This window comes from Streptopelia decaocto (genome assembly GCF_964273445.1).
Source record: "Streptopelia decaocto genome assembly, chromosome: 1".
NCBI classification, from domain to species: Eukaryota; Metazoa; Chordata; class Aves; order Columbiformes; family Columbidae; genus Streptopelia; species Streptopelia decaocto.
In genome coordinates this window covers 37,746,121-37,818,209 of record NC_138663.1, presented here as the reverse complement: position 1 = coordinate 37,818,209, position 72,089 = coordinate 37,746,121, and the positions used below count along the sequence as shown (strand labels likewise).

At 42.3% G+C, this 72,089-nt stretch overlaps 1 protein-coding gene across 5 annotated transcripts; it reads right to left on the bottom strand.

Annotated features, from left to right (window-relative positions):
• Positions 1-41,994: 41,994 nt before the first annotated feature.
• Positions 41,995-57,675, bottom strand: DYRK2 (dual specificity tyrosine phosphorylation regulated kinase 2). 5 transcript variants are annotated; one of them, XM_082052850.1, is made up of 4 exons: positions 57,577-57,675; positions 57,076-57,135; positions 56,159-56,295; positions 41,995-47,766 (listed from the first exon to the last, which is right to left on the bottom strand). In XM_082052850.1, exons 2-4 carry the CDS (start codon positions 57,128-57,130, stop codon positions 46,165-46,167), a joined length of 1,794 nt encoding a protein of 597 aa, XP_081908976.1. In that variant the 5' UTR covers positions 57,131-57,135; positions 57,577-57,675; the 3' UTR covers positions 41,995-46,164. The 5 variants fall into 5 exon arrangements, with proteins under 5 accessions (XP_081908976.1, XP_081908975.1, XP_081908974.1 ...); XM_082052849.1 differs by lacking the exon at positions 57,577-57,675 and adding an exon at positions 57,377-57,567; XM_082052848.1 differs by lacking the exon at positions 57,577-57,675 and having other exon boundaries at positions 57,076-57,370.
• Positions 57,676-72,089: the final 14,414 nt, after the last annotated feature.

Genomic DNA, 72,089 nt, shown 5'->3' with positions numbered 1-72,089 from the left:
TGTGGACAGGCAGCCAGACACCTCCTCATCTGTTGCTAAGGGAACACGGGGAGACGAGCTATAATTATACCAATAAAGTGTGAGAGACAGCCAGAGAGAGAAAGATGTGGAATGGGCATTCGTGATGGTTCCTTCTTTATTTTTACTTTGTTTATTGTTTTGTAAATCACTGACAGAAGGCATCCAAAACATTTCACATGTTGGCTGGTGACTGAAGTGTAAGTAGGGCATTTTGTGCAGAACAATCAGCGTTGTCCTAAACACGATGGGGTCAGAAAAATTGATCCCAGACACCAGCACTTCCCCAGATGAAATGCACAGAACTGGAGGATTTAAGAAAAAAGGAGGGCGGGGTGGGAATGTTCATGGAATATTACATTATTTAGGGCCAGGTTGCACCCTGAGCTGTACAACAGTTTGTGTAGCTTTGCAGAGGGAATCACAGTGTTTCAGCCAGCGATTTCCTAGGGACCAAACCTGTCTGGATGGCAAAATAGCCTGTAAATGGTGTTGCACTTCTCACCCAACTGCGAGAGCCCATCATTTGGTGCAGGCAAGCCATCCTGCCCTGGCTATGGGAGCCTGGGACAGCCTCATACCTTGGCCCCTGTTGGCACTTAGGCTTTAGTGGATGGAGAGAGATCGGATCATGCCATGGTGCCTTGACCTGTTGCTGCCTCACCAGAGAATCCAGCGCAGCCTTCCACTTCATTGAATAAACAATTTCCCAATGTTTTTAATCACTGTTCAACAGTCTTAACAATAACGTGTTTATCATTTGAGCTAAACCACACCCTTTCTGGAAGAATAGTCTGTTACTGTAAGCCTTACACTTCTGGACCACTTAATGCAAGTTACCGGGAGATGCTCAATCCGGGAACAAACTGAGTCACTCCCATGTGGGTAGGTGTCCGGATTAGTAGGACAGTAGCAAAGAATGTGCTAAAGGGAAGGGAAAAAAAAAACAGGGAGAGAGAGGTTAGAAGGTAATTACAGATATTTGACAATTGTCAGGTTCAGTATGAGCTGCTGACTCAGAAGACACTGCACCTCACAAAAGTGGTGATGTGATCTGCACCTCACTAGGGACAAAGAAGCACTTCCATCATGTGAAAGCCAGGCACAATCCCCAGCTCTATTTGTAACTGAGATGGAACAACCCACCACAGCAATTATTCCTCGTGCCCAGAAGTGGTGTAAGAGCCAGTCAATGCCATTCGCATGGCCTGAGCTCCACTCCAGCCCTGACTGAGTTTAGAGTCAGCCTGAAACAGCCAGTCTTCTGTGCACAGCAAAGGGCAACATCCACAGGGACCACCAAACCCATAGGCCAGCATACACATTATTTTTCATAAATTCTTTGTTTCCTCTACTTTGGTAAAATGGATATACTTTATTGCGAGGGCGAAATCTCATGGACTCCACACAATCCAATATGAATTCAAGTGAAGCCATTTATTACAGAAACAAGCCTCCTTATATATACACCTTGTTGAGGCCCTGAGGCCCCACTCCCACAGCGGGTGTTGTTTTTCAGCCTTCAAGCTGGCCTTGAGATTCCTTTGGCTGGTTCAGAAATAAATCTCCATCTAATAGAAACCCATCCACACAACAACCTCAAGAAAACCCCTCAAATCTCCCACACTTTATCAGAACCGTTCTGATACTGTTACAGAGAAAGTAATGTCAGGGTAGTCTGGAAAAACAAAAAATAAGTCCTCTCCCCCAAATGATAATATGCAACATCTATAAAGTATTTGGCCAGATCAAATCACGGATTAACAGACACAGCTCTGCTCATTTGGTTGAAATTGTAGATGTCTCTCCGGTGTCGCAGTGTGGCTATATGCTCAGTACATGCATATCGTTCTGCCATCATTACAGGAAACAAAAAAGGGCAAATTCAGTTTTGCTCTAATGCTGCCAAACCAAGCAACACTGCAGCAAAGAATCTGGCCCTACATGGCTACACTCCACTGGGAGCCAGGGTGCTTGCTACTGTCTCTTTCTCTTACTGTCAAACACATGTATTTGGGCACACACTTACTTACTGACCTCAGTGAAACATGTCAGTACAATGCAGTTCTCTCAAATTTGTTTTAACTTACCCATGCTGAATGCTTGGGGTGAAGCTATTCTAAACAGTTTGCATTATTTCATATGTGCCATTCCCAAGAAACACTATGAATTTTAAACAAAATGAACTGGGCCAGAGAGCTAATGAAGTTAAATGAGGCTGGCAAATGATAGTGAACTGGACAAGATTTAGCAAATACATCCTGAAAGGACAATATTTATGAAGGCAGAAATTTAGGTGCATGTACTATGGGGAAGATTTCTGCAAACAGGTGACTGCAGTTCCCAGAATTTCAGCTATCAATCATGCCTCTTGAAAAAAAGACCTTTCCCCCTAAATGATCCCTCTACACTTCCAACCCTGAACTTTTCCCTTCTCAACCTACAGGGAATTAAAGACTCCCGGTGAAAACTAATGCAGCCTTTACAGAAAACAACACATTTCCTTAGGTTCATTTGTCATCTCTGAGACTGAGCAGTTCGCATTCCCTCAAGCACACATGAAATCACCTCTTTTCTCTCACAAATCCTGCTTCTCCCTCCCTTGTCCCCAGCCTCCACGTCTTTTACAGATTGCTAGTTTCTCAAAGCCCTTAGTGCTGGTAGCAAATTAAATTTCAGCCTGGAGCCAGACCAGGTCCTGGGTGAGGAAGTTTTTTCTGGTAGTTGGAGAAAACCTTCACCTTGGTGGTTCTGTGATCTCGTGCCTGTGTCATTCTGCAGACCTGGTGGTCAGCAAGGAGGGCAGTGGGCATCATTGGTCTTTATCACTTGTTTCGAGGAAAGCCCACAAGGATGCTGCCGAGAAGATTATTTCACTTGACAGGAGACAGATACAGAAGAGCTATTGAATGTTTATTATCTTTTTACATGCAAGACCTGTGAAAAGGCTTAGTTTAAACAACTGAGGCACAGGCTGCTGATGACAGCTGCAGATTCCAGGCTTCAGGAGTGTCCTAGTCCCCCTGGAACATCTGGAAGGGGACCGTAATCAAAGAACTCTCTGTCAGGGCACCAAGGCATGGGTCAATGCCTGGAGCAATGTGTACGTAAGTGCAACGCTGATCCAGGTGTGAGGAAGAGTGATGTAGAGGGGGACAACAGTGAGGACATCCTTCCCTGCCAGCCTAGAGAAGAGCAATTGTTCAGGAATGGAGAACCCTACATAGGAAAACACATATAGATGGTTTTAGTGTTTTATCTAGGCCAGCTGGATTCATTGCCTTTACTCTTCACACTCTTTGGGACTGATTGTCTGAAGCATCATTCATCACTGAAACCGGGTTAATAAACCTATATTGCCATCTTAGCTATCAATGGGAAGTGTGTTTCAGGGGATTATTGTATCTTCCTTCTCAGATCAGTTCTGGATATAGAGGGAAAAAACCCACACATTTTCCAGTGGGAAAATCTGAAGGCCACTAGAAATAATTAAAGTCTTTCCCTTGATATCATAGATTTGCTAAAATAAAAGGCCAACAGCTATATCTCATAAGCTCACATTTTCTCAACAAGTGTTTCTGTTATCTGTTTTCCCAGTTACAAATACAATTCAATGTGCTAAACAGAGACTGTTTTTAGGCATATTGAGTCATTTTGAGAAAAACAAGGCTAGCACTGATTGAGAAGAGTCACAGAGGACAAGACATTGGTGATGCACTATTGTCTCAGAGCTAAGAAGCATCCCTGTCTGAGCTGGAAACAAGTGTTGTCCAGGATGGCCCTTTCCAACAGTTCTTCCAGTTGCAGTTATCAGACAAAGGGAGAAATTTTAGGTTTTATTTTCTTGGGAGAGAAATGGGAGTTGCAACTGCATTTGTTCATTTATCTGCAGGGATAATAGCAGTGAAAGTGATACAGGAACCTAGACAGATACAGACAGAGATCAAACAGAGGTGCAGCTGGATACCTGACACAAGGAAACACTTCTGAGAAGGGCAATTTCTGATCTTGTGAGTCAATACTCCAAGGAAAAGGACAGCTGAACAGTGACAAAGGAAGAAAATATTTCTAACCTCTCTGAAACATCCCTCCCTAACCTCTTGTTCATATCCCAGTGATCAAGGTCTCTGAACCAGTAAATCACTGTGTGCCAGATTATGGGGTTTCCTGCTCAGGAAATATTTGTGCCTCTGATCAGCCTAGTAGAGCAAACCAGTTTTTTTGAAATTCAGCTTAACACGATGGTCAGACTTTCTAGACTGCTGGAAAATGTTCATAATTCAATCAATTTGTGTTTCCAGGTACAGGCAGATGTAAGGCAGCACTTGGCTGTGAGATAAGCAGAGTGACTGTGTCACAAGAAAACAGAATGATGCTTCTCATTAGTGTTCCCCTATGCAAAGTGATTTGCTCCTTGCTTACATGTAATTTTAAGCATTTGTTCTTATACAGAATAACTGCTGCATTGAGATATTGTTTTCAAAATCCCCTGCACTGCAGCAGAGGTGAAGAGGCTCCACCTGTAAATCTGCACTTCACTGCTCTGAATACAGCTGCACTAATCCTTTGTGTGGCACTGTGTTCTGGCAGAGACGTCTTACTCAGGATCCATCTATCTCCCCAGATCCCATGACATCTAAGGGTGAGCCCCTGCTGGGGTGAGGTGGCTTTCGAGCAGCAGTGACCCTGTCACACAGTGTGCAAGCACATCTCTGTGATAAACACCCATGGGCATGAGCTACTAATTATTTCTAGACCTCAAAGACTCAGCCTGTAAGCTTTCGGCATGACTAACCACCCCTGTCCACCCACTTCCTACCCCTGCAGTACATTAGTTCTAGAAGTCCGGCTGTTAACAACTGTGTTTGATACTTGGTAATTTACCACAAGCCAAAGCTTAAACACCTACTGACCCACCAGGATGCACGTGTTGGAGGCCCACAGATGGAGAAGGTAGTGTTTGCTGCGTGCTTGAGTGCCTCACAGCTTCCATTTTGAGGCAGGGCATTCCAGCCCCCACGGCTTTCCCATGTCAGACAACGCTGCTCTTGTTCCAGACACAAGCATGCTCGGTTGGCAGCCGTAAGAAAAATTTCAGGACAAACACTGGGTATATATTGCATATTTACAGACTGTACTGATGATTGTTTATCTGCACACACAATACGCATCCCATTATTCGTAGTGCACTGTGTCCGTCTGGCAAAAAAGCCCTAATTTTTGGAACAAAGCACAATTTTCTTTGCTTTTTACCTCAGCAGCAGCTCAGACAGAAAGAAAGCAGATGAATTCTTGTAAGGAAAATGAAAGAACCCTTCTTTCATCTTTCTTTCTAAAACTGCTTAGATGCTGATTTAAGCGAATTGGCAATTGAGATCACTTATTTTGAAGCTGTGGTGTCTCATTGTTTTGCTGCATTTACCTCTAGAAATTTTAGAAAAAGTCCATGTTGATACAGCAGTATGTGTATGAAATACCAGGTAAACAGTGGAAGAAGCCAGAGAAAGGAATTTACACTAGAGAAACAGCTTTCCTTCATAATACTGGAGCATCTGTCATAACTAGAGAGAGAATCCAACAAAAGAAGCAGGAACTTCTCCTAATGGTAGTTCTGGACCTGGGAGTTAATTATTGCACTTCCAAGTGTGGATGGGAATTACCATCATTTCCAGTCACTTCCAAATGACTGTAACTGCATGCCTCAGGAGGAGGCAGGTTTTCATGTGTTACCTAACCTGAGCTGTATGTTTCTGTCCACAGCAGGCTGAGCAGGATTGCTTCTTGGCATCCCAGGCTTGGGTCACAACATCATCATAGAAATACTGCTCAAACGATATTTTTATCAAATTTTATTATCATTAAGAGGTATTTTTTGAAGAATGAACAAAAACCAAATATAGACAAATCTTGCCAAAGGGGTCTAGTGGCTCTAAAGCAACTACATATATAGACGTGTGCGTGTACCTTCAAGAGATACCTACATAGATATAATTGTGTTTGCGCTAGGTATATCTTGTATACCTGGAGGTCTTAGATAGGAATGTCACTAAACAAATTCTAAATGAAGGCAGGCAGTCTTTCCAGGAGAAAAAAAATATCCAGTCATATTCACACATAGAGGGAAGTTGACCAGCCCCAAAAGAAAAACAAGGAATAATATTTGCCTTGAGCTGTCTCAAGTTTTCCAGCCTCTGCCATGTTGCCTACAGGGCTGGAATGCAAAGCTATGGCAGAATGAGTATAACACTGCAGTGCTGCCAAGAGGCACAGCAGTGCATTCGGGCATTCAAGTCCCAGAATAGGACGATGGGGCTCTCTAGATTCTCCTTTTTCCCTAGTTCAAGAAAAAAAAAACAATCAACCCCTCCACTGATCAAGAGTCCCAGATTTCTGCCTCTCCCTGGATGCGTGAGGAAATCCATCTCCACAAGGGGATTTTGCCTGAATTTCCGCCCTCAGCCCTCCTCATGGTCATTCGGCCCCACGTGCTTTTCCTAGAGATTATGTAGTTGAGTGACTCGCAGATGAGCGGGAACTGGGGGAATCCTGGTTCCATATTTAGCTCTTGACTCAGTACCAGACCCTGGAGGAGTCACTTGACCTTCACAGAGAGCATTCAGTCAAGGTGGAAAACAGGGAGAGAAAAACACAGAAGACCGCTTGTTCTGAAAACCAGAAAACTTGCTTTTCTGGATGGAGGACATCTGTATATTTCTGTTAAAACGAAGTGCGGTTTATCAGATGCATCTGATTCCTACCACACTAAATCCTTTATTAATTTAACCATTTAGGTGTCTCTCTCTTGGTTTTTGATCATTAGATTCAGAGGGACTTGTTTGTTTATAGAGAAGAATATCAGCGTGCTAATTGCAAATGAAAGTCCTCCTTCTCCTAGCAGTACTTTTTCAACTTTCCTATTGAGGCATTTAAAACACAAGGTGTCTTTCTCTCATCTTCAAGTAACACTCCATGAAAATAAGAAAAAAAGAAAAAAAAACCCAACACACAACTAAGTTGTTGTTCACATTATAATGGCTGCCATAATTGTATTTAAATGCAATACACTTTTGCTGATTACTTTACATGCGACTGAAACAAGGGGGTAAATGAACACTAAACAAGGGCTTTATTTTGCCATGCAGTAATTGCTCTTCATCAGAACTATTGTGGTGGAGGTATACATCAGCTGAATTGCTTTTCTTTTTGTTGCGAAAAAAGGAAAATGCAATTTATTTCTGTACAAGACCCTCTAAAGATAGCACAATCTGAGAGTTTCCATCAAGACTCAAGTAGATTCAAGCATATTTCGGTATTCCAGCAGCCCCCTCCCACATTTAAGCTGCTATTCCCATGTGCCTGTTGCTAAATATAGCAGCAGCTCTTCAGATTGACAGGAGAGTTCCTGATCCTGGCTCCTGGGCTTTGCTCCATACGCTCCTAATATGGTAGAGCGCAGCAGCCAGGCGAGCGCTCAGGGAGGACTCGAGGGGGTAAAACCGCGTTCGTAGGATCATCCCTCCCCACGCCATGGGAAACTGAGCAGCAGCAGCCACAGGGAAGCTGCGCCTTAACCTTTTGGTGTCTTGGCTCCAGATCAGCTGTCAGCGAAGCCGACTGGCTTCTCACGAAAGTGTACGACTGTGCGATACCAAATGACGCCAACCTCCATTTGACACGAGCGCTGAGTATTTCCACTCGTCCCCCCATCTCTCACAGCAGCAAGCCAGGATACAGAAACATCTGGTTAGAGCAAGAAGGGACAAAATGCTGACAATGTTTGTTGTGAATATGTTTTTGGCTTATAAATGGACATATAAAGCAACATGGGTGTCATTTTAGTCACCCTCCCCATCTCAGTTTTATGAGCAAGACAAAGCTTGTATGCAGTGCTTGCTTGCACCTCTCTGCAGGGCATTGAGCTGTGGAGGCGATGGAGATAGTGCCTGAGAGATTATTTCAGCAATCGTTGATTTCATCTACAATTATTTGCCAATGTTTTTATTACTAATTTTAAAGTCCTTCCTGTATGACTGTATGAGTTTAGCAGGAGTCCCCGAAGCCACAGATTCTGGAAGTCAACCAACACAGCTACAAGGAGGAAATTTGCCTCTTTGCAGAGGATCAGCATGTTTGCTTGAAAAAAGCTACAAATGTGGCACAGGCCTTTTGCTGCCCCTCATCCTCACAATGTGTATTTTTGCTCCAAAGCCAAGCTTGCCTAGCTCATTAAACATCTCTGCTCCCTTTGCCATCAGTCTGCAGGCAGCAGGGAACTCTGAGAATACACTGCTTGGGACTTTCAGCCCCAGGCAGTGGTTTCCCAAACCATAAAAGCACTCTCTGGGCATGCATCAGAGGCACTCATTACACACTCCCAGCTCTTTGGAGGTTCATAGGGAAATATACTTTGTAAGACTGTACTGCACAAAGGCCAGCTGAAACAGAATTCATGAGGGAAAAGACACAGAGAAGGAAACTTTAAAGCAGCAGCAAAGCATAACCAGTTTCCAGTACAAAAGCGTGGAGGAGAAGAAGGAAGAATTTATTTGGCATAAAATTTACTGTTTAGAATTGTATCATTTACAGCACATTGCATCCATTCTTAAACGGTCATGAATACCACTCATTCCTTTTTATTGATGAGAGGAAGAGGAAACAACGCACAGAAAATGGAAACTGTTTACTGGAATTGTAAGGTAGGAGACCAAACATCGCAAATTCTAAAATCTCTGAATAAAGGACATCTCTATCAGGGTCTAACGCTCAGGGAAACATTTACATCTTGAAAATATTTCTATCTTTGTGGCTGCTGTGGGTGGATAAGCTCCTGTAACTCTGGTAGGTAAAGACAGATGGGAAATCCCTGCAGAAACATCTTGCAGTACTTTAAAGCTCCACTGAAGCTTATGGCAGAGTTTTAATCTTTTTTTTTTTTTCCTGTGTTTTATTTCCACTATCAGTGATGCATGAAGGAAGCAAAAACTGCAGATAAATAGAGCTTCCTGTTGCTCAGGTTCCCTCAATAGTGAAAGTGACATAAACACATCATTTATGGTCAGAAAAAGCCAGTAGCTACAGCATGTGTTTCTACCATTATAAATTTAATAAACAGATTTCCCTACACCACCCTGTTAAGCCCCACTGCAGCAAACTCCTCTTTATACATCAATCCAACCTACCAGGTAGTGTTCATCAAAAGTAAATCAACAGTGTGATCTAGAATACCCATTTTTCTAAGGTAAACTGAAGTGGGACATCATGAAAAAGGTACTGATTGGAGGTTTTTCTCTGAAACAAAATGTTCTACCAGTGGCTCTTAGAAATGCTCACTGAGGGATGATAATCACCTAATCTGCCTGAGGGTATTATAGTTCAGGTATGCATTGAGGCAATTCAGAGCATCTAAGCTAGGCAGTATGAACATCCCTCACATGGGAAGTTTTTGTTGATCATCATCTCAGCAGACTTCATTCATTTGTGCTGTCCATCATTCATCTCGTTTTCATTCAAATGCTTGTCTGGTCAAGATTGCTAGCAGGTCAGAAAGGCCTGAGGGTAAGACCACAAAAAATCAGGGTACATCATGCTGTGTGAGGTGTTGTGTTGGAAGACACTGTCTGGAAAGACTGAGAGACAGTGCATTCTGGAAATACTCAAAAATAGCCAAGCTCTTTGGGAAAGGTGGGCACAGTCAGGCTGTAACAGTGCAGTCACGAGTTGCAACTGCATCTTGCGTTGCTCCTCTTGGCCATCTCCTCGCACCTTGCACTTCGCACCCCCTCTTGCCAGGTTGTCTGCCAGCTGATTCTCATCCATCCCTCTGTATTGGCCAGGTTCAGGGTAAAAAGGGAAATCACACCATCTGGATCTGCCGAAAAAAAGTCACAGAGCAGAATGTCACCAGCATACTGATGGCACAGCAGCCAAACCACAGCTGCCACGTGAATCCTCAGCAGAAGCTGCGACAAGAGTGAGTCTGGTGGGACACACCTCTGAGTTTACTGACAAGGGAAAAACTGAGCTAATGATCAAATCTTGCCAGATCCTGTCAATAGAGGCACTGAGAATCTCTGATCAGCTTCACTCAAAGTTGTTGGCAGAGGAAGCAAAGTTAGCAATGCCGTTTTGACTTAATCCATCATTTGTAACAAGAAGTCCTGCTCAGAGAGCAGAAAAGCTTTAAAGTCCTAAGCGTGATCGTAGGAGGACAGAAGCAGCAGATGAGCCTTGAGCAGTGTTGCTGTGGCTCCACAGCCTCTCTTGAGCGGGAAACCTTGCACTGAAGCAGCAATTAGAGGCTGATCAAGGCATATTAAGAAGAGGCCAAGAGGGTGATTGCTTAACCGTGCTTCTGTAAACACCTACAGTTCTCACCCACAGCAAACCAAGGTGTTTGCAGTTCTCTCTTTCCTCTTAGTGCACTCACCTTGCAGCCTCCAGTTCTCCCCACGTCTCAATATCCAACATAAAGCAGATCCAGGTACCAGAGTGGCCAGGGAAACACATGACTTGGCAAGGCTAAATACGTGATGCTTAACCCAACTTTCAAGTACTTGAGCCTACTAGATGAAGGCTGGTTTGGGCAGCTCTCCATGGAGTGGCTACAAGAGAGATGAGCACTGCGCCATTTTTTATGAAACTGGTGAATACTTTGACCTTTTAATTCCATTTCATCTCTACAGCTGAGGCGTAAAAGGCATCCTGTGCAGAGCCGTCCCTGGTGGAGTGAAGACTTGAATACACAAACTCCCACATTCATGCACTGGATGTACTGGCTGGCTTTTTCTATGCCAGAGACAGGCTGTCCTTGAAAATTAAGGTGATTCATCTCAATTCAATCTATAGTAAGACATTCTAAAGCCTCTCATCTACCCTGCATCATACAGACACTTAACACAGGCACATTATTATTATTCTTCATAATGTACAGTGTTCCTTGGTTCTTACTGGCCTTCTGGCTTAACTCCTAGAAGTTTTATGTTCTCTAATATTAGATGAATAATGTATTTGGCCCATTTTTCTTTTTAAATACTGAACCTTCAATTACAGCAATATAATCTAAATCAGGAAAAGGGTTTTGTATGGGCTTTCTTACATTGACACAGAAAGTACTTCTTGGCCAGCCTTGGATGTAAGAAATGGTCCTGCCAGACCAATGTGGAGCCTGGAAGATAACTTGTACACATTAGAGACTTCCAGAGGGCGTTAGGGCAAACAAGACACATCAGATATAATACCATCTATTTGGTCCCAGAGAGGAAGGATTTAACCATTATCAGACTGTATAATCTCCCAGGGATATGTGTTTAGGATGTCTTAGTCCCTCAGTTGTTCTGAGTCTGGAAGACTTCCATTCATCAAATGTTCCTTATGCCCCTTCATATGAGCTGACACTTCTTACAACTAGGGAAGGGGTATAAATACTGGGATAAAAATCCTTAGCCCATCTACGAGGCTGGATAAGGTGATCCCCATCAGCTTAGGTCTGTCCTGCATGGAGGAATTTGCCCATGGTAGTGGCCAAGCTCTCTCTGCAGCAGCCCTTGCAGGACACTATCTCTCTCAAGCTATGAGGCACACCTGGCCTGGCATGACAAGACCCCACACCAGTGCTGGCAGTGCTGTGGAGAAGGGTGGATGCATGGAGAACTGCAGGGATGCCAGCACTAGGGACCTCCAGTAAGAGCCAAGCTTTGCTGTTCTCACAAGGAAAATGGCACTTTGATTCAGCAGAGATGACATCCCATTCTCTCTATAGCTGCCTCCCAAGATCTGCCTTCCTGAAATATCAAGGTTGAGCGTATTTTTCAACAAACTGGACAATTACACCAACTACAGAAATAGAGATGCTGCCAGGCAGCTCAAACATTTTGTAAAGAGTGAAGCTTCTCAGTGCATCATTTATAACCAGCAGGCTGTAATGAGAGGCTAGTCCATCTGGGGAGTGAAATACATGGAGAAAACCAGTAAGAGACCTGGACAGATGACTTCAGGTGGAGGTTCATGAGGCAGCAAGGAAGTGGAAAAGAGAAGGAATGGTGGTTAAGGAAGCTTTAGTGCTGCAGGTTTAGTTGTATGATGGCCGAGAGGGGAAAGCAAGTGCTTTAGCAAGTTCTCAGTACTATCCCAACGAAGGTTTTACTTCTTCCCCTCAAATTATTTGTATTGAAATCAACTTTCTATTAGCTACAGCATGCCTTGCTCCTTCCACTTTCATATCCCTGACAGTCATTAACAGCCACTACTTCTACCTTTACACCTCCCCTCCGGAGCAATGCCTGGCCTTGAGTATGTGTATTCTAGTGACTTTAGCTGCTCCACCACATCTCTGCCCTCCCTGTAGTAGCTGGTTTCACATCCTGCACAAGCAGGTCAGGTTCCTCTATTTTGTTGCCTAGGTGCCTGGTGTTTATGTGTGCAAACATTTCCATTGTTTCTTTGCCATCACAGCTAAGCTTGGGCAACAAAAACTCAGTTGACATGTAAAACTGTTAATTTAGTTTGCAAGTATGAGATGTGATTCATGAGGGTAGATAATCCTGCTAGGAAAAAAAAAAAAAAAAGGTGCCAGTTTGCTTTGTTACCATCTTAGGGATAAGTACTTTCCTACACTTACAGCCAACGGCAGGCAATCGTGTTTCTGGAATTCACAAATGTAGAGAAATCCAATGTATTTACTGACAAGGCTCAGCTGGGGGAGGCTGGGCTGACAAGCACATAACCTTATATCCCCTCACTTCAATTTCAGGCTTCAGGGCCATGAATGGAGTAGCTCAGGGAGTTATATTTAAAGTACACAATATGGGGAACGGATCTGCAAGTGTGTGTGTGTTTAGTGCTGTATCACCGCTCCATTACAACCACTTAAAAATGCTGCACAGGTTGAAGTCTGCCGATTTACAGTCAGCTCGACAGAAACTGAAGCCTCAGCAGGTCCACCCTGGTCTGATGAAGCTGTTCTCTCTTTCGTATCCTATCACTAGTAAAAATCTACTGTAATCAGGCTATTTTTTCTGTTTGTGCTAATTTTACAGCTGCATGATGTTTGTGAGAGAAGCCTTGGGGACACCTTGGGAACACCCAGACCTTGATACAGGGCTGGGAAATCATGGCATCAAGCAGTGCACATTTTCCTTCCTATGCATGCTAACAGGCTTCATTTCATCATGGAAAAACCAGCTGTGGAGACCAGGAAGCAACAACCCAACTTGCTCAGACTTTCACCTTTGGGCTGCAGCCCTTACTGTAAGATATGAATTACTGAGCTGTGGCAGGTCCCCTTTCACCACACCCATAGCTCTATCAGTTCAGAGCCTGCCCAGGGATTAAGCCAATCACAGCAGCTGGCTGGACAAGACAGCTTTCCCACTAGAGTGATTCTGTAATGCTATTTTGGGGCAAAAAGCAGCAAATCAGATCTTGCCTCTCCCACAGACTTTGAAGTAGAGTGTCTACAAATGGACCCTGCTTTTTATATGCTATATGTGTTTTGCTATGAGATCTCATTTTGTGTTCTTGTATTCACAGGGAATACAAGTAGGAGCTGTATGTATGGTTGATATGATGCACTGTTATTTGTATAAGGAGCTGGAGCTCAGGTAACTATACTTACTGCTCGTTTTCAGATAGGAAAGATTATTTAAAATTGCTCCCCTATTGGAATCAGGTCAATCACCTTTAACATCAAAAATGACAACAGGAACTTGCTGCAAAGGTTTGGATTTGCATACAGACGTGACTTACATCTAATCGCAGTGAAAAGCTATCGTCTTGCTGCCTTACACGTGAACTTAAAGCCATAACAAGCTTGCCCCAGCCCCATAAGCAAACAATGCCTCCCTCTCCGCAGGCTTAATGTGCTCTTTATAACCAAGACATCAAAGGACAATCCTCCAGCAGAACTCAAGGCTGTCTGGTGAGCCTACCCAGGATGGCCTTGACATGGGAGCAGGGATGCTGTTGCCGGCTGAGACGCTGGGCAGAGCCTGAGCCTTTGGCAGTCTGGCATTGGGAGCTGCTCAAATGTCTCTCCACTTTAATCTGCGAAACAAAGTGCTGCTCCTTAAAGCCAATATCCAACACATGCAAAGCCTCACGCAAACAGCACTTGAAGGGAGTTACACACATGACTAAGGACTCTGAGAGAGGTGAGGACAAGCTGGCCAGGCCTCAGCAGACACCTGGGGCTGTAAACCAAGGTGGCTCTGCTCCTTCTTGGTCACAGGCAAACGCCTTGGGAAGCCAGCACACTTCTCCAGTTGGGGCTGCTGGAAAAGCAAGGAAAACACCATCCTTGGGAGAGCTGGGAAAACCTAAAAATGTGCACACCAGGGTGCACCCCTGCCAGACATCAACCATGCTTTTAAAAAGAGAACTTCTTATCATCCATAGAATATTGCTGCATTGCATCAGCAATAGTGCAACAGAGAAAAAAAGAGCTTGAACTATCAGGAAGTACCTTCCCAACAAAGAAATTCACAAGGGCAAATGTTTGTTTCTTACTTGTGGCAAACTTTTTGGTGTTAAATCTAATTTTGACCTTTTTTTTTTTTTTTAAACCTCATTCAAAAATAGACCTTTCCATGGCTGTTGACAAAAGAAGACAAAACAGAACAAAACAAAAAAACACCACCCACCCACCTTTTGCTTATGCTTACAGACTTATGTGACTTTCATGCCCATCACAACTAGCTTTTGCTTCAGAAGAAGAGTAAACAAAACAAGTGATATTTGTTAGGGTGATCTCCAAAGTGACTTCAATAAAAGTGACGCTGAGATAAGCTTAAGGCATTGGTATAAGTACCAATGATGCAATCAAATGGAAAGTAAAGCATTATGGGATTTTTGCTTATTTTATTATTCTCCCTGAAGAGAAGTGGTATGAATATAGAGCTCTTCTATGCCAAGTACAGATATGACATTTATCAGATGTAATAATCGTTTCCTCTTACCAGGTGCAAAAATCTCAACACAACTGAGGCTCTAAGGACCAGAACACTATTTTTAATCTGTGTTCCAATATATGAATCAGTGTAACTGCATAGCAGCAAAGGTAGATTATTACTTTAACCAGAAGTTTCAGCTTTATTTGGTTCAGTTTTAAAAATACATTCTCATGTGTTTTTCACAGTGTGGCAAAAAACTATTAAAAATGTTTTCCACAGAGTATGCAAGCTGTCCATTTCACACAAAGAATGGGCAAAATCAACTTAAATTGGCACTATATCTACTAGCTACAAGAACAAAAAAAATTGAGTAAATGGTTGAAGACTGGCTCAGGAAGTGACAGGTGGATTAGAAAAACCGTATTGCAGACAAGGAGGAATTTTCCAGATTGCAGCAGGATAAAACTTAAGTTAAAAACTAGCTAAGCATAAGCCTGAGTTAAGGATCATATGGGAGCAGGAAAAGGAGAGTTTTGGTCTAGTAGGTTCATTATATATTTCAGTCAGGCCAAGATGCTCCGAAGATGAAAATGCAATGATTGGTTGAGGAGATGGATAACTGTGAATATGAGATCAGTACAGAACAGATACAGACAATTTCCCAAGTAGCATTTCAGGTGCTGGTAGATGTTGCTGAGGCTCTGGTAAAGTAAGCACATAAACACTATGCTTTGAAATCACTGCTTCTTTGTTTGCATTATCTATGTAATTGAGTGCTGTTTTGGACCAGTCCTTAAGTTCTTGGAATCCTGGTTTCCCTGAAATAATGCAACTTCCTTTCCTCTCCCCTTTTACAGGGTTGTCGTTGCAATGAAGAGTATTGAGGGCGCAAGATTTCAGGTACAGCAGCATGTAGTGAAGACACACACACACACAAGCCTACACACCCCCTTCAGCACTTAAATCACATTTGGATTTCGTTCTGATAGTAACAGCCCAGAAGAAAATAACCCTTTGTTTGGTAAAGTAGCAAAAAGTCGCACAAAGGTAGAAAGCTCTAGGGAAAAAAAAAATACTGTTTTTAATATTGCGATAGGACAATGTGAACTCCCAGCAATTTTCAAGTGGGATTTTTCTCTTTGTGTGAATGAACTCTAACATGTAGAGTCTTGTGCAGAGAGTCCTTGAAATTTTTTGGCTCTCTGGATACTTTTGCATTAAAGGGAAAACCTTGAGAAAAAGCTTCTAAACACCTGCAGAAAGCTTAAGGACACTCGGAGAGAGGTTCCTCCTACCTGACTGTCTCTGTGCACCACGCACTGTCAGCAAAGCTAGCCTATTTTACCTGTATGTAAAATACCTGGTGGTATATGGCAATTAAAATGAGCTTTTCCTTTGCATGGGCTGGAAACCTGGTTGCTTTGCAGCGTGGTCATGCCCATGGCAATCGCTTCCCAGTGCCTCCCCACAACCCCCTGCCACACAGGGGCAGGAAAATTGGGTGCAGAGAGGGAGGCCCACAAACCCAGGAGGCCGCAGGGAGCCTGTGCCACAAATCCTGGGGCACTCACATCGCCCAGGGCTTTCTTTCTCCTCCCATTACTTTTCCTTTTTTTAATCTCAAGGGAAAACTAGCGACTCCTGTCCCTGACTAATAGATACATTGTACTGCAATACAGGATTTTGTTTTCTTGTTTCTTCACATGGTGCTGCCGCTCCCTGGGTGGGAACACAAGAAGTGGTCCTCTTTGCCACGAACAAAGCAGCTTTGAAAACGATTTAAAAAGAGGTCACAATTAAAAAATAATTAAGAAAGAACTCATCTGTTTTTCTTTAAAGCCTGGGCTTATGCCACCGAAATGCGATCTGGACACAGCTCTGGGAATCTTTTTAGTGGAAATACTTTCTAGGATGTAAAAAAAATCAAGTGTTTATTGGGTTTTGTTTTCTTTTTAAAGGACTCCACTTATGATGAAAATGCTTTGAAAGAAAATCTGCAATTTCCCCACTCAGCTTTTCAATTCTAGTCAGCTTTGTCCCATACATCACAATTACTTCTTGCTGTTCATATCACAGTAATTTTGGCTAACAGATGTAGGCTCTAAAGTGAAGCCAGCTCAGACAAAGCTACCTGCAGACAGTACAATCACATCTTCAGTAATCTCAAACCTGACACGGATTTGCAGGCTTAAATAGTCACTTTAGAATCAATTCACCTCAGCCTTTAGGCAGGTGCAGTTTTTAGCTGGATGTGGTACTTATATTCCAAACCATGCAGTTGTAAATGCCTAAACACAGTTGAGCTGGTAATTTGTGCTCCCTAGAAACTGAACATCTCCCCTTGCGGCAGCACGCATGATGCTTCAGTAGTATTTAAATCATAAAAACAAACAAACAAACAGAACAGAACAGTAGGAAATTCAAGCTTGTACTTCTCTCATCACCAGCCCTCAGCATCCAAACCTGTCCCTGCCCATTTTTGTGCCACTATTTCTATTCTGTTGTGGGCTAGTGCATTCAAGGTCCACTCATCACACCCCACATCCATCCTTGTTGAGCTGCTGCACATCCCTCTCACAGCTGCTGTCAGAGGTTTCCCAGGCCTGCTGGGACAGCCGGTGCTGCCCAAGGCTGCCTCTCATAGCAGTGCATGGTGTCCCCAGGGATGGCATTGCCACCGATGGCATCCCTGCTGACGGCATTCCTGCCAATGGCATCCCTGCGGCACTCAGCCAGGGCCAGGCCATGAGGGAGAGGGCGGGATCCTGCATGCTCGGATCAATGAGCAGTTCAAATGCAGCAGTAACAGATGCCCTGCCAAAGTGCTGTAAACACATGGAAAGTACCTCTCCCAGCCAGCAAATTACATTACCTACACATAGCCCTGGCTCCCAGCAGGGCAGAGGCTGGTGCTCGGTGCTCCCACAAGGGATGCCCAAAATATTGAGGCCCAGGTCTCCCCAGATGGGTGCAGGGTGGGTGCTGGCACTGCTCCCTGAGCTGCATTGCTGTGGAAATAATCACCTAGCCCTGTAGCCACACATCGAACAAACGTGATAGATTGACATTTAAACCCCTTTTCTCTGAAGAGGCTGTTGTAAATATGTAATACATGACAGAGTGACAGAAAACAGGGCAGATATATATGGATTGCAGACCAGCTATGTGATCATACCAAAGCATGTCACCTTCTCCCTTATTCACTCCTTCCCCTGTCTCTGCCATGCACTGAGTACCCCAGTGCTCCACACCAGCAATAGCGATGCCCCTTTCAGGGACCAGTTTTCTCCCTCCACTTCACACCCACTGGTGCCCCTCTGAAGAGCGTTGTACTCCTGACAGGAGGGGGAGACAGCTGGACACAGGATTTTACTGCCCCCACACCCACATACGTGGGTACCACATGCACTTTCTGCCTTTTGCCTTAGGAGAGCTTGATCAAACCAGCAGCACAGGGAAGGAACAGAGACTTCCCTTCTGCAGAGTCTTTCCTCCTGCAACATCACCAAATAGAATGGCAGCAGAAATAGGAATCATGCTCATTTCCTCCTCTCACAGTTTCCTGAGTAGAAAAAACACAAAAGAGCAGAAGAAGAAGCCACCAGCACTTCTGTGCATGCACTGGCATAGGCTGGCAGCTGGCTTACAGGCTAGTACCTGCGCTTCTCTGAATTCATGTGGATTTGCTGATTTATGTTGAAACAAGATGAGCCACCAGTCACCCTTTTAACTACTGACAAATCACACGGTTCCTTTTTTATTCGCTTGCCCCTTAACCCAAGATTAGTAGTAAAATGACATTCAGAAAGGCACTTAATTGGGTGGTTTTATTGTAAAGATCACAGGAGATAGACAACCACTAAATAAAAAGTTTGTGTAACTGTTCAGTCATGGCTTTCAGAAAGCAGGGGAAACCCTCTTGAGGATGACTCTTCCCCACACGGTCTTGCAAGCCTGCGATTAAATGTTGTGAAAGACAGGCAGTGCTAAGCAACAGAGAAGACAACACACAGGGAGCCAGCCCCCAGGTTGGAACAGACTTCGGGCTGTGAACTCAACCTTTCCAGCTTTCGAGGAGTTCTGAATTGCCTCACACAAAGATTAGTAACCAAGCATTCTTCTTAAAATGGCTTAAAGCTAGCAAAGCTCAATCTTGAAGGTCTCTGATGCCAAAACAGGGCTTTCCTTACCATCCACAGCTGTGCATGCAAAACATGATAAATTAAATTAGCTATTGTTTCTTCAACTGTTTGTTGCTACTAAGAGCATGTTTTTGAAAAAAGAAAAAAAAAAAGTGGAATTTAACAATGAAACAAAACCAGCCCCATTTTAGTATTTGTGTACATAAACTGAATGCAAGAATTCACATCCATTCGTGCATTGTTCCCTCCCTACTCTCATACCAATTAATGAATATACATCAACTAGCTGAATGATCTGTTGTCCAAGGCTCTGGATTGTTGGCTTAGTGCTGCTATGCTTGGCACTGATCACACTAATTTAGAAGTTATTTGGATGTTCTAGCTTGCCATTATTTCATTATTTTTTTTTAAAGTGAAATCCAAAAGAATTATTAATGCTCCAAGGAGAGGCTCAATTGCTTTAAAAATCTGACTGAATAATGCAAAAACAGTGAGACTGTTTCACTCCAAAGAGAAGACCTCGCGATGCCCTTGGTTGGGCTTGTTTTCCCAGAAAGAGCGAACAGATTGAAGCTGTTGAAGTGGACAGTTCATTCCTCATTGTCAGGTTCCTGGGCTTTCCACTACCACTGAGGATGTGGAAAGTACAATGAAGGAAACACCAGCTTTGCTGTTTCATTTCAAAACTACTACTACAGATGAAGGCTCCTCTGAACTTGTGGGAGGGTAGAGGACAGCCCCTTCTTCAGGGGGCTGGCCATGAAGCCATATTCCCCCATCCCATCTCCAGGAGGATCCCACACCTCACATGAACCTCAGATATATCTCCCAGTCCAGTTTTCTCTTGCCAGTGTACAAGCAGTCCTTCACTTATATTCTTGGCAGGAAGACTTGCTTCATAAACAAGTGTTTGAAAAGAAGAAGCAGATTCTCTCCTCCTTCAGTGCCTAATGATGGCAAACAGCATAATCAGGGGCTGATTACAAGACTGATTTCCGCTTTGTAATTTAAGACGTGGAGCAGGTAATGGCGTGTACTGCACACCATGTGCCATAGCTTGCGTGTTGATCATTCCATGCCATAACCTCAGCTCCCGCAAGGCAAGGCTTTTTCAAAAGCATTTCTCATTTCTGGGCAAGTTTTCTTAAGGCTGTGAGAGACAGAATAATGTCCTTATTCCAGCTGCAATAAAATGTGTGTTCTGAACACGTAATCCACAAGGCACAGTCTGAGAAGATCAGAAACCCAGGAGGACTAGGCAATTTTGCAGAATCCTTTGTGAAAATGTCAGCAACCACACAGTCTGTTCCAATGGTAATAAGCTCAAACAGGGCGTTTAAACATAGCCATTTAATCACCCAAATGATAACCCTCATTATATTGTGTAAACCTTGTCACAAGTTACACTATGGCAGGAGCAGAAAGGGTATTGAAAAAGGAAGATAACCAAAGCTGTACTATTCAGAGCAGCGAAATACAAAAAACAAGGACCCGTTTCAATAAGAAGTATCTGAGCCAGCTGAATAGAAACTAATAATGAAATAATAAACAAAGTATAACCTGACCACAACACAGCCCTGGCACTATAAATCAAGTAGGGGAAAAGAGGCACAACATTTTTGAAGCTTGTCAAGCCACACTAAACAACCAGCTCATCTCTGGAGTGTCACCAGCATACCCAGCACAGCCTGGCAGAGGGACCTGCCTGAAATGCACAGGAACTGCTGTAAGAAGCAGAAATTCATTGCTTGCAACCCAGCAGAGAGGCTGAGGGGTGGTAATCTCACTGTGCAAGCTGAGGGGTGGTAATCTCTCTGTGCAAGCTGAAGGGTATGCAAAGACAAATAACTGCTACTTAGAAAGAAAAACTTTGAGGTTTTGTTACATTATAAATTTTTTTGGTCTTTTTTTTTTTTTTTTTTGGTTACATTTTATAGTGTATCAGTAGTTTAGAATGCCTTCCACTGATCACAGGCCTCTGGCCTGTGTTCTAGTTTCATTTTCTGCTTGTCTCTTCCACCAAAACCTGATATCCAGGCCATCTCTTACAATTACGGCTTCTTTCTGCACAACTCCAAAACCATCTCTCCTCAACCTACCAGGTTTTCACGACTTCCATACTCTTGACTGTTACTGCCTCCTCTCTGGCAGCTGTTCTGGAAACATTGCCACCCTTTCCTTTGACATCATGACCAGCACAAGCACATAAAATAATAAATATAAGAAATATTGCAGCTAAGACCATTTTTACTATACATCCTTCTTGACCCCTTCAAGTCACCCCATTGATTTCACCTTCCACCACCATCGCCTTTCTGTCCTACCTCTCAAAACATCTCGGGATACAATTGCTGTCACGTCATCTCATTTAGAGAAGGATCGTTACTGTCACTCCATCACCAGGAGCATCCTCAGTCACCTGAAGCTCCACTTCTCCGAGAAGTCAGTTTGCCTTCTCCCACTTCTCCCTTTACGATCAGCAAAATCCCTTTCAGTATTCACGGAAGCAACTTTCACCCACCCACCTCCAAGCTCACTTTCCCCACAAACTATCCTGAAGGAACAATTCGAGGAAGGATGGTCATGCAGCGAGCTGGAGCTTCCACTCTCCCGAGAGGAAAATAGGGCTCATGCTGCCCGTCTTCCTGCTTCCTTTCGTTTTGCACATCAGATGTACTTGAAGACCAAGACTATGATTTTCTATGCATAACACTCTGCATGAGACCTCTGCCATGACTGGCTATCATGTAAGTATGTTTAAGGGAAAATATTACTAGTAGTGCATTTCTAGTAATGAGACTTAAGACAAAAAATAAAATTCATCTCACCTTTTACATCATCTTGCTATTTTAATCTAATTCATATTAAGAATTTATATCTCTTTTAACTAGTGTTTGTGAAAGACTTCAGAGTTTGGAATCGCAACCAGCACTGTCACATGCCAATGGCATATGTGTATACGGTCATGTATACACACATAAAGACCTCTGATGTTTAGTCTTGTAGATTCTCTTATTAAAAAATAAGACCAGGTTTTACTAAAGATTTCTCATCAGAATTCACCAAGATCATGCATCAATTTTAGTATTTATTTAAAACCAACTGTGACCTTTTAGGAGGTCACTCAAGGGCTTATTACGTTTTTCTATCCAAAATGGAATTGCTTTAATTTTAGGGGTTTAATGTCATTATAAAGATGAGGAATGGCAGAGTACAGTCAATTGTAATACGGCAGAATGTAATAAATATGGTTTAGTGCAGACTGAAGCGACTCAGTGATTTACAGCACTGAGTGAAAGCAAGCATTTTCAGAGAGAAAAAATAACAACTAGCAAAAGTCTTTGCATAAGTGAAAGAACCGGAGAAGGTGTACTCTGAGCTTTGAACTTCCCTCTTTATCACCTCCCAGGAAGCTGACAAGGGAGAGGAAGCGCAAAGGCTTTCATCTCAGGTTCTGTGGTGGCAGCCATACAGCAGGATACACATGCCCCAAGTTGGAGCAAGCCTGATGGACAGCCCAGCATCAGCACGCCCCAGGTGAGGTTGTATCAGTATTACCCAACTGAGGTACACACTGAGGTGTTTCATTAGATTTAGAAAAATGGTTTGTCAATTTTTATTTTAATTAAATTTGATTTCCTCTTTCTTTCAAAATGCAGGAATCCAGGAGACCTGAGGCAGCCTGACAGAAAGGCAGCCAGGTTTCTGTCTGTGTTTTGGCAGAGGTTTGCTGACACATTTCTGCAAAACCTTTTCGTTTTCCTGCAACATTGCTGGGTGGCTCTAACAAACAGCCAGCTCCTTGCTTTCCTCACTACTGTCTGTGGATACGCAGATCCCTATGGAAATGCAGAGGGAACTTATACATATTTGAGAGTAGGGTCTGCGATTCTTTCTGGCTACTGGCAAGGAGGGAAAGGGGAAAAAACACTCATGTCCCCAGTGATGTCTTTGTCATTTCTGGGAGCAGGCTGGCCCTAAGAGATACCTTGACCTCACCTCTGGCTCTTGCCATCAGCTGGAGCCTCCTTCAGCTGGAGGGAACAGTTTCACTGCAGATTTCTAGGGCTGGAGAGCTGTGAGCATATCTGTCTACTGAATACTAATAATCTCCATGTGTTATGCAGCTTGACTAACTAATGTCAGTACGCATTCAGCACAGAAGATAATAATTTGAATAGAGCCACCCCTGCCAAATGTAACAATCAGAAATTCACCTCCTCTTCCATATAACAAGTACAATCCCATATTTTGAAAATCTCATCTGTCTATCAGGATATTCACCACATTCTGTATTCATCCCAATGGCTGCTGAGCACTCACTTATCAAAGCATTTGTCTGCAAAGTGGTAAAGAGATATCCATTTAATTCTGACCTTTAAAGAAAGGGGGGGAAATGCTTAAGTGGCAGACTGGATTGCAAACAGGAGAGAAAGCCTTTGCCCTTTGGACTGCCATCTAAAATGAGTAGCTTGTGGAGGTCTTTGGTGAGCTCAATCAAATCTGCAGCAGACAGTTGTCTGGGCTGCATCAGGCAGGTTGCAGCAGCTGTGAAAGGGCTTTAATTCATCTCAAACTGGCCCCTTCCTGGGGAGGGACTGCTCCAAGCTGAGCTGAGGCTTTTGGGATGAGCAGGGCTGAACCTCTATTGCGAGGGTCCTGAGGGGGCTTGGTGAGTACCTGGAAGGTATCAGCCTCTGAAAAAATGCAGACTTGGGGCTTTTGCACTCATTTTCCTCAGCCTAGGGTCAAACAACTTCACAAAGAGAACCTAATGTGAAGGGACATAGCAATAAACAAGTTATTACCAGAATTGTTAATGCCTACTTCCATTTCAAAGCTTGAAGCTTAATTTCCTCCTTACACCTTTTGCAGTGCTCAGCACTCTGTGGAGACTGTTGGTATATAAATAACTAATTAGATAAGGCTCCATTTATCTGAGAAAGCCACAGTCTTCTGAAGGCATGCTCACAGCAGAGCAGAGACTGCATGAGTTGTATAATGCGCTCCTGGCTTTTGAAGGAAAGCCAGGCCAAGTCCTGTATTGCTTTGTTGATTGATGGCATACTTTTCCAAAAAAAATCAAAGCTTAAATTGGGTTCCCAAGTCTGTGTTTAAGCTTCAGAAGTGCAGCTGGATTTTCAACCTACCAACACCCTTGAAGTCAGCCTGTGTTCCAGGAATGCTGGAAGTCAGACCAGTTATGTAGAAGCCAAGATCTGGCAGCATGGCCAAGACGCCCAGAATGCTCCTCAGTGTTTCAGAGGCGTGCAGGAGGCCTTAGCTAGAAACCCCAGCCAAGACATGGGCAACCATCATGTTTTTCTTCCCTCTGGAATACAAGAAGCATTTCAGTGAAAACAGTGGTGTGATTTTTTTCATGCCCTTGTTGCCCTGAGAACTGTCCACCTCTGCTGATGATTAGCATACAGGGTTTGGTCTCCGTTTTAGACTCGGTTGAGCATCAGACTTGATCCTGGGACATTAAGTACAGACAGTGGGAAAGAGAAGAGATGGAAAGGCACTATCTAAAGTAAAGAACCAAGCAATATTAGCCATTATTTACTTGTCACCAAAGTCTTTAAAAAAAAAAAAAAAATCAGATTTGAGAAAGCTTACATCCAATTACATATTCTCCCTGTTGTTAGAAAACAGGGTAAGGCGAGAAAATTACCCCACCCCTACCCAAAGAAGACATTTTTTACTGAGAAAAAGATTGCTCTGATCATTTTTGTGGATTGAAGGCTGACAAGGCAGCAGCAGAGTCTCTCTCTGGCCTTTAAATACAGGTCTATGACAACAGGAATGCCTGAAATCAGGGACAGTTTCTGTCTCAGTCCTCAGCAATGAACACAAATCAGATGGTATTAGACTCCAGGGATGTCTACCCAAAGAGGTTTTTAAAAGGATCCAGAGATGGGAAAGGGTCTCCAGGCAACCTACGAAAAACACTTTTGATGTTGGAATCAGCAGGTTTGGGGAAGATGGGATACCCTTCTGTGAACCGCAAGCAGTAGAGAGACATCCTGCACCTCCAGTACAAAAAGCCTGAGCTGTCAGAACTTGCCCTAAGCAATTGTCCAGCATCAGAGCCTTATAGGTGAGAGTTTTACAGAATAATAGATAGAAATCTCTCTGGTCAGTCTCAATTTATTCTGGATAAGAAGGTTATTTCTGTTGGATTTAGTTTTTTTCTATATAGGCACTGAACATTTACCCAGCAATGATGTCCCCGTGCGTCTGGTGTAGTGCAGCGGCTGTAGGCACACTAACTTTCCATATCTCTTTAATATTTCCTAGAGAGTTTTTTATTTTATAACACTATGCTGCCACAATTAAGGTGTCCCATCCCTTGTGTTTCATGGTTTGCATCACTGCAGAATTTCTTGTCATCATAAAGAACAAGGAAGTTAAAAGCCAAAGAAATTATACCAAATTCTCTCAATTTAAAAAAAGAAAACAAAAAAAAAAAAAAAAAGAAAGTATGACTTGATTTGAACACAGTTGGGCTATAGATTAGACACTGACAGCTGCCACAGGAGAGTCGGTAGGCAGCCCATATGTCCAGATGGTTAAGGTGAAAATATTGGGATAAATTTGAGGCCAAGAAGGCAGGTCCACTTTACAATAATCTGCAAGGTGAAGCCTGTGCAACAGTTAAAATGGACCAGAATCTGATGGTGTGTTATTCCTGGCACTACGCAGAAGAGCAAATGAGAATACCCATGCTTTGCAGAAGGTGGGCTGGTGGGTAGATGGGTTTCACACCGGGAGAGCAACTGTTCTGTTCCCTTCACTGCACAGAGGTTGTGTGATGGGATGAGGAGCATCTTGCCAGTATTCTGCTAGCTTAGGGCTAGCGTTGGGCCTGATGGAAGAGACAGATGGGCTGGGAGAACCGGCCATGTCAGGGAGCACCAGTTTGGCAGCAGTCACTGGAGCTCAGGGAGTGCAGAGCCAGTCTCTGGTGTTCACAGAAGGTGCTGAGATAACTGCACTGGCAAAAGTCACCATGCTCCTTAGCAAGAGATGAAACTCAGGGCAGGCACCAGCAAAGCACTGGTGGCTGCTGGCAGGTATCCTTTAAGCCTGTTTGGAAAGATCTCTACTTGGCATGAAGGTGATGGGTTTTTCTGTCCTTTCAGCCTCTATCTTCTTCATTCAGTTATATACACAGTTATTAAATGCCTTGATTACGAAACACAGCACAAACAGGCCCTACACAATGAAATCCATTCCAGCAGATCTGTGCCAGAAAGCTAACCGGGACCTTGATCTGAGCAATTAAAGCAAACCATAACATTGTTTTACTGCACTCACCACCCTCAAAAGATTCAGCTCACTTGCTTAAATGATCGCAATTCTCGAAGGGTGAGATAAATTTTTTTCTTCTGCAATTAAAGGCTCTTAAAAACAAAAGTTCTGTGCCACTGTTTCATATACTGCTCCAATCCCACTCATTATTCCCTATTAATATATTCGTTAAACTATATCAGCCTTAAATTATATCAATCCATGAAGCAGATTTGCAGTTCACTTATTCAAAATTGGCTTGATAAGTGAGAACACTTATAAAATTAACTTAATTTTGTGCCATTCCTAAAAGCTTGTTTCCATTTGATATCTTCTGAAAGCAAGATATCCTGAGCATAAGTAAAAATTCACAGGAACAAAAGGCTAACAAATTATAGTTTTTTGTAACTGACAATTGGATTCATGTTGTACAGAACAGGGTACCTACACTAACTAGAAGGTCTGAGCTCGGTGAGAAACAACTTTGCCCAATATATTCTGGCATGAAAAGTCTATAGTTCTGTACATTTCAGTAAATCAGAGAGGGCTATTGTTTTATTGGTGTTGACTGTCAAATATTTTAAAACACTTCTGATGCAAAAAATATAAAGGCAGATTGCAAAAGTGTAGTTACTTAAACTGTACAACATAAATAGAATAATTGTACCACATTTTACATATGGTAGTAATGAACAGCTAGATATCAGAATGATAAAAAGTGTCCAGAAAGCCAATTGTATCTTGGGCTGCATCAGAAGGACTGGGACTGGCAGGTCAAGGGAGGTGATTCTGCCCCTGTACTCTGCTCCAGTGAAGCCCCACCTGGAGTCCAGCATCCAGCTCTGGGGTCCTCAGTACAGGAAAGACATGGACCTGTTGGAGATGGGGAGAGGAGGCCACAAAGATGATCAGAGGGCTGGAACAGCTCTGCTGTGAGGACAGGCTGAGAGAGTTGGGGTTGTTCAGCCTGGAGATGAGAAGGCTCCAGAGAGACCTTTAAGCAGCCTTTCAGTGCTCAAAAGGGGCCTATGAGAAAGATCGGGACAGACTTTTTAGATGGGTGTGTTATGACAGGACAAAGGGTAATGGTTTTAAACTAAAAGACAAGAGATTCAGGCTAAAAATCAGGAGGAAATTTTTTACAATGAGGGTAGTGAAACACTGGCACAGGTTGCCCAGAGAGGTGGTAGATGCCCCATCCTTGGAAACACTCAGGGCCAGGCTGGACGGGGCTCTGAGCAACCTGATCTAATTGATGTGCCTGCTCATTGCAGGGGGTTGGACTAGATGACCTTTGAAGGTCCCTTCCAACCCAAAATGTTCTATGATTCTATGATATTCTATATGAGGGTTTTTTGTACTAGCCTTATCATCCAAACGTCTAAAAAGTGGTTAACACCTTTCATGATTTGGCTTTCCCCTTTCCTCTCCTAAAAGACTATATTCACTTTCTGCTGTTACGTCCTAATGATGTTTATTTTTATTACTTTTGCTGTTGTTTTACATCCTGATATCTTTTTCACACAGACTGGAATGTACTTAAGCACGTCACCCAGTTGGGTTATAGCTCCACATGAAGTACCTTCTTTCCATATTGAAAATCAACACATCATTAGCATGATATCTGTGGAGGACTTTGATTTAACACATAAATACTTACAAATGGTTCAGTATAAGACATGCTTCTATCACTCTGAAATGCAATCCAAATCCTAAATGTTAGGCATTGCCTGCTTTGCAGAATGACTTGCAAAGTTTCTAAAGTACATACCAAACTAGGCCCAGGGGAAAAAAAGTGATGAAATTATGTATTTGACGGGTGCCTGTGTGTATGTATTCAGGTTATCCAAGTCAGTGTGTGATTGTGTCAGCACTCTGCATAGCACTCCAAGAATCTCACTCAGTTTCACATAAAATGTTGCATCACATTTCAATGTGGATTTTATTGTCTCATCTTTCAGAAGAAGCAGGAGGCACTGAGAGAACCTGCAGTATAGTTAAAAGAACATGATATCTAATAGAGTACTTTATTAGATCCTTCCTTATGGGACACTTCTGCTAAACATAACAGAAATATAATGTATTGCCTTAGATAAATATATAATAGGAATTGGGAGTTATTAATGCATCATAAAAATTCTATTCCACCAAGAGTGGTTACCTTATTAATTAGGAATAGCAATCCTGAAGATTCAGTTATTTATATGATTTTAATTTAGTTCCAATTCTAAACGAAAGTTTAATTATAATTGCACCTAGTTCACCCAGAGGATGAAAGGGCCCATTTAACAAAGGACATTCTGCCTTCATTAAATGATTACAAAGGGAACTAGGAACTGATGATATTTTACAATATTGTTCCAAATCCCAGGGGATTTGCATCAGATATGCTCCATAACATTTAAGGAAATCAATTCTGGAACCACAGTAAATGAATCCATAAATTACACTTTAATATCTCAAAGTGCTACCTTCCTCAGATGGAATTTGTCACTCCCAGGATCGATATGGGGAGTACAGGGTTAGAGGACCTTTATGGAGAGCAATTCACGCAACTGCATCATTATACTATGTTTCAGCATGTCACGTTGCCAATGCATTTGTATCTAAATGAGCAGGCATCCCTGTCTTAGACTGAAGTCTAGATATAAAAATTTGCTACAGGTTAACCCTCTGTTTCAGAGGAAATAATGGAAATTATGTTAACCAAACTTGACAAATGCATGGGGAAAAGCAACACCCATAAAAATGATTGAAGCACTTAACACTTCATAGAGTTGGTGTTGTGGTCTCAGTGCACAAAAATCAAAATAAATGCTCCTTTTCAGCACGGGCTTATTGAACAAATACCTCCAGAGAATTAGACAAGCAAAATTGCCCTCCAGTAATGTCCACATTTCATCAGCAAGTAGACGGCTTGTTTAAACCCCACACAGGGAATGGGTCTGTGGCAGCTCTTTGTTTAACTACACCAGCAGCAAGAGCAGAGCACCACGAGGGCTTTATTCAGCGGGAGTGCCAGGTTTTTGATAGGCACTCTCGTACTGGGACTCCGGACTGAAGAGCCTCACTTCAAAGGTATTTCGCGTGGGTAATGCTGTAGTAGCTCTGGTGAGGACAGCAGGACCTGCTGCCATCTCTGTGTCGACACCAGAAATCGGACAGCTGACAGCAAGGGGAGTCCTATATAAAAATGTAAGATTAATCATATGCTGCAGCTGGGGAGGGCCAGTGCATATCCACATGTCTGGCCCTGAAAAGGAAGAGCAGCACTGTATTTTCCCACTACAAGAGCAGGAAAGAAGAGAACATGCAGGAGTGGAGAGCTAAAATGAGAAAAACCCTAATTTTCTATCTCTGTTACAATTTTGCGGGTGAAACTGTCCACTTTAGCAAGAGCTGTGGTCCAGCAGTAACCCATCACTGCTGGGAACCCTGCACCTGCCCTATAAGCCTTTGGGTATTTTACTGCGAACTGGACACAGTCCATGTCCTCCGGGCCTCGCTGTACATGTGGTATGAGTCTGGTTGGAGGACAGCCGTCCCTGGGGGACCACACCAAGCACTGTGCTGACCTTCCTTCTTCCTTACATTGGCCACAGAAGCCTCTCTCCACCTGCCACTTGCTTACTCAAGCCCTCACACAGAGGAAACCCTTTTCCTCCTCTGACTCCCACTCCTGGCTTATTTCTGCTTGTTTTGGTTTGGGACATCTAAAAGTGAAGATGTAGTGCCCGCTAGCCCAAGGGCTCACTGCTGAGGAGCACGAGAGCAGTGTCAGCTGTGCTCAGTCTTATGGCAATAGGAGCAGCTGGGGGTAGACGTTGGCCCCTGACCTCTGCCTCATACACTGTGGGGTCCTGTCACTATCCTGTGCCCCATCAGGGCTGCATCGTGATTTCTAACCTCATTCCCTTGCTCTTCAAAGGGAGAGCAAATTAATGGGGGCAAACAGCAACAGACTCTGCTGGGCATTGCAGGAGATGGGCAAAAGCTGGCACTGTGCTGCCTCATGGCATAAGAGCTGAAAGCTTCCATTCTTGATCCTTACGTACATCTGCAAAATTGTCAATCAATGCCGGGTTTGTTGCACAAGAAAATGTGAGAAGAGCTCGCTCATACATTCCCAGCAAACAGCCCTGTGTAAGCGCTTTGCTCCTCACTCTCTGCTGCTTGCTCAGTCAAGAAAATGCACTCCTCTCTGGAAAGAGCCAAGATCCCTTGCACAGGGCACAGCCTCCTCCTGCTTTCTGAAAAGTGGTGCAGCAGCTTCTCTTCATTCCTTATTTTCTAGGCTATACCATCCTGAAAGTGGTACCCACTATTACAGCCATGCATTTTATCTAGTGGATTAAAAGGAGTGATTTTGAAGCATCCAGAGTGAAAGGGGTTGCTTGGTTGTTCCTGCTGTAGAAATAGCCTGGACGGATGCCAGCATCCAGCCACAGGTCAGTTCCATCATGTATCGCAGGGCATTTATTTATCATGTCATTGCTTCTCATCTGGCTCTGGCAATTGCAGTGTAACTGACAGGAGATGCAAGCTTTTTTGTCTTAAAAGAAAAAAAAAAAAAAAGAAACGAAAACCTAGAGAGTCCCTTGTGGCTTTTCAGTCTTCTTTAATGGTACATACACACAGCATGAATTCAGAAGTAAGAAAGAGCATTAATCCTGCGATCAGCAAAATTCACCACGGTACCCTTCTATTTATTTTTGGAAATCAGTACATTACCACATGTGCATCCTTTTTTCCCTAAATCACAGAAAATCCTCTGCATATAAGAGAGAACATCATGTTTTAACTTGTTATCAGATCAGAAAATGAGAAATGCCTCCATGTGTGAAAAAGTGTAAGCAAGCAAGGGGAAAACAGAGCAAGAAAACAGCCGACCCCCTGTCTTTCACAAGGTTACCACACAAAAAAACAAACAAGTTTTATTTTCCGATTCCCCTTACCCTATTATGCTAAAAGGATATTTTCTCTGGGATATGCAGCTAAATAAGAGTAAAATGCAGCAAACTGAACTTTATTCAGATGGCATCAGGGACAGTGAGGTATCACAGTATGTTTGGGATTGGAAGGGACCTCAAAAGATCATCTAGTCCAGTCCCCCTGCTGGAGCAGGAACGCCTAGGTGAGGTCACACAGGAACATGTCCCGGCGGGTTCTGAATGTCTCCAAAGAAGGAGACTCCACAACCTCCCTGGGCAGCCTGTTCCAGTGTTCTGTCACCCTCACTGAGAAGAAGTTTTTTCTCAAATTTAAGTGGAACCTCTTGTGTTCCAGCTTGATCCCATTACCCCTTGTCCTATCATTGTTTGCCACCGAGAAGAGCCTGGCTCCATCCTCGTGGCACTCACCCTTTATATATTTATAAGCATTAATAAGGTCACCCCTTAGTCTCCTCTTCTCCAAACTAAAGAGCCCCAGCTCCCTCAGCCTTTCCTCATAAGGGAGATGGTCCACTCCCTTAATCATCTTTGTTGCCCTACGCTGGACCCTCTCCAGCAGTTCCCTGTCCTTCTTGAACTGAGGGGCCAGAGGTACCAGCCAGCCTCATGGATTTTTGTAACAAGGGATGATTTTTCTTCCACAACTTTTTGCTTTAAAATAGTTGAGGTATTTAAAGTGTCTCTCCTTTTATTCTCATAGTAGCAGTCTGTAAGTGTTAATACAGGAAAAACACGTCTTTTGATTTTTTTCTGAGTCTGGGTGGGAAGGAGACCTTTGTATCTAAGGCAACACCGAAGTCCCTGGAAAAGAAAGTTTACCAGACTTAGCATGGATGAAACTTACAGCATGGAAAACATTTTATATGTGAGAACCAGCAGTTCTCAGACAATGACAAGATGCAAATCCAGAATAGCACAAAACAAGGGCTGCTGTCTGGAATGAAGCAGAGCGGTCTGGAGAAGTTGTTCTGAGGATGGTAAAGTATACACGCTCAGATTTGGGGGCAGGCAATATCTCTGGAAGTCAGCCTCTGAGAGACTAAATTTGGATACCTAAAATTAGAGGCCATTTTTGAAAATATGATCCTGGGTGGAAAATTTTGCACTGCACATAAGCAACATGCCATTTTCACAGGCTTATAACCACTTATTCCTAAGCCAGCATGTTTTTCAAATACCAGAAAAACACCCCTGTTTGGTCGGGATGAAGTTATTTGACTAGTCAGAGTTCACAAACTAAGGCAAACATTAAACACAAACAGAAACAGTTGCAGAATTATAGCCTGGTATGTGGAAAAGTAGTCAGCTTGTGCTAGGTGAGCCCAAAAAGAGCTTCACCATGAAACGTTTTTAAAACCAGTCGCAGATAAACAGATCTTAAATTGGCTCCATTGAAGCATTGCTGTTTTTCCTCAGGGAGCCCAGCTGCATGGGGCACAACAGCTTTCCTCTTCCTCCTGGAAAACCAGCCTCCAAGGGCATTTTTGGAGGTAGAAGCCACACTGTGGGAAACCCAAAGCCTCTCACATTGGGATGCACCCACCAAACGGCACCGGGCGATGTGGGGGGACTCAGCCCATGGAACAGTCAGCAGGGAATGGCTTCAGCTGCTCTGCAGGTCAGCCCCTTGCAGATGTCACCTGCAGAACCACAATGATGACCCACACCAGCACTTCTGTCCTTCCCATACAGACAGGCAGCATTTACTTACTCAGACACATTAAATATTTGGGGGAGAATAATCAGCTCATAGCTATGGGGAAGTTACCAAGCTGATTACTGAGAAGCCACTCTTCTGTGTGACTTCTGTGTGACTATATTATATATATATTGTGCAACAACATGGACCTGTGACAACTCACTCTGCTGTTGCCATTACCCAGCACGGTTATCCAGCAGCACTTTCAGTTACTGACATTTCCTTAATCATCCTTCCTTCTTCATTTCTTATGTCTCTCTTACTTTGGTTCCAGGTAATAGGAACAATGTTATATTCTACATTTACATTTAATTTTCCTGTGTGTGCCCCCCACGTAGTTTGTACAAAAACAGTCTGTCAGTTCCTCCCTCAGAGAGTTAACGCTCAAGCTTTCTTCAATTTCTTTTGACCCCTACTACAAAATTCATTTTGATGAATTATTTATGTCTGGAGCTCCCCAAGGAATTATCATTTGTATCTTCTATAGTTTCTGCCTGTCACCAGCTATTACTGAATTACATCAGCTGGACAGCAGCTGCCAGTAATCAAACCAGGTTCTTCCTCCGCCTTGGCTTTTTGCATCACCCAACGGACACAAACCAACCAGCTCCTGGAGCAGGTTATTTTACAAGCTTGCTCCCTTGCCCATTTTGGAGGCTAAAGTTGGGTTGATTTTATTTCCTAACGATCTTTGTATGAAAGGCAGTAATAAAGAAAAATAGATGCTGTTACTTCCGTGCATTTAGGAGGGCAAAAGATGCCAAACCCAAAATCTATCCCAGCCTTGGACTAGAATATACTTGTATCTGGCTATGCTCATTGTCCAGTAAAAACAATTGTATTTTCCTAAAATTACTTAATTCAAACATCATCACCAGAAAGCAAATATACCTACAAGCTCCCTAAGCCCTTCTTGAAAAATAAAGCAAACCCCTGGGTGTGAATATTTACTTATCCAGCAATGGGCCTTGGTTGTCATCTCCTCAGTCACTCATCCAAAGCCAGAGAGGAACATTGTCGTGTTTTCCAGTCACCACAAGAAGTGGGTTCTTCTGGGCTTAAGGTCCTTATTGTTAGATCTTAGAGCAATTAAAAGCTTCACAGAAGCCCTTTGAACATGACTTCTTATTTACCCTGGCAATAATAAATATTTATGTGTATTAAGCTAAACAGGCAATAAAATCTTTATAGGATTGGAGTTTTAGTCAGGTAAAACCTCTGTGTACAAAAAGTCCGAATGTTGACCTTTTTTCATTTGTTTAACTGATACTTTCAGTGAATTTTCTGTGTCTGAAAATGAAAGCTCTATACAAAATTTTTGCAGTGTTTTCAGTTTCACATTGAAACTGACTTCCTCTGGTTTCTTTCATTTTTAATCTGTTTTCTCTCTCTCTCTCTCCATGTTCCTGTGGCAAAATAAGCCAATGCCAAAAAGGAAAGAAAGAAAAAATTGTGAAGCGTGGGAAGAAAAACAAAAGCAAAACCTAACACTTAGTGCTTTTGACAGTATTTCAAAATAAATATTCAAAATATGCTTGAAAAATGTTTTTTTTCTAGTCTTAAAGCAGCCATCCATAACACTTTCTTGCCCTTCCATTCACTGTATTCTGGTAGCTTGTCCAGGAAACTTTGTAATGAAGAAAAACACAGAAACAGAAATGCCTTCAAACCTTCGCTTCAACTCATTAGGGAATCTTACTGAAGCCCACAAGTTGGCACATCCAACCCCTCTCACAAGCTGCAACCTTTTTAGGAGGGATGTAGGAGTGGGAACCGGCAGAGGCAGGGGCCAGCCTCTGTCCCACTTTCTCATGACCCATGATAAGAGCACGCCCTGTGAAGTTCAGCCTTGTTATTAGCTCCTCATATGCATTAAATTCACCCCACTTTCCACAGCTGCACAACGGTATGACACAACAGTACCACCACATCTGGCTTGACGTCTCTCCATAAAGCAACTCTCAATTAAGTGTGTTGAAAACCATTATTTGCCTAAAATCATGTTATTTCAAATGTTTTTGATACCACTGAGGACTCCGAACACTCAGAAAACCTTAGCAACATTGATACATACCCTGCAAATCTGTTAGCCTAGGATTTAAATCTGCTTTCTTTTTCTAATCTGTTGCTTTTAAATCCACAGGAATTATTTTCTGAATTTATGTGCGGTTTACAACATACTTCTTTCCAGATATAGCACTGAGATTAGAAACTTTTATTTCAGTAAAAGGTCAGAAAATGTAACTGTATAATAACAATTCTAGGAATGAGGACTTGAGGAAAAATACCAGTTGAAGTCATGACAGCTGGCAGGATAATAGTCAAAACATCTTTGCTATTTTTTTTTTGGTGTAACAGCAACACCTTGATCCATCAATGTTGATTAGAGCCAACTGCATTACATCCTGAAACATATATCTGAAAAGTGAATGCTGAATACGATTATTTTTTTCTTACAATCACATAATTTTTAGTGTTTTCTTAAAAGTTCCAACTTCTCAAATTGCATATACTCATGAGAATCACAAGGTTTCATTCCTCACGATAAGGTGATGGAAATCTAATAGAATAAAGTCAAGCAGATAAGATACCAGCCAAGAGAAATTTTGCTGTAACTTGCATTCCATCAGCTGTACAGGGCAGAAGGGAAGAGAGGCAGGGGAGCAGCCAAAGGACTGAGGAATAGCGCTGAGCTGCCAGCGTGACACAGAGGATTAAAATCCTGGGATGTGCCGGCTGAAGTAGCGTGGTGGGCAGGGAAAATATTTTTCTTACTGTACATATCCCTGGCAGGACTGCAACCAGAATGCCATCCACAGCTCTAACAAAGCTGAACTCGGGCTAGAACAGGTGCAGAAACCTCGTAGGGTGGGAATGTGGAGTCAGTTTTACTGATGAAACAAATATAGCTTAATAGGGTTAGCTGAGCAAAAGAAAGGCTGAAGGGAGTACAATTACACTTTATAAATACATGACCAAATACCAGCAGGGCTGAAGAATCACTCAAGCTATAAGACAATGCTGGCACAAGAACAAATAGCACAAAAAAAGTCATCAACTATTTTAAGCTAAAAGCATATTTCTAACCATCAGAGAAACAGCAGTTTGTAAGGCTTGCAACAGCAGTAGTAGGTGCTAGTAAGCTAACTACTTTTACAGCAGAAAAATAGTAAATTTGTGTGATTTTATGACATGGTGTCTACTGGAATAATGGATGTCCCTTAGGCTCTTTGCTGCTAGAAAGGTTCTGGCTGTCATGGTTGGAAGGCAGAAAAGAAATATGTAAATGTGAACTCTGAAAGCTGAGATCCATGAAGGCAGGTAGTTGTTTACTGATACCTAAGTCCAGCCCAAGAGAGAGCTGGATGAAACCAGAGAGGGAAAAAAAGTGATCCCTTGTTTATTGTTTATTGCCCTTCCTTTGTAACCACCTGTCTCTCTGACCTGCCCATCTACAGAGAGGCCACCCCAGGAGGATTTTCTCAGCTTCAGTTAAAAGACGAGTTTGTCTGCCCAGCACTGCCAGACCCACCTCAATCAAAGGAAAACCTATAAAGTGGGGAGAAAGAGTCTCAGCTTGATCCTCTGCTATAGTCAAAGATGGATTATGTGCCCAGCTCCTTCCTTGTCAGAACATCCCAGGTGTCTGTTACGCCATAGCTTCCTGAGACAAGAAAAACCCTGTTTGTATCTCCTCAAAGACCCATAGCAGCCAGCTCTCTCCTGTTTCTACTCTTGCCCAAGTGAGCCCACTCCAGAGCTACCTTTCTGGCAAGGAAGTCAAGTGGCTTCTACTAAGTGGGGAGAGATTTCTCCATCACAAACTTCAAAAGCAGAGGCACACTTGCCTTCAGCTTTATTTCACACACATTTCATTCACAGGCTCTGAAAAGCCTGCCAGCGTCACTAGTCCCACACAACAGATCATAAATAACTGCTCGGGTAAGTATTTCACTGAAGGCCCTTGGAGTGCAACCCTGTAACTCTTGTAGAGTCATTGGCCATGAAGATAATTTGTCTGAGTCAGTACCAGAGGAAGGAGGAAATTTGGGGTTGAAAGGTATCTGCTGTGAGAAGACATTAACATGCCTTTCTGGCAGCTCTGCCTGCATTGATTTGCTGCAGGCAATTCTCAATCAACATATGAAGAGCACTGGCAGGAGCTACCTCCTAATTATAAATCATTTAGTCAATCAAAATATAGCTCCTCAGCTACGCAAAGATCTCATTTCTTCTCAAGAGCCTTATATGGAAAGAAAAATGGAAATGCTATACCAGGAGGAGGGAAAAAGCTTTATTTAAAAGTGACAAAAAATGAAAGCTTCAGGATCCCATTTGTGGTGTAACTTACAGCAACTTAGGTACTTGTCAAAGCTAATTAAGACAGGCCATCTGCAAATGCTTATGATTGGAAACATTCCCTCCCGTGCCAGCAGAACAGTGTGTTACAGCCTCCTCACTTCCCACCCTGACAAGTGCTAAGCTGCTTTTTTCCTGATGCTACCAGTCCCGGGGTAGGGAGCACGTTCCTCTTCCTGCAGCATGAGAGCACGTTACCTGAGCATCACCCTTCAGTTCTGCCATGCAGGAGAGGACAGGGGAGGTATCCCTGCTCCACATGCACCCTCAGGGACAGGAGCACTCCACAGGGAGCATGGCCAGTGCCACCCTTGCACCCTTCCACAGCTTCTGGGCACAGCCAGCTCTCAGGCCAGCTCCCACCAGTGAGCTGGGACATCTTGCTGGGTACCCTATGGCAACAATTTCATCTTTGAGGCACCATACTAAGAGTTCACCACCTTTGGCAAGCAATTTTCAGGCAGAGCCATAGGCACTGACAGGCTAGGTTGGGGGTAATCAGGCCTGCTGGTCCATCCCAACGTGGCAGACAGATGGGTGCTGGCAGGCCTGGGAGTTGCCCATGGAGGAGAAGGTCCAGCGGGGCAACATGGCCCACAGGCAAACAGCGCATTGTCCTGCTGCTAGCATGCACTGCCCTTGATATGCACATTTAATTTCTCCTCAGCAACACTTCTCTTTTTGTGTGTGCACCCGTGCAGTAAGTGTTCTTTACACACTGAGGAAGGCAGAAGTGCTGGAAGCTCGTGAGGAGCACCAGTCTTGCAGGGCAGCCAGCGGTACTGCCATCAGTCTGCAAGGTAGGCAGGGCCACCAGCCCAGGGCTGTCCTGAGCAAAGCTGTCCCTGTGCAGACCTTTGGAAAGGTCTTTCACATCTTAGGGGCCATTTTGGAAGTGTCACAATTGGACATGACAAGTACTGAGGTCTTCAGAAATCTGTTTTTATAGTAGTCTAGCTGTGGGCTTTACAAGTTCTGTTTTGGTTTGGGGATTTCTTTCTCTGCTGAAGTTTATCAACCCAGTCTAAATGCATGAACTCGGGCTATAATCCCAAAAGAGAAATGATCCCGTTGGTGAATGTCCACTTTGGAAAAAGTGACAAGGACCACCTGTTCTTGGGGTGCCAGCCATCTCCTGCTCACCGAGCACCCTCTGTCTCCAGCAAGAAAGCTGAGATTCATTCTGCACATCCCGTCAGTGAAACTGGGACTCCAGAGGTGAGAGTTTCCTTTGACATGTGTGTAACACAAAGTTGGGCTGATACTGAACCTTCAAAGAGGCAAAGGGAAAATGAAGCCACATCTCTTTTCTTTGTAAAGCACTACAAAGAATGCCTGCATACTTTTTGGTATTGTTTTTCAAAGGATCATATATACACATACATACATATATATAGATGTGTTGTACACACACACACACAGACATTCTGTAAGTCCTTCTCCTCTGTCAGGAGATTATATAAGAGCAGATCTCTATACTTAGATTGCTTGAGCAAAGTATATTTGTAGTGTCGGCAAGCACCCCACACACTTGTGAAAAAAAAAAATCAGCATGAAATTTTTACTGCCATGCTGAAGCTGAAGTAAAAAATCTCTTTATTCAGATCATGTTTATTAAATTAAAGAAGTCTGATTAAATAAATCCATACTATACCTGAAAACAAAATTTGGTCTAAAGTCTTCATAATTGTCAATTCTATTTATTTTTTTTTCTGCTTGGTGGACATGTCTCTCACACATGTTTAATCAAGGTTTAATACTTCACCTCTATTTTGCAATGCTTTGCATTTAGACAGTCTTACATGGACTCTGTGGACGCTATGCATAGGGCACTGTCGGGTCAGGCAGTCGGTGAATGAAAACTTCACCAAAGTTAGTTATAAAGTAACACTTCAATGTTTGCAGCTACTCCAGACAGTACCTTTAGGTACGTAAGGTATGCATAGTCATGTCCAGCTTACAGACAATCAAATCAATGAAACGAAAACACAATCTACAAAATAAGGGAAAACAGTTTCCATTGTTAGCAGGAACACCACGTTTGCCACCTCCCGGGGTGTTATGTAGAACTCCCTGACAAAGAACTTCTCAGCATAACCTCTTTCTAATGCCAGCTATGTCCCAAACTTTCTCCAAGAAAGACATCATGACATTGCTTTTGTAGTCTCTTTTTCTCCCTCAAAGTGATGGCCACACGCCATTTTATTCTGCAGCACTTGGCACTTCTGCTGAACTTCATGCAGAAATTAAAGAACAAGGTTAACGACTGGTGTGGAGAGTGGAACCCAGCAGCTGGAGGTGAATGTGCACTCCACTCCCTGTCTTTGGAGTCTGGCACTAAGCTAGACTTTCTGTTTATAGTTGGGAAAAAAGCTAAAGAAACGTTATTTTTACAGTACCCCCTATCCCAAAGTGCCCGATAGTCGGCAGAGATCCAAGACTCACCACAGCCAAAGGCTGGAAAGCACTTCTCAAAAACAAACAAATGAAGAAGCAAACAAACAACACACAAAACCAAACAGAGAAAATGACACAGAGAAACCCCAGTTCCAACAGTCACAGAGGATTTCTGTGAAGGAACAGAAACCAGTTCTATCCAAGCCATTTCTGCTCCACTATAGCATATGTGATGACTGGGAGACGTCTACTATCACATACTCAAGACAAAGAAAATTAATATTCTTCTTCTCAGAAACATTTAAGATATAAACCACAAGACTATGTTAGCCATATAATAGCATTATAAATCATATTTTTTAAAGATATGTACAATATTTTTAAAGCTCTATCTACAGAAAAGGCCTTTTAATATTATCCTCTATTAGCACAGAGTTTAAAATTACAGGCTCTCAAAGAAATCTATTTTTCCACTGAAATGACAGGTTATCAATGGTTTTCAGACACTGACATGCATTTAAGACAATCTCAACCCAATCCTGACATGATTATTGAACCTTCACTGAACCCATGAAAGATAATGCATGCTTACCTCAAATTTGGCCCTCTTTGTCCTATAGGTGTCTTTTTTCTCCCTCTAAATAGCAGCTCCTGACCATACACAGCCCTATACAGATACTTCCCAAAATATTTACCCGCTTTTTAATTTCTCACATTCTGATGAAGAGTAAAATTCATGCTGGATCTTTCAATAACAAGCCCTTAAATAAAAACTGAATGGGATTTTTAAGAAAAGCCACGGCACCTAGAAGTGAAGAACACGGCACCTGATCATAATTACACTGCTCACATTCTTCAGTCGGTTTGCTGGGGAAAAAAAGAAGAGAGAGACAAAAACAACAACAAAAGAAAACAAACAAACAAACAAAATAGGAGGCGCTCAGCTGACATCCAAAGGAAGCCACAGTTTCATCGCAGAAGGAAGCACCGTAGAGCAGCTACAGACCACGATTTGGGGTGGCATTCCAAGGGCCCCATTTTAGACAGGGATCTGAGCTCTCTGTCAGACCCGTGAGGGAGCGGTACTGGCATCACAGTTTTCCCCACCAGCTACTGGGAGTCTCAGCAAATGGCACAGGCCAAAACCCAACTTCTAGACACCACCAGTCAGGTGAGAAGACCCCTACCCTTCTTCAGATGAAAAAGCAGATGTGACACAAGTGTACAAGAGCTGGCAAGAGGGACAGATGGCTGGAGAGGGCAAGAGACAGGTCTGAAGGAAAAGAAATCTATGCTAAAATAACTGGGTGGGGAAAAAAGGCCTTTGTCCTCAGAAGAACACAGCAATTAACAAATAGGTTTTAATCCACAATGATGTAATTTTTAGCTTGCTGCTCTTTGGGGCTGTAAGCTGTGTTTATCTATATTCAATCTTGATGGGTTTTGTGCTCTGGAATCTCCCAACCATGCTGAAAAGGAGACACTGAAGTGCAGTTGAAATCCGTTTATTTCACCCTGTGCTTATTGATTTCAGAAAGCTTTTCAGTGAAACTGCTGTGGGTGTACGTTGACATTACCAAGAAGAGAATGTAGCCAGTTACTCATTATATAGTTCTGCACTAAACAATGAAATTACTTTGGGTGTGTATGTGAACAGAATTTAGCCCACTCTAACCTACCAGCTTTGTGCAGTATGTTCTCATTATCCTGGGGCTTCACAAAGTCTGACAAGTTTGGAAAAGTCAGTCTGACTCAAAAATCAGCGCAGAAATCTGGGCTCTTTAAAAGCAGTTTTGAGAAAAAGAATATACAGTGCATTTTTCCCAATCAAATATTTCTTATAAAATCAGATCTATTGTTATTTTTAAAACTTTAAAAAGCAGCTGAAAAAAAATCACATATGGAGGCAAAATTCCTGCCAAATATGGTTTTCTCTAAAGTATGGAGCAAATAAAAATACAAAATATATTACTTTCTAAGACTAGAGAATAACTTTAGAAACCTCAGGGCAAAACCAGCCTTAGGGCAATATTCAAGGCTGTCAAGACACACAAAGCAGCAGCAACGTCGTCATCCTCCAGCAATGGGTAATTACTACACGCAGGTACCAGTAAGCATGCTGGGGGACAGAGGCACTGCTGGCATTGACTCCAGCCGGCATGGAGAAGCTGTTCCACATTTAAGTAATGCCAGCACTCCAAGGGCTCTCTTTACGACCAGAAAAAAACCCAAACTGCAGTGGAGAGAAGTAAAGTAGGACATAAAATTTTATTCTGAAATGATCTCTGGCCACAACAATAAAATGTAACAAATATTCACTAGAACAGTCTTAACTCCTGTCATCAGCTGTACAATACATACAGTATCATAAAACTGGCCACTAGGATTAAAACCCACTACAACATCTTTAATGTTAAGTGGCAACAGCAGCATCTCACAGAAAATTATACATACATATATACACAGTCCACATTCAATCGTTTTTCACGTTTTCAGTACACACAGTTGCAGCATATTACAGTCACGTGTCTAAGTCATTGCCCAATAAAAACCCAAGCTACTGCTTAGACGTAATTGTAGCAGTTGAACTGAGTAATTACAATTTGTAGCAGAGATGTACAAGCCCCTAGAAACAATAATTCACAAATGTTATCTTATTTAAATGCTACCATAGCATTAAACTGGGCAATATTGTAATCTTTACTGACTGGAAAAAGAGTTCTTTTTGTACTTATCACAAATATTATTGATGGAAAAAAAATACTAAAAAATGGAGGGCATTAAATAATGCACACCCTTTCCTAAAGATTCTAATATTGCCCAATGCTACTTATGTCTAAAGTGTTTTCAACATTCCCATGAAGTCATTTATAACTCCAGATCACCCACCAAGTTAAAAGTGGCTTAAGTGCCTTGCACCCAAATTGTAAAAATCCCTGGCCACCTTTATAAGAGCCAGGCACATATAAAAGGAATGCACTTTGGTTCATACCAAATGCCCTGGGATTAAATCACACTATAAAACTAAAGAGTCTGAGGTAAATTTTTACAAATACAGTTGATTTTTGTCTAGTGTCACTATAACAAAAATTTCTTAAAAAAAAGAAATCAATTTGATGTTAAAGTACAACCAATGAGGAAGGGCCATTTTTAACCCCTCAAGAAGACGTACTACAAAAACAGAGTGTCCTCTCCACCCTAGCAGTGTGATTGCCTTATTGTTTCTATTAAGGCCTTGATCATCTACAGGATGTTTTAAGATAGGTATAGCATTTAAAAATAGATTTCATCCCTACTATCCAGTATGCAAAGGGTAAAGAGGCCAAGATGCATGCCCTACAACGTGGTATTTGTAATAAAAGGCACATTGTTAACACCGAGGGCACAATCCATCCTCTATTGTTAATCTACACATCTTGCATCACTCTGTTGTTCCAATACACTTAAGTGGTAATGAACACTCCAGTGGTGCAAGAAACTGAGCCAAGTGAGACTGCAACCAAAGACAAGACAACACAACACTGTGCTATTACTAAATCTGAAAATAGCCGAGACATCCCCAGACAATGGTAACATGTGAGACTAAGCACTGTTTCCAAGCCAACTTCTATCAGCCTAATTATCAGAGCCCTTAGAATAAAATCACATCAAAGCAAAAGGCAACGTCCTTTCCACCCCTCCCCTCCCTCCTTTTTTACAGGTATAAATAAGCTACAATAAAAAGCAGCTACATCACCTAAAAACTTTGATGTAGCTGCTCCTTTAGCATAGAGGAACTTCCACTGTATCTGGGTTAAAAAAATAGCTCTGCACACTATATTTTGGCCTTAAAGTTTCCGGCAGCATTTATGAACAAGGTGGATCACAAATGCATTATTGGCATTAAGAACTGATTACATGAAAAAGAAAATTTAGTGGGTTTAGCCCATTAATGACCCATGAACATTATGAATGTTTTCACCTTAAATTGCCATGAAAGCAGGAACATGTGTCAATATTCCTTTTAAAATACAGTAAGGGAGGCAATTTTTCTTCCGCTCTTAAGCATCCCTATTTCTTAAATTTTACAGGAAGAGTTAAGGTAAAAAGGAGTGGTAAAGCCAAGTAGGTGGTGGAGGAAGTAAAGGTTCCTAGTTACTGTAGAAAAATACACAGTATTGTATTCCCATAGTCGCGAGAGTCAGTTAATTTTACATGGAAATTAATATATATCTTTTCCAGAATTAGAATTTACTGACCATAACTTAGTGAATATTCATATTCCAAAAGCCACTTTTCTTGACTGTATTACTATATTTCATTTTAACATGATTTCATACATGTTTACATATTGCACTTACACACATTGTATAAAGACGTGAACATTTAACACTAAATAATTTAATTTGACTAGAGGCAGGAAACAATCTTTTAAAAAAAAGGTAACAAAAATGGTTGATTGATGCTCTAATTTTAACAGTTATCAATCAACAAATACCATCCTCACTCAGAAATTATTTTTGGAGATTCTTTAGGTGTTGACTTTTTGGCAAGACGTTAAGCGATATGTTTCCTGAGAATTCTGCAACTTTGTATTTATATCCCTCCCCAGTCTTACATTAAATTAAAAACAAACCAAACAAACAAACAAACAAAATTAAGCTGTAAGTGGTAAATTAATGAATATGAAGGAGAACTTAACCGGAAACTTTCTTGGCCTCTCAGGGGACCATGCTTTAAGTATTTTTCATAATTTGAACAAGTTACTCAGTAAAATCTGTATATATATATGTTGCTTATAGTAAAGTTATTGAGGTTTAATGCAATCCATCTTAGTATGTCTTGTTCTAACATCCATAATCCTTCTACATCATGTTCTACTTTATTTAAAATTCCCTTTCCATATGTTGTATACATCCAGTGTAGACCACAGCCACTGTACATTATAAAATACTGATCTTAGATTTCAAACTGTTCCTGTTGAAAACATGCCACAACGCGTGAATATTTCTCTCATAGGTCTAGATATTATTCCTCAGTAAAAACGATCTTTGTTCCATGAATGCAGCCCAAAATAAAAAAGAAAAAACAAACATTAGCACACACACACGTGAACAAATCTACACATATCTCTAACTGTTCCTTCAAAGTAATTTTCAGCTACAAATGCCAAAGATTAAATCAAATTCCAACCATTTAATGTTCCTTTGATAATTCTTCCTTATTAGAAAGTATCTAGGATCATGTCTACCAGCTGACAAGCTTTCCACTGAGGATCTTTCCACTTACAGTTATGCTGTTTAAGGTGAAGTACTTTTCTACAGAAAGCAATGTAGTAACATAGTATTTGCTCCCACATGCAGATTTGAAGTGTAAATGTACCAGAGAGGTCACAGTCACTCCAACAAACATTGTCATAAAAAATAAAAGCAATCTGTGAAATCCACGTACCATAATAGTCTGGAAGTTACAGTATGAAACTGACAGAACAAGCACTTCTGCCTATGTGATTTAGGGAGACCAAGCTGCACATTAGGAGAGAAAACAGGAGATGGGGCGGCTGGAGGGAAGGGAAAGAGAGAGAAGCCCAGCATGAATGCTCAATGTTATACACCTGAAATGAAGTCCAGAACATTTTGCTTTACCAACTCATCAGTCACTTTCAGACTTAAGAGGAAGAAACATACTTCCATTTTCATCCTTTCTGAGACTGCCCACCCATTCCTCTCACTCTACCGCGAGCATGCAAGAGAAGAGAGTAATTTTAGCCCTGGAAGTTCTTCCTTCTTGCATTATATTTAAATGCTCATTTTAATCAAAAGCATTACTTTTGAATACAGAAAGCATTCCAGAGGAGGTGACTGTACCATTAGTGACACCACTACTTTCTCTGGGCTACCATATAGAAAATAACAATGTGACATGCTATGGCTCCACTTCACATTATAAATTCACGCTTAACTGTATTCGAGTATTCGTCCTGGAGTTCAGTCAGGCATAGGTGTGAGTGTTTGCAGAATCAAGACCCATACTCATAAAATCCAAACGGTAGAGACCTACAAATTTACCCCAGGTGAAACCTAATATGAACCATGGAAGAGAAAGGTTAATACTTTTGACACCACGCTGCAATGCATGACAGTCATGTTGTAACCAGTGGCCTGCCACTGATGTTTATTACTGTGTCACACTAGTTACAGTAAGGCTAATTGTACTGTAGAAGACAAACATTTTAAAAAATAAGTATAAAAACTTAAAGCATTGTCCCCGTGTTTTTATAAAAACAAAATCAACGTTTCTTACATTTAAAATGAGTGCTGAAAGATACAAATGAATAAAGTTATTGAGCAAATAAAAATGTATAACTGAGCTACTTTTTCATACAAATAAGGCTCAGCCACATTGTATCTCTCATATTAACAGCATTGGGTTTTTCGAACTCAGCTAACAAGTTTTGGCAATACTGTTCTTTGCTGAATATTCCCATTGGCATCTGTCATCTGTGCCAAATTAGTCCTCAGTTTTGAAGCCGAGCTTGAAGTGGGAGGTAACTTGGAAATCGACGTTATAGCACCAGTGCTCTCTGTAATTCTCTTTGCCGAGGCCTTTTCCCCAGTCGGAGGCTTTGGCAACCGTCTCCTTAGCCAGGGATGCCGCAAAGCCTGGCTTGGTGTCATACGGATAGCAGGATCCCATTCTAAACACTGTTTCAAGAAGTCAAGGAACAGGGGATCATCACATCCCTTTAATGCATTACCCCATTCTCTGCTCTCTGGCGGGCCACGTAGCTTTCCTCTCCGAGAGCGTCCACCATTCAGTATTACAGAGCCATCGGACAAGGTTGTGATGTTGCAGTAGCGCGGATAACCCTTAGAGCTCACAAAGTTTTTGGCTCGCTTGGATGAATCTAAGAGTTTTGGAGAAGGCATGCCCAATAGCTCAATCATACAAGCCAGCTGGTCTCCTTCATCTTCTCCAGGTAGAAGTGGATAACCGGTGAGAAGCTCTGCTAGAATACAGCCCAAGCTCCACATATCTATGGGCATCCCATAACGAGCACCAAGGATGACTTCAGGTGCACGGTAAAACCGTGACTGAATGTAAGTGTAGACTCGCTGATGCTCGTAGCAACTTGAGCCAAAATCAATCACTTTGATACCACTTCTACCCTGTTGCTTCAACAGAATGTTCTCAGGTTTAAGGTCACAGTGAATGATTCTGTTCTTGTGCAAAGCATCCAAGCACTGTAAAATTGAGTGGGCAAACTTGCGGACCAAAGGCAAGCTAAAGCCCTGAAACTTGTTCTTCTTTATTAACTCATACAGGTTCATGCTCAGCAATTCAAATGTCATGCAGATATGGCTGCGGAATGTGAAGTTTTCCAACATGTGAATAACATTCATGTTGTTATCCTTATCTTGTTTCCGGAGATGCTCCAGGATCTTAATTTCTTCCGCAGCTTGGCGGTGGAAACGTTTTTCATTTCTCACCATTTTTAGTGCTACATGCTGATGCATCTTGTGATCATAGGCCTTCACCACCTGCCCAAAGCTTCCTTTCCCTATAACTTTCAGGACTTCATACCTGTATGCAATATGATCATGGGGTACTTGTATGTAAGACCCTTGGTCATCATCATACCCGCAGTTGTTGGAACCACCAATCACACCTTGCCGCTTCTTTGCATTTGGACCCAAAAAGTATATTTCAGGGTAGCTAAAAATCTCATGATGCTCAAAAGCTGTTAATTTTTGCATGTATTGCTTCATTGCCTGCTCTGGTGTTATAACGGAGGCTTTCACTTTCCCTGTTCCATCTGTAGATTTTAAAGAGCTGGAGCTCCCTTGTCGTCTGTGAGCACTCTCTGGCTGTCTCTCCTGAACCACTGGCAATCCAGATTTGCCTAGCGTTGTAAGTCCATTTGGTTGTGTCGTCAGAACCGTCCTCTTGTTACTGTTATCTTCAAACAACTGCTGAACCTGGATTTGTCCATGGCTACCAACATGGAGGTGCTCATTCATTGTGTGCTTACTGCCTCCAACCTAAAATCAAAAATAAATATATACCCAGTTAACAAGAAAGGCATGAACTCTGTGCTTCACCATTCATTCTGCAACCTGCCATCCTGCCTAAATCACCTGAAAACTAAGTATTTTTGTAGAAGTCGGCGGTCTACAGATAATCTGAAAAATACAGCACATATCCTGTGATATGGTTAGATGCTGTAAAATTTTCCAGATCTTTATTTCTCAAATGCCACTTTCATGGCTCTCTAAAATGTTTGCAACAAGGCAATCACAGATGTGCTACGATGATAAGCTAACAATCCTCCAAGGAATCTTCAAGGCAACAGTCCCGAAATATCAAGGAGTATGCTTGAGGGACACTAAATTACACTTTACAGAACACAGTAGCAGTTTTATTTATGCTGGAGATCAATATATGATGCCTGCTTGAACTTACATGGCTAAGGCTCTCCTAGTCACCTGTTCTCAGAAATCAAGATTTTAACTTGTTCCTAAATTTGTTGTATATCAAAAGCCCCAGATACAATTTTAAGCAATAAGGAGTGTGCTGTGACATGCACAAACAGGAAAAGAGCCTGCACTTTTCTGAAGTTCAAGAGATGCCATTCACTGCTTGCAACTGAGACAGCCACTATTCAGCAAGGCATTCAGACCAATGAAGTACAAGCATATCCTCTAGCACTTTCCCAAACCAGTCTTATAATAACTTCTAGCCAAGATGAGATTTGGGGCCTGATACAAACTTGAGCTGAAAGAAAATATTTCCCTTGAAGAATATACAACTAACTTTATTTTAAAGGAATGGAAAGAAAGGAGTAGTTGATTTTAGAATTTACATTTGTTCTGGACAGTTTTCACAAGGACAACAGAATCAAGCATTTTCAAGGAAAAAAAACACTGAAAGTAGTGGGGTGTGAAAACAACTATCGCTCAAAACCTGTTATTTTTAAGGAAAACCATGAAATTTACAAGCATATACTTGCTACTAAAACAGTTGTCCTTAGAATTCCTCATTTGCTCTGAAGCAGAGAATAATTAGTTTGTCATCTGCCTGGTCTTATAGAAACGTGGGAAGAATTCCCCTGCTGTCTCTCCAGCTGATTCACTAGTCTTAATATTTGTGTCAAATTACTAACCAAAAGTTCACCAATACTGTCAGACAGATGATCAAGACAGGGTTGAGAGCACTTTTAATCTGAGAATTATTTTTTCTAGGTAGCTAAGGAAAACACATTCCCTGTTCACTTAAGGTTGCTGAAATGAAATCAGAAAATGACAGTTGTGTGCTGTGATATGAGGCAACAAAATCTGTGCTGCAACTGCAGAAGTGCTTCCTAATGAGAAAACCAAGACATGCAACGCAGACTCTAGCATATTTTGTGCTTCTGTTAAGATATCGGTCTGCTTCGGCAGAATCGTTTTTTTGTAAATTCAGTAATTTGTTCCCAATGTGTAGCCAGCAGGAAACCACCCTCACCTTTGGATAATATTTTGAAATTTGCAGCTCTGAAACTCACACAACATAAGAACAAGAGCTCTCAGGGATTGCTTCTGCTAAGTTGACTGCTCTTCTGATTGCATTTTGACTCACGTTGAATAACTGGTCCATTTTATTTCATCATTGCAGTTTGATTGTGTACATTTATTTGCAGAGCAATTTCAGTTCACGCTATCAAATTTGATCAATCTCATACAAAGTGTTACCACACAATTGCAATTCAGAGCAAAACATGCTGGTAACATTTAAGCACAGTGAAGATAAACAAGATATTGACACTAATTCCCTTCCTAGCTTGATGTCTCAAAATCCCCAGGAATTAAATCATCAAGGGGACTTAACAAACCTATCATGCCTACAGGGAATTCCTTCAGGTCAAGTTTGAAGTGCACTGCAGTAGCAATTCCCTGAAGGTTGCCCTGATCCTCTATATAAACAGCCGTTACTGAGAAGAAAATTTGGCCCCATGAGCTGCTACATAGTGCATCTCAGAAAAAATGGATCTAGTCAGTAAGATGTGTTGGAGGCTCAGCACATCCAGTATTGCAAAACAGGATAAGAAATGCACAATGAAGCAGCAGAGCAACTTTACAGACTACAAGTACTTAAGCTAAGAAATTAATGGTACATATATTTCTTCAGTGGTACTGGTTGAACAACAAACCAGAACATATCTGGATAAACCAGAAGTAGGCAATTCTAACGTACCGGAAGGAAGAAAAAACATAGAGGAGAAAATAATCTTTAAGAATTTCTTAACCAAAATACTCATTGCCACAGTTCACATCTTGATTTTTTTTTTTCAGTTGAATCACCTGTTTTCAGATTTAACTATTTTTCCACCCTTCCTAAGCACCGCTTGTTGCAATAGATGTAGTGGGGAATTCTTCAAATTTCAGTTATTTGCTTTGTATCAGGGCTTGGAAAAAATCTAAACATTTACCTACTCTCAACAGGGACTGAAGAGTTATTTTTCCTAAAAGCATGTTTGCAAACACATTCTAAAGTGTAAACCATGTAGCTCTGCTTCCTGCACCTTCAGGGAGCCTCATGGTTTCTCTTGCTGCTCAGTTTGCCTTTTTCTGCCAAGCAGCACAATGAAATCACCAGCATTATCCCAGCTTCACCCCAAATCCAAAATGACCGGTTTTGCCAGTTTCAGTCAGCTGCTGCTGGGGAATGCAAATGCAGATGCAGACAGTAGCACTGGTTTTCTTTGTGGAAGAAAAGACACCAAATTAGCACAGGCTCTATTCCAAAAGCTGTGGGGGAGAAGAGAGCTCGGTCTTCTTTCAAAAACTGAAACAGGAGCTTCAGAGCTATCAGACATATCACAACCACAAAGTCAATATGAAAAATGGACTTTACCCATCTCACGGTACTGCCTGCACAAGAATCACCATCACTTCTTCTATTTCCAACCTGGATGAGAGTTAGATTCTCACCAGCCTTTTGCTCTGCCCATCTACTTCTGGCTACCGGGTGTCTGAGACTGCTGTCAAGTTCAGACTTGCACTGCTTACAAGCTCCACAGGCTTCACCACTGACGCTGTTAAGTTCCCTGAACCACTATTAATGGGCTTGCAAAGCTACAGAGGACTACAGCCTTCTTAGCCCAGTTACAATCTGTTCATGGTACACAGAAGCTCCATCCTTTCATCCAAAACCATAAGCCTGAGATGTTCATAACGTGTCTCCCTTTTGCTTCTGCAGATGGGCCTCTAAATTCCAGATCCAACAACCTACACAGCTGACAACCTGCGTGCACTTATACCGCATACTTCACCTTCAAAGATTTACAACTTTTTATAGCGCACACCTTCAAAAACTGACGTACACTATTCTCCATAAAACAAATTGAAACAACAGGTAAGCTTGAACGGAAAGAACTCATCTTCCTGAGTCTTCTGGGAACATCAATTACAAAACGGCAAATGTAACAACGTGATTTTTTTCCCCTCTCTCAGCAGTTTTTCATCACTTCAAAATTGCTGCTATGGTTTGCTCAGTTTATGGAAGTTGATGGCTATGCCGAAAACCTAACCTTTGAAGTACAGACACCATGTAAAACAAAACAAACACACCCCTTTTTTGGGGGTGGGAGTGTTTGAGGTTAGGGTTTTTGTTTGTTTGTTTGCACAAATGGGTTTAGGGACAGAAGTAGAACAGTAACTTAGTATCCTTAGACTACAGACCTGTAACAACATAGAAGTAGCATAAACTTGAGTCCAACCTGCTAACAAAAAACCAACTGACAATTCCTTTGGAGTAACACTCAGCCAATGCAATGTTCTGTTCCAAGACCTACAAAACTATGACTACAGGACTGAACACCACAGTAGCATACACCTTTTCTCAACTGTATCTTCCAAAAGCACCAAGACATATATCATCTTTGTAAAAGTCACTTGATGTGATACTAGCAGTCTGTAACACTATCCAAGACAGGCACGTGCTTCAGCTATATACTATAATTTTTATTTTGAGCAAAATCACAGATATAGATGTCAATCAAAATCTAAGAAAGTTTATAAAATGAATCCTAGTAATAAAGCAATCACAATGGCCTGCTGAAATACTGCACAGGAAGAAGATGCCTTTATCTGCTATTACTTTTCATAGGTGAGAATAAGGGAGAAGCAGTGTTCCAAAGCATATGTTAATTAAAGAAGAAATGTTATGCTATACACTCGATTCTTTACAGCATTTCTAGGCATTCCAGTTTCAGCCCTACTGTGTCTAACATGCTAGAAGCATACACTTACAGGTGTAGCATGCTTCACTGCCTATTTTGCTGACCACAACCTGAGCAAATATACAAAAGGCCATTTTCCTTTGATAAATGAATTTAACAACATTCCTCTATTCAGAACTAAAAATAGCTGCTAATTAGTAAGATAACAACAATGCAGGATTATCATAATGGTTTTATTACGGGTATGGGTTTTATACACCAAAAAAGACTAAGCCATTCTCCTAAAGAGCTTGTGGCTCAACAAGAGCTGTAGAAAAAACATACCATTTGGATTTTTTGCTGCTGTCATATCTGGTCCATATAAGCCTATTTTTTGAAAAGCTAACTTTGACTTTATATAGCAAATATTTTCACAGACAGAACTATGCCTCAAAAGTGATAACAATTCCTAACTTTTTTTTTCTTCCTGTCAGGACTATGCAGGTACAGAGCATCTCCATACTGCTGGGGCACCCTGCATGTATTATGCATGTTGAAACGAAAAAAGAGAGTCAATGGACAGTAAATTAAACCCTTCGGGTAAGCTGAAGCGTATACAGATGAGATGTGTCCAGATCAACAGCAGTCCACAAGCTCAGTCACCAACTGCTGGAGCTTAAATTCCAGACCACCCCATTAAAAGTTAAGATAGCTTCATATCCCACCTAGACAAAAGTTTTACGTAGAAGAAGCAGAAACATGAAAAAAAATCTAGATATAGCAAAGTTCAGGTCACAACTGTACAGTTATTTCCACTGAAACATGGCAGCATTTCTGTGGCAATTTATTACATCAAAACACCGCAATACGAAGGTATTTTGTTTGGTTTTACCTCTTTTAAAGCAGCTGTCCTTAATAAAAATTTGCAGCATATGACCCACCAGATCCTCATGTTAACAGAGTCCAGGAATCTCTGTTCAATTATAATGTATATTATTAAAAAAAAAATTAAGACTAACCAACTGATGCAAAAGCATATGGATGGACATTCATCCGTTGTGGCAAAGGAAAACAGGTTTGCTGTGGGGAAGTTTTAGAAAGGGGTTGAAGAGGGAAGGTACTGAATCATGCACTGTAAATGGGTTGTTGTTACAGTACTAGACAGGAGGAGAAAAAGATCAAGACTGCTTTACTGCAAGAGCAACAGCAGGAGTCCAGAATGCAGCGATATGTGACAAATAAGAAAGAAAAGAGATGAAGGTAGGCAGAAGACAGAGACGAGTCTGGGAGAGAGACTCACAGACGGGTGGGGATTTACACAAGCAGAGCAGCAGGCAAGTAAGTTAATCTCTACTGCAGCATGCCAAGTGGATACAAGAACACCGTAACAAAAAGAGTGAATAGAAAAAGGTTCCAATCATCAAGGCAAGAACTTAAGCCTTCAAAAAGAAAGCAATGACTTTGAAGAGGAAAATGAAGAGGACAACGGACTGGAAATGAGTTTCCATTTTCCACCATGACCCAAACGGATAGTCAGGGAAGGAAGCATGGACGAATAAGCCTACAATGAGGCCACGAATTTTTTAAAAAATAAACAAAACCTTTCCCTGGTACAATACACAACAGCCTGCTTAGCAAAAAAGGTTGCTGTGATTGCAGGGGCTGCAGCCCAAATCTCTGCCCTGTGGTAAGAAACCTGTGTAAACAGCATCTTCCCTCCTGCTACCCCTGGTCTTCCATGCTATTAAATTCTACCAACCAATGAAACTTCAATTGAAAGTAGGAGACAACAGTTTCACTAGAGTCTAGATGACACAACTCACTGCTGCAAGAAATATGACATGGATTTCTTCTCTCTGTGTTAAAAGAAAACTTTTTAGCTTAAACTCAAAAATACCTTAAATCTCAGCCTCTCTTCACAACTAGTGTATATACAATATACACGCTTACAGCCAGCCACCGGCAAGTTCAACCACTTAAGTAAACTATACCTTCTGAAACTCTGAAAAACAAGGAGAAATGCTCTCAATTTCTAGCTATTACAGAAGTCACATAACTACAACAGGGATGAAAACAGAATAAGTAAATGAACACAAAGAAAAAAAATGGCTTAAGAAAACTGAAACGTTCCATTTTATAATAGATAGGTCTGACTAGAGGAAGTAGTGGGATGCAAAACCAATGGTTTTCAATCAGTCAGTGTCAGCTGAGGTCACTAGGCCCCAAGTTTATAGAAAGATCACATAACAGATATAGCCCTTATTTTTTAAGGTTAAAATCCAGCATTCTGATGTCACATCTGATCCTTACCACAAAAAGTTATATTAGCCAACCACAAAATAACCACCTACAAAATTCATAAAGGCAGTCTGAGGTATTTCCATAATAGTACCCAAGGCTAAATAAATACTGTAAAGCAAGCTCTATAGCACAAAGGAAAGGCAGAGTGTGCAACAGTCAGAATGTAGAGGGACATGAAACACAGCAATATAATGCTTGATCACCCCTGTGTGCTTCCATAATAATTTCATCTCTTTGTATCTATATACACACATGTATATAGCATACATGGCTATATAGAAACATATGCATACATACACAACGATATGTGTATAAAAATACTTGAAACACAGAAATATAATGCCTGAACACCCCTTGCATGACTACATAAAGATTTTGTTTTCATACAAATATTTATATATGCAAAGACACTATATATAATACACACAGACATAAAACTATGTATAAAAATGCCAAAGTTCTGTACTTCCAAAATTAGTAAGTAGTCCCAGGTATATAGCTGGACCAGCACACTTTCACAAATCCTAAATTATGTCTGGGCTTTGTTATATGCAGGGCCCTGTTATTTATGGGCCCATACATATGTACAGTTTCATCACCAGTGTCCAGGCTGTTTGTACTACATTCTTTTCTGTTTTTATAAGACAGTTAAGCTGTTGCCCCAACTCCAAAAATCGACCAGCACTTAACTGGTACATGAATGTGAAAAAATGGCCCTTGATAGGAATGAACAATTCATAACGTAGCTACATAAATATACAGTGATGTTGATCTCAAGTATGCAGCTCCACCTTGAATTTACAGAATATCATTTCTTCTGAGAATATCCTATACATAGTGTAGGTTTTTTTTAATTTAAGCCAATTCTTTCTATAAATGGATTTGAATAAGACGCTTTTACCCCTGAAGCTATATAGAAAGTCACTGAAACACTAATATCTAAATGCATGGTTTCACCTTCCACTAGCCCATAATCACATTACCATTTAAAGCTCTACCATATGTTTACGAAGATAGTATGTGAGCATCCATGAAGAACTCATTAAATCTAAGAAAAGTATGCCATCAATGCCTTTCAGGGTCAGAATGAAATCTTTCATAATTCAGAAGGAAATGTATGCAATAAAAATTCCAGATATTTAGTGTTAACATGACAACATACAGACCCCTCTCTCTACCCCCCTCATACCTTCAGGACAGAGATACCCTCCCTCATCCATATATAGTGGCATACTTGTAAAGTTTCATTCCTATTAGATTAACTAGGGGTGGGAGATAACGTGAGATATCACAGAATCGGAAAATAACATCTTTTTCATGTCATCAGTGCTTATTTCTTTAGGTAAACTACTGCAGCAATAAAGCTGAATTAATCCGGTCTTTGTCACCAAGTACAGTGATAGCTATTTCTAGAGAAGACAGCTATCGGCCTGAGCTAATAAGGGGAGAGCAGCCTTCATTTTTCACTACAGTTCATGCGACCCTTTAATCACAGTGACTAAACTCATTGACAAAATAATGTCATCTCAAAAAATGCATTTACCAGAACAGCTCCTCTGTGCGAGTGTGGATGATCGAATTTGTCACTGAAAATGAGACACAAAACCAGACTGAAAGAGGGCTAGGGAGGGGGAGGGAGAAAGCTGCTTCTCAGTGCAGTCACAGAGATCCAGTCTCATAACAAACATGCACATTTGATCCGAGTCTGTAGAAATTATATGCACTTCGCTTAAGCACCAAGCGCCTCATTAGTCTGGACAGGGCGGCGGCGGGACCCTTGCCCTCTCCCGCCCCGCGGTGTCCATGAGGGATCGGTCCTGCCACGGGGGACACCCGCCGAAAGGAGAGGGGCGGGGCGGCGCGACAAGCCCCCCTGGGCAGGATGCCCCTTCCCACCCCCCTGGCCCGACCCCCCGCCCCAAGCCCGGGCTCACCGTGTGGGAGGCGTTGCTGGCCCTGAGCGGCGGCAATGCGAGGGGCGACGGCGGGCCGGTCCCAGCTCCTGCCCGGGAGACCCCGGCTCCGGTGCCCGGGGAAGACTGCAGCGGGCGGCCGCTGTCCCCTGCCCTGCCTGCGGAGAGCAGAGGGGTAAGCGCGGAGAGCAGCGGCGGCGGCAACCCCTCTGGGCAGCGCGACCGTCGGGGCGGCGGCCCCAGCGCTTCGCCGGCACCGCCGCCCGTCTTGCTCCAGGCAGAAGCCACTAAAAGCTAATCACCGCCGCGGCGCACACACGCACCGATCCGGCTAATAGCGCGGGCGGGCCATGCTCGCCCGGCTAAACCCTTCATCCGAGATTAACCCGCCACCGGCAGACGCCTAACCGGGAGAACAAGCCGGCTCTGCCCCGCAGACGCCTCGGGGCTGGACGGCCGCCCAACCCACCCCGAGCCGTCTGGCCCGGCGAAATCCCGGCGCCGCCGGGAACCTGCCAGGAGTTCTCAAGTCTACAGCGGGGAGAGGAGACGAGCACCTCTGCCCCCTGTCAAACGCGGCCGCTCCGGCAAAAGCAGCAATTCCCAATTTTTTCTGTGTCGTTTCCCTAAGTGATTTCTCTATTTTTTTTTCCCTTCCCCGAGGCGAACTCGCCGCTCCGCACACCAGCATGCCGGAGCCGAGCACGCAGCCTCCCGCCGGCCCCTCGGGCTCGGTTGCCGGGGGGAGGGCGGATCATTGTTCCGACACGCACGGCCCCGCTGCGGCGGCAGCCGCGGGGGCAGCCGCGGCGCGGTCGAGCTCCCCCCCGCCGCCTTCCCCCGCCCCAGCGCCGCACGGCCCAGCCTGGCGCGGCCCAGCACGGCAGGGGCGGTGCGGGCTCCCGACGCGGCGGCGATCGTGGCTGCACGCTTCTTACCGGCTGGGTAGGCAGCACCAGCGGCGGCGCTAGCTGAGGGTTTTCTGGTTAACATGGCCGCTGGAGAGGAGGGAGAGGAAAAGGCATGTCAGGGTGGCTCTCCTCCGCTGGTTCTCGGCCTCTCCGGTCGGCGACTGCCTCTCTTCGCCGATCAGCTACACCCAGATCCCGACACGTCCTCCGCTGCATCCCCCTGGCCCCGGGCCGGCCGGACAGACCCTCCAACGGCCCGCCGTCGCCTCCCGCCGCAGCAGCAGCAGCAGCCGCGCCGCCGCCGCAGCCCCCGGCCCAAGCTCATCACCTCCCCCGCGCCCGCCCCGGTCGCCCCGGTCCCCTCAGACGGAGGAGGGGGCAGCAGCAGGCGGCCGGACAGGGCCCTCCTCCTCGCGCGGCGGAACAGGGACAAACAGCGCACAGGAGGGGCGGTCCCCGCCCCGCCGGCCGCCTCCCCTCCCTCCGTCCCTCCTTATCGCCCCCTCCCGCTCCGCTCCCCCCGAGTACCCGCACGTTCCCCCGGCGCGGAGTGGGGAAGGGAGGGGAGGGCCCCTCTCCTCCCCCCGCGCCCGCCCAACGGCCGCCTCCCGCGGGCTCAACGGCCGCCTCGCGCCGGGCCCCGGGCGCGGGGAGAGGGGGGGGCGGGTGGGGGCGCGCGTCCCGCCCGGCCGTTGGTCACCCCCGGGTCACAGCCATCTTGGCGGCCGGCGGGGCCAGGGCTGCGTGGGGAGCCGGGTGCGCGGAGGGGGAGAGGAGTCGAGGGATCACCCGCTCCTCAGGCAGCGGGGGTGACTTGTGTCAAACTAGGAGGAGAAGGATGGTACTTGTAACACGTAATGGGATGAAAACTTAATAAATAGCGGCGAGGGAAGAGAGCCTTTGGGATTGCCCTGGTGTCATTTGTGCCTCAAGGTAGCATGAGGGAAGTGGGAATGCAGGGAGCATTATTTGCCTAGTTTTCCAGACCGTACAACGTGCTTTGTGGAGTACAATGCTTTGAATTCCTGATCTGTCAGTTTGAACGTCATTAGAGCCAAAAATAGATATCTGAACATTCGCTCTGCTTGGGACAGCCTCGAAATGAACTCTCCTACCTATGCTCAGTGTTTTTTGAAGTCGGTACAGACCATGCATATTCTTTTCCTTTTGAAACAGCTGGTAGATATGTAGACAGACCTCACTTGATCTCCTTCCACAGAGAAGACAGAAAAGTTAATGTCTCTTTTTTCTATGCCTAAGAAAAAAAAATCTATCCCGGTTGCCAGAGAGAAAGACTTTGCCTCTTCCAGTGCCACAGATAAACAAAGACATTTCCTGTACTGGTAGAACAAAATAAACAATTTCCCTAACCGCTCCTGTTATGCAGAGAAAACAATCATACCTTCTCCCGCCCACACCCACCTAAGTTTTTTCCTTTCACTGTGGCAGAAAGATTTGTCTTGCCCAGTGTCCTCCCAGATGCACGCAGACGCTCCCCATATCCCTTCCCCTTGGCTGCCAGGTGTGTGAACGCTGTTTGTCAGTTACTCTCAGTGTTTTCCCATCATTTTCACAGGCAGCATGTGCACATCAAAAGCATCAGGATGACAAACTGTGACAGCATTAGTGTTCTTTGTGAGATACCTTAAACATTTAAGGAACAGCCAAGTAAAAGACCTTTCTCTAGTGAGTCTAAGAACGGGCGGGGGAAGAAAGCTTGTTCACATTCAAGCAAGATAAGAAAAACTGAAGTTGATATCAATTATCTTTTTGTAGGCCTTGCAGGGGTTCTTACTTCGTCCTAAATCATGTGTCCTCTGACTGTCAAAGTCACAGATGGCTTTATGCATGTTCTGGGATTAGTTACACCTAAACATTGAGATAAGAAAGCCTGTTAAGTGTCCTGTTTCAACCCCTTTCCAGTCAGTTATACCATTCACAATATGCTTTCCACAGTTTGGTCAGTCCTGGACCACCATGAAAAGCTATATGAAAAACTGAGTTACTCTATCACATCATAAACAATCTTTTGAGTCAATGGCAACACATTACTTTGGAGCTTGTCCAACTATTTGCTTTCTAAAACTCTGTGCATGGTAAACTTTCAGCACTAGTCTTTAAGCCTCGGAATGGGCTTGAGCTTGCCTAGATGCCTCTCTCTCTCTCCATCTCTTTGTCCATCTGCAATCCATCCTGGCGTCTGCTGTCAAGGAGTCTGAAGCGGAACTCAAGATGAGGGCAAGACCATCTTTATTCCTTCTGAATGCAGTACAAGAAACTTCAATTTAAAAGCCTTTTCCATGCAGGCTTTAGGTTGACAAAGAGGAACATGCTAATGTAATTGTAAAATGCCTTAGCTGCAAATAGCAATGCCTTTAACAGCCTTCTTCAAAATCATAGTCTCAGGTCTACAAAGAAAAAAAAAAAAAAAAGCAAAGCCTAAATACTCAGAGACAAAGTGAAGATTAATTCTCTCGTGCAAAATGTTACACTCAAGAATCTGAACTATGTTCCATGGAGTGGCCACAAGACTTTATTCTTTCTGATACTGGCCAATGGAACATATCAGCACTTTCCAGACCAGCGCTGCACAAGATGAGATCAACAGACTGCAGTTCCCAGGACAGAAATATGTATTAGACACCTGACAAGAGAAAGTTTGTGGTGCTCAGAAATTAGAGAGGAAACTTAAGTGGGGTTTTCTTGATCTTTTTTCCTCCCTCCTCAGCTTTTATTACCCAAAAGTGTGAACTGACTTGTAATGACAGAGAATTAGTCTTCCCTTTCTTGTAAACAAATCTACTGAATGTTCATGAGTGTCTGACTATTTACAAGGGGCTTGACATGCAGTATCATCAAAGCACTTGTTTTTAAGAGAAAAATCTGAAAACTTTCTTTCCAGGTGGGTACCCAAACAGACCTACAGACTGGAAAGTGCTAATTCAGTGGGACACTGGCAGTACTAGTTCTGCACCACAGTGGCCACCTGAGGAAGGGGGTGAAGAGGTCAGCAGTTGGAGGTGCAGGTGAGATCAGAAGGCTTCTTGCTAAAGCTGTCTTGAAGAGGCTTAGGTTGGGCTGTTACAGGTATCATCCTCCTGTGATAAACTGCACAAACTTCTAGAACAAAAATCAACAACTATTTGGTAAGAATAAAGTGGTTAAATCAAAACCATTGAATGGAAAATTAAAATTAATTTAAAAAATAGAGCTGAAATAAAACATATAATGTAAAACCTTGTCTGAAAGTATTCTTCTAGAATAAAACGTTATCTGTAAAACCTTGTCTAAAATATTCCTGCCCACATAGTACATTAAAATGCATTATAGAAGATAATATTCTAGTACAGTGAGGAGAGGTACAAAGCATGCTGTGTTTCTTGGGCCATTCAGTCAGGGCCCTTGTGACCAAGACAGATACTAATTCCAAGCAAACTGTGAAAGATTGCTGAGGTCTGTTTTGCTAGGCTGCCTTGGGGACCCAGTTCATATCTAGTTGCCCTGTTAGAACACTGTACCTCCTTAGCATTGCTTCGAAATCTCCCATGCCAGTCCTCTTAGCTCTCTAAAGCAGATGATAGTTAGGGTTTAATTATATGGGACTTTGGTATATAGGTGTAGGGTGAGGGAGAGTGGCTGGTCAGACACACAGCATCTCTGCCATCGTGGTATTAGTAAATGCATATGTGGTCAGACACCAGGGAGTTCCTGAGAAGCCATGCATGTTCACAGCTGTGGTGATGACTTTGGGGACTCCCACAGTGACGGGTGCAGTAGGTGCTCAGCACCTTGCTATGCTCTGACTGTTCTCACTGGGCATAGCAAACTGTTTGGGCTGTAGGTAAATGACCACTAGGTAAAGCAAATAGGAGACTCCTCAGACATATGATGGGGATGGAGAACAACGGCACTTAGGGACATGGTTTAGTGGTGGACTTGGTTGTGTTAGGTTAATGGTTGGATTTGATGACTTTAAGGGTCTTTTCCAACCAAAATGATTCCGTGAAAAGGAGAGGTAAGACAAGCCTAGAAGAAAGAAAGTAAAAATGTGGTTTTCTGCTACCTTTTAATCATCCTCTCACTAAGCAGAATTTGCATAAGAAGGAGAATCTATAGTCACTCTCAATATCTAAAATATTCTAGGACCTAAGGCATTAAAAAGATATGATTTTTCCCATTGTTTTTATGAAGCAGGCCTTAGATGCTGAGCTGGAGACATTCAAACACTTAGGATATGTCTTACCATCAATTAAACATAGGTCCAAGCCCGTTGGCTCAGCCAGTAATCCATATTTTAAAAGTAAACCCTTAAGCCCAGTAAATGATTGCCTCAGAAAGGCCTGAACACTACCAGAATCACGTTCTTGTTAATGTGTCGTGGATAATTTAGGCATCAGCAGGACTGTTTATATTACAATGTGGTCTTTTAGCTAATGGTGCCAAGAACAGTGTAGGCACTTCAAAATACAGCAACCTAAAAATGCAAGCATTGCATATGGAAAGCACACAGTTAAGGGCTCAACTAGCTCTCAAACATGCATTTCACTGTGTGGTACACATGTAAGGTTTGCACTTCCGTGCTCTCTCTGCTCTTCCAGAAACGAAATATTTCCCAGCGGAGCATGACCTGGAGCTTAGGATAAAATTATGTTTCAATACAATTATAAAAGCTAAGGTTATATATTCAGAGCAAGAGTGCAGAGAATCACTGCCACAGATCAGTTTGCTAGTAGATACTCATACTGACATGAGGGTCTATGGAGCTAAACTGGCTTCCTGGGTTCAGATGTTTGTTGGCCTTTATTCCAGTGTTTGTTCTGTTGAGGGTAAACTTTATTTTGTGTCCAAAAGTTTGCTCTTCCTGGTGTTTAATAGCACATAAGTCACCACTTCTATTACAGTATTAAGACACAACAAAGGATGTTTTAGTGGTCAGTGAGTACACCCTGAAGATACTCTGACATCCTATGAGTCTGCAAGCATATGAGTAATTTTTTATTCTTACGCTACAAGAGCTATTTTGCGGGAGATTGTCTCACAATATATTTTTATTTTAGTGCCAGCAAAGAGCATATTAAGGAAAATGCTTTCCCTTTTCACCAGTCCATGCCAATGTTTATAAGTTTCTGTATTATATGTTTTTATATCATTCCTGGATTCTTATAACATTAATATCCATTAGAACATTACATTTATTCCTTTATGTAAACTCCCAGCATGTGTAATGGAAAGAGAAAGGTTCTTGTTTTCCTGTCTCATACAGCAGAAGCAATCCTGATGGAGTCAGTGGAGTAGCATTAATATAAAAGTAATCTCAGGGAAAAAGCCTAATGGTGGCTGATCCTTTTGAGCTCCTGGCTCACCCTTCTTTATGTACTCAGAAAAAAGTGAGCCTCTGGAACAAGAAAAGAAGGAAATTATATATGTGTTGTGGTCCCTTCTTCTGTGAACGCTTCCCACCTCATCTGTGAAGCTTCTCCATTCCTCCAGCTACGCAAACAAGGGAAATGTGATAATTGCAATGACTTAATTTAAAACTACTGGCTTGCATGTCACTTGAATGTTGTCTTTCCTCAAAAAAAATCCTATAAAATAACTGTTACTGCAAGTTTAGTATGCAAATGATAGTTAGGATTTCTACCAAACTGTTTCAGAAACTGCAAACTTGTTAAACCTCGTGTCATTCTCTGAATTCAATTTCCTTTTCTAAACCACACCGAAAATCAATATAGAAACTCGGTTAATCTTTCTTGCACTCATTGTGTGGGCTACTCAGTTTCAAAACCAGCTGTTCACACACAGGGTTAGTCCCAGCTGTTGAAACCCTGGTAACCTTTGCTCGTTCAATTCCACATGTAGAAACAGAAGAGACTTAACTTTAAAGGCTTTATGGGAGTCAATTACTCTCCACAGCAGCGTTTCATATCTCACTCACCTGTGACAAAGCTCGCTAAAATAATTAAAATTACTGCTCTACAAAAGTACAAAAGTGAGACACAATAAAAGATAATGGGTCAGAGGAAATCAGAATCCAGAAAGAACTCTGACCAAGTTCTTTTCCTCACCCAGGCTTTCTCTGGGCAGAATTTATTAATAATACAAGGAAAATGAATCATTAAGATTAAGTCCCAGGGCCTGAGTATTATATTATTAACTAGTATAATCTACTGTCAGGATTTACATGGTGACTTTTGAGTTAAACCATGAGCCACCTGCTGAAAATCAAATTTAAGGCTGCATGCTGGGCAAGAACTTTCTCATTAAAATATAATCAAGGTTTGTTAGGGCAACAAGAAAAGAACCAACCTGACATACTTGATTAAATTGAGCTCTGCTGAAAGTGGCAACTAAAGGTATCGAACAGCTGTGGAGAGTTCTTCAGCTCCCCTTTTCACAGGGTGTAAGACCTACATGGACTTACCTTGGGAAACACAGACTATGTCTATTGAATGCACGTGGTAAGAGGAGCCCCTGCCCGTGTTTCCTAATGTGCAACAGACACAGCACATTTTCTTTGGTAATGAGCCTCCTTCCTCTTCTCCATTTATCTGAGGAGTGTAAAAAGTAGTTTAAGTGGGTGTGGTCAGATAGATATTTGAGTAACAAGAAGGGATGTGCAGGCGTATATTTATATTGGGGAGGGACAGTTAAGACTGATCTCCCCAATGCCAACTTCAGTCCTTTACTGGTCCTTTGGTGTAGAAGTGCCCCAAACTTCCCAGATTCTAGTTTAGATTGCTTTGTGAATGCTGGTAGATGTGTGTGTTCAGATGTGAAGAGGGGGAGAAGAAAAATAGAAAATACATAATGTGAAAATAGAAGAGGCTTCAGTTCACTATCATCATTTATAATCTCCATCCAAATGAACAAATGTGCACATTAGCATACAAACAGTTCACAATCAATTCAGAAAATTGCAACATGAAATCGTTGTATAATTTGGAAAGTTAAGTCAACAAAGAAGAATTCCTGCAGATGTACTACAAATAGAGAAAAAGAAGAAGGCGGCCCCAAGGGAACACTTCAGTAGGTGTGCTACTTTATTAGTAAAATTAATCCCAGTGATTTCAAAAGGACCACTCACACGCAATTCCATCTGTGATTAGGATCTGGGCTTCAAATTGCAGAAGAAAAATATTTGCTTAGCTGCTAACTACAGGTAATTCCGTATAAACAGATTTAGTTGTGTATGAAGTGGGTAAGGTTAAACATTTTGGACTCAGTCTAATAAGTGTCTAGCTCATAAAAGGGAGTCGCATGTGGCAGAAAAATAGGTGCCCATATTCATTCCGGTGCTTGGAAAGGATTGCTGCAAAGTGGTGTGAAAGCAGTCAGACAGAAACCACAGGTGATGGGAATACCCCAGAGATTTCACCTTGCATGAGCTGACCAGCTCAAGAACATCTTCTGGAGATGTTGTCTGCATGTTCTTTCAAGAAAAAGAGTTCACTGTCATCACAGAGTCTCCTTCTGTACAATAAACTAATGGCAAAAGCACTCATTTGGGAAGGTTCAGTAGCTTCGACCTTCAGGCTCTGAAGATGTGCAACAAACTGCAAGCTGGTGAATCTGGAAACAGGAATTCATGATTCACTGGGCCAGAGAGAAAATGAGTTACAGAAGAGAAATCAAAGTAAACAAGAAAAAGACTATTGCTGTGAGGTTAGACTTTAAAAGTGGTTTTTGAATGTCGCATACAGCACAGTCATATTCTATCTCCCCAGTCATGCAATGTGCAAAGTTTTTGTCACTATTTGGAATCAGAATGAGTATTTTCAAATAGAGCTTAACTTCAGTTTGTAAAAGCTAAAGAGCTATTTCTGTAAACAAAAAATATATTGAAAAAGAGGCAGTAAATACCTAAGAGGCAGGAAGAAAGACAATGTAGGGTAGGAAAGATAATATGAAACAGATGATGAAGCTAAGAAGCAAAACATAGTAATCTTTTATTTTCTGACATTAGCTTCCTGGTAGTGTGACCTTTGTCTTTTTCTGTCTCTCCATTCAGTGCTGCTTCCACTTGTGCTCTCCTGCTTTGAGTCAACTTTTTGTCTCCTACTTCTTGCCTTTGTGTACTCTCCTAGCATTGTCTTTCATTCCATGGGGAGGCTGCAGATGGACCACAGCCCTGCACTGCCACACCGTCCATCTACCAACAAATTGTGCCAACACAGGGCTGCTCCCTTCCAGGAATCAGAGTGGGTGAAGACTGGAGTCCTGCCATCTGCACAGCATCAGCTAGGAGAAAGGAGAGCTGGAAGTGTGGGAGGATGACAACTGGGGAGGATCAGTGGGCTTAATAGGGCTGAGCAAAGTTTCAGGGACTTCCCTGAATGGAAATAGCTCAACGGTTCCTCAGTTTCTTTCTTGAGAGCTCTGTGCTACTCCTATCCCTATAGCTGCAGAATTTGTGTCTGGGGCACTTGCCCATGAGAGCAGCTGCAGCACAAGGAAGCACAGCAGAATGGGCACCCAGCTAGTGGCAATATATTGGTGAGGGAATTGGGGCTCTGTAGGTAAATAATAAGAATAAGAATAAGAATAAGAATAAGAATAAGAATAAGAATAAGAATAAGAATATTCTTCTAAGGAATGACTTTTTGAAGGTCATTATTTTCAGATCAGTCAATTTCTGCTAGATCCACATTTTATTTTATCTCATTTTCCATTTATTTCAAGGTCCTTCTTTCTCTCCCCCCCGCCCCCCAACTTGATAGATATATCCAGTCTGCAATTGCAGGGGCAAGATCTTCCCGTATGCTGAGGTCCTCTTCTTCCACTGCTATTATTGTCATGGAAGACTATAAAATGAGTGGTACCCTGGCAGCTAGGTGTTTATGGTTGCAATGCTGTCTTCACAATTAGCTTTCTGGGTAAGATTTTTACCCTGCACTTAAATTGCTCAGTAAGGCACACCAAGCTTCTTGTCACTGTGAGATAACCTGTATAGCATGATGGTGTCCACGTTTCTGAGAAATCCTTTATTGCAACTTGACAAACATTCAGAGCTTCTGAACTTTATGGCATCTCAAAATGGTCAAAGGGATGAATTCCTTACTCACTGGATACATAAAGATTCATTCAGGCAGCAAAAAGGTGTCATGAAAAGAAATGTGTGTCTCCTCCTTCTGGAAGTTTTAATGGGGTGTCAGACTGTACCTAAACTGCAGTTTCAAGAATATGTACTAAATGGTCTATGTCTGAGAGAAAAACACAGTTTGTGTGTGATGTGAGGTTACAGCACAAGTCTAACTAAGACATCTTCAGGACCTGGGCAGTGCCACTGAACAGGGAGGTAATATATATATATTGCTGAAAATAAAGTTAAGACGTTTTTTCCAAAGCAAATGCTCCTCTCAGGCTTTTTTTATGAAGTAATTCAGTATAAATATGTGCCACTAACTTTTTCTGTCTGTTTAAAAAAAAAAAAAAAATTAATTGTAGAGATTAAAGTCTCCATTGGCAAAATGCCAGAACCACAGGAAGCAAACCAGGGGACCGGAGGCACAGGAGCTGATAAGAACGAAGCATGCTTCTTCCAAGGATAGCTGATTTCTTTTTTTTTTTTAATAATTGTCCTGTTTTGGCTTTTAGCCAAAGTTGTAGTTGCTGCTTCCAAGACTTAAAGTAGAAATTCCACACTACTACACATCTTTTCCTAAGTCCTGTAAGAGTACAAAATCCTCTCGTCCCTTTCCTAGAGTTTTCCCATGCCATTCAGCCTTTCAGGCCGAAAGTTGGAGTGCAAAAAAGTCACAAAGAAAAATCGTTGCTTCGTGTATGTATATATTTGTTTTTTTCAGTGAAAAGATAAATGATGAAAATATGTTGATCCCTTGAGAAGATAAGGCTTCTGAGTAAATATTCAACCATCATAGTATTAGGTATGCTGTACCAACTTCAGTTGAATATAGCAGATCCCATGTGCTCTCTTCTAGGGAGCTAACAGCAGTGGGGAGGAATTTCTTTGACAAGGCAGCCACTTTGTAGTGGCCATAAGCATCAGGCATGACCCCTGACTGCTTCATGCTCCTTACAGAGAAAGCCATAAATGTTTAGAAGTTTGCTATGCAGATTAGTGTGGAGAGAAGAAACTTCCTTGACTTATTTTTACCTCTCCTTGTGAAAATTTGAACACTTCCATTGCCACTGTGGAGCAAAATCCCCCACAATCTACACAAGAGGGTAACTGAGGATCAACAGAATATATCAGCCACGAAACATGACAATCTTTGAACACATCCCCAGTTGAGAAGAAACATTTGCTTGGGAAAAAAAACCCAACAGTTAACCTCAAGCAATTAAATCTCCCACAAGGAGGCCTTTTCATTTTCCATCTTCCCCAAGCAGTGTGATATGAAATCTTTAAAATGACAGTAGCCACAAAAGAGAGGGGCCCAGGCAGAGAACATGCCCCAGGGATGTGATGTGTTTCCAGCAGCTGTGAGGAAGGGATTGACTTACAAAACAGCAACCAACACAGCATCTCTGCCAAGAACATCATGTGAAAGAAGGCTAAGATAATTCCCCAAAATCAAGCCATCTACAATCAATGCACTTGCTAGTGACTTGTGTAAGAATGTCTACCAGTTGCTTAAAAGCTGTTCATACAACTCATTGACTAAAACGAAATTGCTTTGGCCATTCATCTGTAAACATAAAGCATCTTCAAAACAAGTGCCTCACTAAGCTCTGGACATCACGTTTGTTCTCAAACGTTGCCCTTTCTTCTGAGTATTGTATGTTTTAGCCAGAAAATAACACTGAGGTCCAGTTTTCTTTCAGAACAGATTTAGAATATGACAACTTCTACTTTTGAAAGCAGATTGCTTTAGACACCTCTGGGCCTTGTTCTAAATATAGATCACCCATGCAGTATGCTTGTCAGCTTAGGCCAGACATGTCATACAAGGGTTGGTTGGGTTTTGATTTTTTTTTTTTTTTTTCACCTAGATATAAGCAAACCTTCATGTAGAAATGTGAAAAACAACCAGGCTACTGTCATTTTCAGTTGAGAGAAAGAAACAGAAGCACTATGCTTAAGCCCTTCTTTCCCATATGGCTCATAAAATGCCAAGACTGCCATTTTCTTCTCCTGAAGTGATTTTGAGTGTAATTTCCATTTTGATACAGATCCCAGGGAAGTAGATAAAATACCCTGATGTTGCTTTTTTCATAGCAGAAGAAGGACCTGCTATGAGACTGACTCACAAGTACCAGACATTAAGGCAAACACGGAATTTTCTGTGCCCCCAATGGGAATGATCAGTATCAGCACAGTCCTGGTAGATCTTTAAACAAGTGTTCTCTTCATCCAGCTCTAATTAGGAAACTCAACTTTGCTGTGCTGTTCTCAGTAATATTGCACAAGATCAAAAAAACTACCTTTCTAAAATCTGCATCTTTAAAATCGGTTTCAAATCAGTTATTTTATATCCACTTCTTAATCATTGGTTGATAGTGCAGGCAGTCTGTGCTTGCAAAAAATTTAGCTTTGTGTCATTAAGGGTTGCATGTTTCCTTTGAGACTGACACTAACTTCAGCAGGGCCCTGGGCAAGAATAATGTGAATGCTGCAAGCCTCCATGGGGCTCCCTCCTCAGCAGTGCTGTGGAGAGAGCATCTCTGTAGATCCATGACAAGCCCTAACCTTTCCTCCCACCCTCAGCTCCCTGTGACTTTTCCCCCTCAGGCTGTGGTTGCCCCATCTTTTCATTTTTTGAGGCTTTGCAGTCTTTGATGCTGTTACAGACAGCACTGGAAGCCAGGAGCAGAGGAAGGATGTGGTAAGGAGAAGGGTGTGTTGAGTTTGAGAAGGAAACTAGGGAATTCAGTATTTGCCATGGCCTGCCAGTATCAAGTCAGTGCACAGTGTGGATGGGGAGGTATGGACTGAAGGTATAGATGGACATGCTTGTGGAACAGTGTCCTGTGAATATGAGTGTCTGTGGGTAAATAGGCTGTATACTACAGTTAAGGTTTCTTATCAGTTTAGAAATACCAAGGAATCTTTGTCAGTTCCTGTAGACTTTTTCACAACATATGGTGTACCCTTTTCATATGCAACATGAAAGAATCTGACAGGCACAAACAACTTCTTCAAAAAGAAATTATGACCTTGACTGTAGAAGAATGGACTGATATCTGAACACTGCAAGTTGTGAGAATGGGCTGGTGAGACTCATTCTCACTTTTGTCGTGAAGGAAATGAACTATTTGGATCACCAGGAATCTCCAGTCACACATGAGTGACACACAAAGTTGACAGCTCTATTTGTTAATTCAGATCGTCCTGTAGGTTTTGTCTTTCTAGCCCATCTGTCAAAAAGATACAACACCACACATCTAACAAGATGGTGAAGGTGGAGCAGTTATAGCTGTAGACAAGAATTAGTCGAGACTGTGCCACCTGGTGACTCTGATCTTTTTGTTACCATTTCTTTCACCTTGCAAGCTTTTCTAATCAATGCGCTTTTATCAGAGTCTTGTCCTTGTTCTGTATTTGAAGATCAGCTGAGATATCCTTAGTGTAACCAATCTATCAGCTGGATCTAGATTAACCATTCTATTTTCAGCCCACAGGCATTTTTCTTGTTAGACAGCTGAAGAGCAGCTTCTGAATCCAGACAGACTCTTCAAAGTTCACCTTGGACAACAGTATCTCAACTACAAGCGAGAGAAAAGGATATAAGAAAATGCAGCTATTGTCAGAAATGGAGACAACTACAAAAGTGGGTCATGAGAGTATTCTGCACCAGAAGCTCTAAATGTAGGAAATGGGTCAAAATGTAAATTACCTCAGAACTCTCAGCATCTACCTGGAACAAGCGTCCATCTTCACACTGATTTCAAAGCTGTTTGAACATGCAGATTCCTAGATTTTAAGTTCAGATGGCTCTAGGGTGATTAGCTGGGCTGAAGTCCTGTGTAATACAGGCCTTAGGGCTCATGAAAGAAAAATCCTTCTTTAGACCCCACATCAGTACTTGAAACAGAGCACATAGTTTCAAAAAAAATCAATTGTATTTCCAGTGGTGGAGAATTCACCATAAGCCCTGTGTGTTGAACTTCTATGACTATCCCCATTGTTAAAACACTTTGATTTTATTTCTGGTCTGAATTTGTCTAAATTCAACTTAGAGCAATTAGTTCTTGTCTGAAATGTTTTGTGTCTGATCTGAGTGCACTCTGTTACCAAATTTCAGCTTCCCACCTAGATTATCAAAGGCTCAGGCTTCCCCCTGCCTTCATGTTGCATATCATTTGCATGTGGTCAGTAGACAGAAAGTAAGATTTATGATGAATATGTTCAATAAAAATAATAAATATTTCAAGATCAATTAATAAAATATTGCAGAAGATACGTAGTTTATTTCAGAATGGACATTAACAGTCCACAGACTTGGGCTGCACCGGTCAGATTTTGCTTGCTACCTGCAATTTGTATTGTGATTGCTGCTGTGTAGAACAAATTATTCCCCTCAATTGCAAAACTCAGGTTGTTTTCATTCTTGAGAAAAATGACACATAGAAAGAAAAGAGGGGGTGGAGCTCAAAAAACACCAGCCCAAAAAACTTCATTTACTTTGCTTGACTGCTAGATTATATTTCACCATCCACAGCAGAAAATAAATATGTAACTCAGAAAGTAACAATAGAGACACAAATCTTGCCTCCCAGAGCTATTAGCCATTTATTTCCGAGCATAACCTCATTTATTTTTGTAACCCTTAGCTCGATTTCAAAAGAAATGTATGATGGTGTAGTTAATTTCATCCTGATATCAAAGCTAACCTGCCTTGCCTTTACATGTAGCATCATGTAGCAGGAAAAGATTATTTTATTTGGGTAGAGTTATGGCAAAGTGCTCATTATATTCTGCATGTGTACAAGATGTTTTCCCTGCAACTTAGAACCAACTGATTCCATTCTGTGCTTCACTTTTTTCAGGTCTGATTCTATTCCATTTTACTCTGTCAAGGACACTGTGCTACTCTTTCTAATATCAGCAGCACTGTGGGTTTTAGGCACTGCATTAAAACACTCCTAGGTGAGAGGAGAAGCACTTTGCAGCCTGTGCCAGAGACCAAAGCAGTTACAGAAAATACAAGGTAGAGCAAAACCAAGCCCAGTAGGATTATGCATGTAACTTGTTAATAGAATTGCATCTTCTGAAATGCCTCTGGATTCTCTTGGATGAAGTGAGTTATGCTCAGGTAAACATAAGAAAGTAGTATGGGTTTATTTTTTTTTCCCCTGAATGATTCCAAAATACTTTTGACTGTGCAACGGTAAATTAAAAACTGACTAAATTGTTGGATGCTCAGGGCTGAACAGTGAAAAACGCATAAATTCTATATTGCCCTAGAGTTTAGATGTATTATTCTCTAAATCAGTTTACCTCACCAGTGAAATAAAAACCTTGTTTGTACAAAATAGAGCATGCGTTTAGTATCTATTTTATGTGATATTTAACATGTCACAGCCACACTACAAAGCTGTTGAGAGTAACAGCATAAAATACATGATGTACTTGATATAACTATGTAATGAATGATGTACATTCAAAAAATTCCAGACAATGAGAGGAAAGCAAGTCTTTCCAAACAGCACAGGTCTCACCAGAACATAAATCAGAATGCATTTAAGTAGATACTATGTTTTTGTCATTTTTTTCCATTGCTTTTGGGAAAATCTCTGTATAACACTGAGGTAGTTTTAGGTAAACAGAAGTACCAGGATACATGAAAAATATTTTCTGTAGGTTTATACAAACTAAGAACAATCCAAAGGGGTAGCAGCAAGAAAAACAGTGAATACTTACCCTGCATGTTTTCAGAAGCATTTTTAAAAAGCAGAATAAAAGAAGGGTGACATTCAAATCCAAGTGTTTCACAGGTGAAAAATAGATTCACACACCAATATTGCTTGCAAGTGTTTGTGGACATGAATGGGACCAGCCGTGTACACTGAGGCCACTTCATGTGACTTCACACAACTGTGGCAGTGAGAAAGAACCTCACAGAGGATATAATCATTAT

Excerpts from the sequence above, each read along its gene's own strand:
- DYRK2 (XM_082052850.1), bottom strand. The coding sequence starts at position 57,130 with ATGTTAACCAGAAAACCCTCAGCTAGCGCCGCCGCTGGTGCTGCCTAC. Across the intron at positions 56,296-57,075 it reads TGGTGCTGCCTACCCAGCCG|GCAGGGCAGGGGACAGCGGC; the intron begins GTAAGAAGCGTG and ends TGCTCTCCGCAG. Across the intron at positions 47,767-56,158 it reads CCAGCAACGCCTCCCACACG|GTTGGAGGCAGTAAGCACAC; the intron begins GTGAGCCCGGGC and ends TTTTGATTTTAG.